The sequence below is a fragment of the Pholis gunnellus genome, assembly GCF_910591455.1.
Source record: "Pholis gunnellus genome assembly, chromosome: 17".
Classification (NCBI taxonomy): domain Eukaryota; kingdom Metazoa; phylum Chordata; class Actinopteri; order Perciformes; family Pholidae; genus Pholis; species Pholis gunnellus.
Window position 1 is genome coordinate 17089398 of NC_136544.1, and position 71716 is coordinate 17161113.

At 42.3% G+C, this 71716-nt stretch overlaps 4 protein-coding genes across 7 annotated transcripts; 2 read left to right on the top strand and 2 right to left on the bottom strand.

Annotated features, from left to right (window-relative positions):
- Window positions 1-1987: 1987 nt before the first annotated feature.
- On the bottom strand, window positions 1988-22772 carry ttyh3a (tweety family member 3a). Its single transcript, XM_079177861.1, has 15 exons — window positions 22369-22772; window positions 21821-21991; window positions 18768-18937; window positions 16859-16970; window positions 16457-16677; window positions 15927-16022; window positions 15040-15112; window positions 14217-14292; window positions 11466-11521; window positions 10681-10773; window positions 9813-9905; window positions 8950-9086; window positions 7452-7625; window positions 6961-7036; window positions 1988-4060 (listed from the first exon to the last, which is right to left on the bottom strand). The coding sequence occupies exons 2-15, from the start codon at window positions 21944-21946 to the stop codon at window positions 3953-3955; spliced, it is 1611 nt and encodes a 536-aa protein (XP_079033987.1). The 5' UTR covers window positions 21947-21991; window positions 22369-22772; the 3' UTR covers window positions 1988-3952.
- Window positions 22773-23216: 444 nt separating this feature from the next.
- Window positions 23217-31257, top strand: snx8a (sorting nexin 8a). Of its 3 annotated transcripts, none has more exons than XM_079176860.1 (13): window positions 23217-23563; window positions 24291-24418; window positions 25020-25149; window positions 25927-26117; window positions 26351-26471; window positions 27541-27677; window positions 27833-27913; window positions 28003-28163; window positions 28372-28501; window positions 28596-28664; window positions 29134-29283; window positions 30516-30665; window positions 31119-31257. In XM_079176860.1, exons 1-13 carry the CDS (start codon window positions 23542-23544, stop codon window positions 31197-31199), a joined length of 1551 nt encoding a protein of 516 aa, XP_079032986.1. In that variant the 5' UTR covers window positions 23217-23541; the 3' UTR covers window positions 31200-31257. The 3 variants fall into 3 exon arrangements, with proteins under 3 accessions (XP_079032986.1, XP_079032987.1, XP_079032988.1); XM_079176862.1 differs by having other exon boundaries at window positions 23548-23563; window positions 24313-24418; XM_079176861.1 differs by lacking the exon at window positions 24291-24418 and having other exon boundaries at window positions 23535-23563.
- Window positions 31258-32758: 1501 nt separating this feature from the next.
- On the bottom strand, window positions 32759-35712 carry nudt1 (nudix (nucleoside diphosphate linked moiety X)-type motif 1; the record flags this gene model as incomplete). Of its 2 annotated transcripts, none has more annotated exons than XM_079176863.1 (4): window positions 35607-35712; window positions 35360-35523; window positions 34438-34583; window positions 32759-32931 (listed from the first exon to the last, which is right to left on the bottom strand). In XM_079176863.1, exons 2-4 carry the CDS (start codon window positions 35509-35511, stop codon window positions 32759-32761), a joined length of 471 nt encoding a protein of 156 aa, XP_079032989.1. In that variant the 5' UTR covers window positions 35512-35523; window positions 35607-35712. The 2 variants fall into 2 exon arrangements, with proteins under 2 accessions (XP_079032989.1, XP_079032990.1); XM_079176864.1 differs by having other exon boundaries at window positions 35360-35519; window positions 35607-35703.
- Window positions 35713-36602: 890 nt separating this feature from the next.
- mrm2 (mitochondrial rRNA methyltransferase 2) lies at window positions 36603-39130 on the top strand (the record flags this gene model as incomplete). The annotated part of the gene is made up of 2 exons (XM_079178409.1): window positions 36603-36891; window positions 37505-39130. 2 exons carry the CDS (start codon window positions 36603-36605, stop codon window positions 37933-37935), a joined length of 720 nt encoding a protein of 239 aa, XP_079034535.1. The 3' UTR covers window positions 37936-39130.
- Between the last annotated feature and the right edge of the window lie 32586 nt (window positions 39131-71716).

Here is a 71716-nt window from a genome sequence, read left to right on the forward strand (position 1 = left end):
GGCCCCTTGTTACATTTCATATGTCTCATATGAAATGTCTTAATATAAATATTTAAGGCCCAAAAAGGTAAAAATATCCAATATTTCCCCCCCAGAAAAGTCCCAAAAATAAATGAAAATTTGTGCAGCAGAACTTTTCTTTCATTCCTTCGTCTCCCATTAATCACAGGACCCCTGAGATTTGTCATGTGACCCTTTGGAGGGGGCCGGCCCCCTAGGTTGGGAACCACTGGATTAAACAGAATATACAGTTAAAACCTTGAATGCAGCAATGAGGAGCATTTAGTCAACACACCCCGTCAGAGATAACAGCAGCTTAACTTTGCTGCAACACGGCATGAACGGAATCTAGAAGTCAGAAAGGAGGGAAATGCATCTAAATATTTATGGGATGCTGCTTTGGAAAATGTATTTGTATTTACATACAAAGCCACAGGTTTAAGCTCTGATACATAATTAGTTTTTCGTGTTTCCGGCGGCTTAACGGGGAGCTTTCTTTAAATGGAAGTCGTGCCTCGTGCAGCTTTAAATCTCTGGAGTGTCTCCTGGCCGTCCTGCAGCTGCCTGGCATCGAGGAGAAGGAGAGCCGTGGTCCGACCTCCTGGCAGAGAGCCCAGCCAGACTCAGGAAGTGTCTGGGGGGGGGGGGGGGGCACCACCCTCCTCCTCCCTCCCTCTCCATTCAGCTCCTCACCTCAAAGCATTAGTAATGCATTCCTCCAGTCCAGCAACAAGCCGGGTAATTCAATTTCCTCGACAGTGAGACCGTGTGAATTGTTCATTTGCATCTCTGGGTGTCTGTGTAAACCCCCCCCCCCCCCCCATCACGCTTTGTTTGTTTACTGCTTTGTTTAGCTCGGCCCCCACAATAAACAGCAGGGAACCCAGGAGATGATGTAATCTCGGTATTCATCTTTTCAGACAGAACATACCTTGAAAGATTAGAGGAACGTATTGTAGTTACTGCAGAGGAATGGGTGCGTTTTAATCATTTTGTCGTCTGTTTGAAGTTACATTTTGCATGAATAATGAAAGATTTGTAGAGCAAATAACTAAAGATCGTAAAGCCTGAACCCAAATATGTTGAGATTCAGAAGATAAATTCAGTTTAAGAGGAAGAAGGTCCACTTCCTCCGTCTCTCTGTAATCCAGACTTCAGACTGGAGACGTCAGAGTTTGGGGCGACAGCAGCTGGCTGGCGGGATGAAGGAAGTCGAATAAACCAGACTGGTGGAGCTGACACTGACCTCCCGCCTGCTGTCGGCCCAGAGAGGTCATGAACACAGGACGGCCTCTCTGCTCCCCTCACACTGATCTGCATGCAGCTTGAGGTCCGTCGCTGCACTGCAGAAACCAAATACCAGCATACATATAGTCTCTAAATACCAGCACTGAAAAGTAGTTTACACTAATCTGTGTATCTGTTGATATTGTTTGTATTTGGCCTCGTTTAAACCACTTCTTGCTGTCGCTTTACCCAAATGTTCACGCAGCTGTCACCTCTTCATCTCACTCATGGTGCTGAGCTCAGTAGTAAGTGGATCTGCGTCGTTATCCAGGTTCACCAGTGAGCCAGAATAAGTTAAATTTGCTTCGTCTTACAGACCCCAGATCATCTTCAGGGTCTCAGAGGGTCTGAGCCACTTCGCTGAGGCCTCTCTCGTTAAATAGAAAATGTAATTTAATAAACCTCCTGATGAACTTCAGATTAAAAACACACTAAATGCAACAATAAAATCCTCCGGGCAGCATTAACTGTGTAATTACAGTACAAAGAATTCACTATTTGTTGGTATGAGTGAAAAACTCTTTCATGTGTATAGTTGTATTGAATCCCTGGCTATTAACATTTCATATTTTGCATCTTGTGTGTTCTATCTTAGTGAATGTGGCGACATCAGAGCAGTGCTGCCCCCTGGTGTCTGTTCCTGGTCAGGACGTCTGCTTCAGCTTTTACATCCAATGATCAACGAGCAGGTCTCTACAGTTAAGGTTGTTTAATTTTAAAACACAGCATTCAAGCTCAATATAACCACAGCTTTTACACGAACACATTTCAGAGATTGCAAAAAAAAGGATGTATAAAATAAAACAAAATAACATCTAGTGATTTGTTTTCCAGAAAAGAAACTCAAAGAAAAACTCAAATCTATTTACCGTATTCACATTAATGAAGCAACACATTGTGCTCGCTAGAGAGTCTAAAATAAAATAATAAAACAAAACTAAAAGCAAATAAAATAAAAATAAAAAAAGGAATACGTTTTTTAAGAAATTGAAATTTTTTTCTCCTTCATTTGTAAATGTTTATAATCTGTACAACCGCCTTGCATTACAAACAACAAAGAGAATATGACCACTACCCCAAAACACAAAGACTGCGTCGGTGTAATAATGTTTTAAGAGCATAAATGATTTGGAAAAAAAAGTCTCATTTGATTACACAAGCAACCAGGAGCGGTCAACTTCACAGAGTGGCCTCGAGTTAAGACATTTAAGAAGATATTCAGAGAGCAGAAGAGTTGTGCTGCACTTGTTGGCACAGAATCCCCTCTTGTACTGGTCACAATGCACATCTAAGAGAAGCAAGCAGAAGTACAAACACCTGAAGGATCGTCACGTTTCAACAGGAAGTCAGCAGGTTTCCAGATTGTAGAGCGAGAGCAGAGTTAATCTCATGCCCTTCACAGCATCCGCGCTCATCTACGTAGTTAGAAAATGCTAAAACACATTTGTGAGACGCTGCATTGCCAATGCATTAAGATTATCTCTTCGTATGCAAACTGTCGCATTAAACCTGCATTAAGATTCTTGTGAGAGGAGGTTCTGCCTCTAAGCTGCTGCATTTGGTGGCAAAGATCAAGTGTGTGTGTGTGTGTGTGTGTGGGGGGACAATTCCCAGTTCTGTTCAGGGAGACGAGGCTTTACAACCCGACAGGAACATGGAGAGAATAACAAGCAGTCTGGCGAAGAGGCAGCTTATCCTTAAAAAGTCTGGAGTAATGTCGCAGAAGACGTCACGAGCATCTCTGTCTCTGCTTCGCCGTCGTCTACAAAGGGCTGTAACAATAAAAAGTTCTTCCAGTAGTATAAAAACCTCTCGTCTTTTGTTGAACGTCGTCACCCTGCGGAGACTCTTCTTGCCAAACAGCTGCATTTCCATCACGCAGCTCTTCTTTGTCCTCTGGGAGCATGTGCCACAATACAGTTCACAGCTTCACAAGTTACAGTCTTTTACTGTAGAATAGTGGCTCATCAATGTAAAGGTAAAGGAAAAAAAAAAAGCCACAAAAAAAAAACAATTTCATACCTGCAAGACGTGCAACACTGCAGGAAAACTGGTCCCAGACGTCAGATTTAACACAAAAAACAAGCCCATGTGTGATATACAGTACGGTAACTTTAACTGGAGAGAGATGCAAACGTAGCAGAGCTGCATTTTAAATTCCTCGAGCAGAGAGACTGTGCGCTGTGAAATGAGTCTAATCTACGCCGAGTGAGAAACAACAGTGGATTCCTCCCACATTCATGTGTGAGGCTTTTTTTTCTCTCCCACAGCAAGGAGAGAGTGCAGTACAGTACAGAACAAAATCAACAACCAGTAGTAGTCGGTGTTAGTCTACGAGCACTTCCAGAGTCCACTGCAATGCCGAGTTAGATGTGTCGCGGTGCGTTGACGTGTAAAGAGTGTAGAAAGTCAGTTCAGGCTCCGTCACATCAGAGCTGCAGATGAACCCATTGAGTCCCGTAAACGTAAACATCAGCCAAGGATTGTGGAGGAAGTATGAGCACTATGACGTGCGAGATTCATCAGGTTTTGCTTCAACTGAACAACAAAAACAAAAAAACGCACATTTTGGTTTTTCCCGTTTGAAGTCAAGTGAGACGGTGGAGGAGTGACCGAGAGGTGAGAGACAGAAGAAGACTGACTGGATGAGAGGCTTCAGAGGGCGTCAGTGCTGCAGGCGGGATGAGTCCAGCGGGGTCGGGTGAGCTGGAGGAGGGTCGGTGGGCTCGGGTCGGCCGGTGGCCAGATACTTCGCCCGCATGCTGGAGGTGTACTGGGTTCAAATAAAGAAGAGAAAATGACTCGCAGAACAAAACATGACTCACGCTTTACCTCTTTATGGTTAAAGTAATGACTTACAAGTAGGACAAATAGGGATAAAATCACTCCTTAAAAACACAGTCCGTGTAGGATGTTTCATTATTATACGACTGAAATAAAATGGATCTGTTCCAAACAGACTCAGAGTCTCCGTTTGCTGAGTGAGAAGAAACCCTTCAGGTAAATAAAACATCAAAAAGCAGCAGTGGAGGAACACCGATGCACCGATATGACTTATCAAAGCGCTACACAACTCACTCCACAGACCAGGGACACAGATTACCTTCCACACCGCTGGACTCTAAAGGGACGTGAAGTGACTCGTATACAGAGAGAACATCACAGCGACAGAGGACGACCACATCAGAGGACGAGGAGTTGTGTAAATACAGAACATTAACTCTACTTTCAATAATTTCACTTTTTTGCTTTTGACCTTCGTGCACATTCATAAACATTTAGGATGCTCCCATGCATTTTTTTGTTTTTCTTTAAATACAGGCGATACAAGCACGAAAAGGCTGCATTTCAAACTCAAGTGGAAACACTAAGTTAATAAGATATTTGTCTTATGTTGCGATCGGCCTTCAGAGCCTCTTGGACAGCCTGTTGAGGATGTGCACCAACATGGGCTCAAGACTCACCTCGCGTGTTAAAGAAACATAAGTAGAGCTGTAATCTGCCGATAATACGTCGGTGTTTTTATTTTTGGGCTCCAAAAGTCGTGTTTTGTCCAATTTCCGACGAGAGTTTTGAGACTAAATAACTTCAGACTACCTTCATCTGTCGGAGGAGGTAACGTCTGACTGATTGACCCGAACATCCGTCAGTCTAAATGTGTTCAGTTCAACTGCACAGCATATAAATCAGATTAGTCTACACCACACGATGCTGTAGCTGTGGGTAAAATAACGCCATAAATCATAAAAAGTGGCTCCTTCAAGTTGCTCTTTCTTTGTTCCCACACCCAATAACTGAATCCATAAAGACAGAGCAGATCCAGGTGATCAGTGAGCCGTTTAACGTTGACTCATAGTTTACAGTGAGCCTCAGGGAGGAGGCGGAGCTTCACATGTTCCTCCCAGTACAGCTGTGGTGCAAGGGGGGAAGGGGGGCATGCAGCCCAGGGCCACAGGGAACAAAACGTCAGGTGAGACACCAGGTGGGACACTTAGCAAGAGTCAGGACATGGGGGAGGGAGGGGGGGAGGGGCCTGCAAAGAGGGTGAGTGGAGCTGGGAGTGTGGGAGGTGGCACAGAGGAGGAGCAGGCCAGCAGGTGGAGGAGGCGGGCATGTTTAGTACCTGTTAGCAGACGAGGTTACCAAAACGATCTTGAACTCTCCGAAGGCTTTAACTGCCAGCTGAGACCGCTGTTACTGTCCACGGCAGTCAAATACAACTGGATGGATACGCAGGAAAACCAAACAAAAAAAAGAAAAGAAAGAAAAATAACGACAAGAAGAGAGTATAGAGAAGATACACAAAGCAGCTCCAGCTCCAGGCTGACACATGGCCACTGGGGGGGGGTTCAGGTCAGGGGGGGGGGGGGGGGGCAGGAGGGTTTGGTCCTCACACACGTTTAAACTTAGTAACACGTCACAACTATAAAGAGGTTCTTTCACCATAAAGTCTGGTAGAGGATCACAAACTGTTGAGTTGGAGGGAAACACAGAATCCGGCTTTCTGTCCTTCGCTTGTTTTATGAAGATGACGTTTCAGTCCTCAGACCGTCGTCGGGCAAAGTCCACACACACAAGTTGCACCATACGTACGTTTAAAGGCCGTAAACGTGAACTGTAAGAATGTAACTGAGCTCTTCAAATAGAAACTCAAGCCTGTCGTCTACACATGAACGGTGCCGTTGGTCTAGAATGTGCCCGATGAAGGTCTAAGGACAATAAATTAGTAGAAATGACGGAGCATGTGTGCAGGATTCTGTATTTTCTTTCCAACTTGTATCAAATAAAAGACAAGAAACAAACACACACACAGCTATCTAAGATCAATATAATGTCAGGTTTGACACCATCACATACTGATGCATGAAGGGAAATTCATTTTAGTTTCACCTCCCTAGAATGATCTCTTCAAATACTGGTTCCCCGACTGTCTCGTTCCAGTACTACTACTCTAAAATATAACAGTGTAACGCACTACTACGAGCATACCATCACATCATAATGTTTGTGTGTCATGTGTATGTAACATGTCTGCTTTTCTTCTGTGGTACAGTGATAAACGGGGAGTTTAGCAATGTTCTTTTGAAACCAAGAACCTTTTGAGGAACTTAGAAACTAAATCTGCGTTTCGACCGGAAGAACCAGGAACAAAACGTAGTTCCTGTTCCAGTTACGCGTGACTGCTCTGGGAGCAGCACTTTACCGTGGTTCAGCCATTATTAAAGCCGATTGGTCAAACAGACACCGCGGCTGTTTCAACTTGTGTTGTTCACAAAACAAGGAAGTACTGAGTACTCTTGATATTCATTTAACTTAAAAACAAAGACTGAGTGTGTGTGTGTGTGTGTGTGTGTGTGTGAGAGAGAGAGAGACAGGAAGTCAAGGGAGCGACGATGAGGAAACAAAGTGAGTGATATAAAAACATGAGCTGATGGTTTTAAATGAGCATCAAACACAGATTACTTTTTGACTCTTTGTGATAACCGTGTTTCTTCAGATGTGTTGGAAACGCAAACAGGAACGTGCAAAGTTCCTAGTTCAGTCCTGATGTTAGTTCCTGGATCATTTGTTGAATAAGGGGCTGATGGTCACTCCCTTACAAGAGACCCAGAGGTGTTCCTACAGCGCTCATGTGCTTTTTTGTGTTTTCTTCACAGGAAATGCGACACTTACCGAGGGCGGCGGAGACTCTCGTCCTATCAGAGGCGTGTTCTCACAGCGAGAGTTCTGAAAGTTGGCGTTCTGAGCCCTGTTGAAATCAAACACACATTGAGATCAAACACAACAAGCTGAGCGGTGCATAAACCCCGACACGCCGCTCTAGAGATTATGAAACAAAAACACTGCACACAAGGAACTCTCCACGTCAGCTTTCAGCATACCGAGGCCCTAAAAACACAAGAGCCAGAGAACAGATCCCCTCCCCCAGCTTCCCCAACACATGAGCTTGAATCATGAGGCCGCCGGCGGCTTTGAGTTTCACAGGCTCCACAGCTGGAGAGCAACAGCTGCATCTGCTGTCTACTGCATGGCTTTCTATAGGAGAGCTTGGCTCCTCTCTGGGGACAAAACTGGCTCATGAGTACATCATGTATCTAATATCAGCCACACAACCTTCACACCGGGCCTTCTGCCGTTCACTACCACATGAAGCGGTGACTTACATGTACTCGGTGACGGGTGCGTTGCTGACGGTGTGGGCGGCGGCGGGGATGGAGGTCTCGCTGCCGTAGCTGCTGCCGCAGCTGTACAGGCTGGGCATGTGGACCCGGTACAGGTTGTCGTGGTTCTGCCTCCCCCCGTGGCTCAGGGACTCGTCCTCGCTGTCCTCCTCGTTCCTGCAAAAACATCACACATTGCACTGCAGTGAAAACCACCATCACCACCACCACCACCAGAGGGACCCCCCGTCCTGTCTGACTGATAACAAAGGAGCAGGAAGAAGCCACGTGGGCCCCGCTTTGATTCACGCTCAGCGCTGCCGGAGGGGGAAGAGAACCAGATGAATCCTCTGCTGCATGAAGCAAAGACGACGCAGTCTTTCCCGCTGACCTTAATGGGACTGAACAAAGGCGGTAAAAACAGCCTCGTGTAATTGGATCAGAAAATGAAAAGCCATTATTTAGCGTCAGGACAATAAATGCATTTGTTCACGTTGTCACACAGAAGCAGGAGCCGTCTCACGCAGAGAGAATGCGAGTCCACTGGATTCTTTTCAAACAACGACGCCCAATATGTGCGATACAACAACTCAACATGGTCAAAACAGCAACAATGACCCCGACACCGTGGCGCCTGTCTCCCTCTAGTGGTCAGCCCACCGGCTTCTTACAGCAGAGCTTCTCCATCAGTTCATAGAGATTCATTCAGTGCAATGAATGTACAAAAAACACATTTACCTTAGTGGGCATATCAGAGAAAACAGCGACTTACTAACTGATCAGTTCTTAATAATAATAATAATAATAATAATAATAATCCTACACTAGGTAAACTAACGCAGCATAATAATTATTAGTCGTCATTTAATTCCAGGAGGGTCAAATGAATTAGACAGTAACGCTGAACACGCTCAGCAGGGACCACTGAGACAACACACTGGTAGCGTGTCAGCCTTTGTTGTATAACAGGAAGCACCAGCTGAGATCACACTGATGAACATGGCTCCCGATTGTTAGCCGGGATCAGTTAATTACGCGGTGCAGCTGAGCCGACGGCTGCGTCTGGGAGACCACTTTCCTCGTAAACCTTATCTGCTGCTGACGGGACGAAGACAATCAGGATGAATTTAACCCATCTGCTGCAGAAAGAGCCACCGGGCCAGGCGGCGGTTACGATAGATTTAGGCCAACACGGCACAATTAGTGGGGGGTAACGGGAAGCGATGTATTTGAGGAAGCAGCTGGAGCCTTCTGGACGAGTCCCGGTGATAAAAACAGCTTTATTTATCCCAAATTACTTCTGCTTTTCTACCGCGAGCGCTGAAGAGGAACATGAGGAATGCCATGAAAGCATCATTTATTGATAGGCGTATGTTCTTAAATTATTTCTCACTGTATACGCAGTCCCGCACGCAAACTCTGCTTAAAAGCTTTTTTTTTTGCAGCGCTTCCTATGCGGTGGGGAGTTGAAGGGTGAGCGTGTGGCCGGTGGACGTCTCACCTCTTGCCGTGCCAGGTGTGAGGCACGCTGCACACAATGGAGCTGAACATGAGAGCCGTGATGAAGGAGAAGAGCACGAGGTAGATGAGGCCCTCGAGTCCGTCGTAACACAGCCCCGTCATGGCCTGGACGAAGTCCTGCAGCAAAGGAGAGACACCTCGGTTATTATGGCATGTGGGACCAGGTCATTAAAAACAGCAGGACATGTGAGAAACACAAGGAGGAGAGAAAGCAAAACAAAGATGCAGAAGTAGTAAAAAAAGGGCTAGAGTTTCCTAAAAATCTTTAAAATGCATCTGCTGTGATTTCTCCTTTAAACTAGGTCACACCAATGAGCTCATGGTTGGCAAAGTAGAAGGAAGGCAACGCATTTGGTTTGAGCACTACACCCAACAGTATCACGATAGAGGATCTCCACTCTGTAGAAACACAGCAGAAACACATTCCGTATTCTGCTGGAGACGCCCCGATCTTCATCAAGTAATAAGTGTCGTCGGGTGGATGTTTAGGAGAGACGGCGGAGCGGGAAGCAGAAAGCACGTTGTGCACTCGGGGTTTGGAAGCCACTGAGGGACGACCCTCCTCAGCATCGCAAGGAGCGAAGTACTTGTCGTTCAGCCCGCTTCAGAAACGGTACAAAGCCAGCATCAACTGGACAAGAACTCGCACACAGGACGGCAAAACATTATTGGTGGTGACAGGTGTAGTCGGCTGCACTCGGCTGAATAGAAAGGTTGCTTTTATACAGCCGAGCTGCACTACGAAGCCGTCGCAGCTGATCAATCAGCAGGCCCCCCCGTTTATCATCCGAGACGGAGCGACTCTGTGAGAGCGGTTTGTAAGTCTTCCTCCTCCCTGCTCACCATGTGCAGGCTGCGACAGTCCACCAGGGCAGTGAGCTGATGGAGACTGATCTCTGTGGTGTTCAGGATCCCCTGGATCTCTTCTAAACTTCCCTGGAATTAAAAACAAACAAACACACAATTAGCAATTTGGAAACAGGCTTAACTTGAAGTCCAACTTTGGCATCTGGGCATGCTTGGAACCATAACCTCAGAACCCCCAAATGTAATGTAATTCTCATTATCTGCATTATAAAAATGTCACTAAGTGATAGTTTCCTGCCTGTCAATGGTACAAAAAGTCAAGAATAGAAGACGCAAACATTTGCAAAAAAAGAAGGAAGCAGGTGACGAGTAAATCAAATTCGTTATCAGCGTCTCTCATCAACGTACAACAGAACACAGCAGCTCCAGCTGAACAAGCAGATTTGACTGTATGATACATCTGAATAGACTCTTCCTCCGGCGGAAAACCCGTCTGATAATAAACATTTCCTCAACCTCAGCACATTTCTATGTGTGGGCATGTGAAGTGAAAATATGCCCCCTCTCTATTCCCAATGTCAGCCCTCGTTTGTTCCTCTGTCAACACAGCGTAAGGGACCGGCGCCGGGACAATACGGCGGTGTTGTATTGACGAGGGCCGCTGAAAGCCTAAAGCGGCTAAATGGACATAATGCGGGTCCCAGGTGGGCCGTCAGCACATCTTTATGTGGAGGCAGGTGCACTTCACTCCTCTGCAGGTCAGTCGTGTGGTCCCATTCACTGGCACCACAAACAGTACAATAGTGCGGGACAGCTTGTGGCCTGGTGGGGGTGGGGGGGGGGCGGGTACCCTGTGAATGTGGCATGTCTGGTAAAGAGTGTAGTGACGAGGCCGGAAACGTACCTGAGTCTGTTTGTACTCTCTGGTGGCAGAGCGCAGGAGTTCAGACACGTCGTCCTGCATCTCCACCAACGCTTTGTGGCTCCCGGAGAGTTTCTGAAATCAAGTATGAAGACTGTAGATGTGAGCTGAAAGGCTTCTTCTATGTCGTATCTATAGCTTCCTTTTCTTTACTGTAGTTCTAACAATAGACGGCTGGACTTCAACAGCACTCACAAGCTGTGATTTATTCATGTGGTGTGCTGAAGGAAGTCCATTAATGCAAACCAAAGATGCACAGTAGAGAGTGCCATTCTCACACTCTGGCTGCTAACACACATTTTCTTATGTAAGAGCATTCTATCAGCACACACACGCGCACGCGCGCACACACACGCGCACGCGCACACACACACGCACACACACACACACACACACACACACACACACACACACACACACACACACACACACACACACACACACACACACACACACACACACACACACACACACACACACACACACACACACACACACACACACACACACACACGAAGAGCTTCTCTGCATCACTTTTCCTGGGTCGTATTGTACTATTACATGGAAAACAGAGGCAGTGACTCATTGCGCCCACATGAAATCTTCATATGCATCATACACACATATGTGTAGAGTGTTGTTGCTGCTGAGATGTGAGTATTATCATCACCACGTTAAAGCTCGGCATACACTGCACATTTCAGCCCGTTTCTGACCCGATTCTTGAACCGCACGACTAATTCCAGAGTCAACAACAAGCAACAAACCTGCTGGAAGGGGTTCGTTCGTTCCAAACTGCAACTAAGGTAGTGCTGCAGGATGTCTGTGGATAACAAGGACAGCAAGAATAAAGTTAGCAGAGTCACATAAGTTCACGTGAAGAAAAGAATGATTTTCATCCATCAGTCTGAGCAGATAAATCAGGCCGGCAGATAAAACAGCTGATATTAGCTGATTACAGATATATTAGTATCTAAAAGTTAAAAAAAACAAGCCGAACAAGGTTTAGGGTTATTTAGAAACATCATCAGCCTATATAAATATATATATACACATCACTATGGGATGTATTTAAATGACAAAATATCAATATAGTCCCAAATAACACAGTGTTGGTCGAGCAGTGATACGTTTGGGCTTTGGACTGTCAGTTGGCTGTGAGAGTTGGTGTTAGTTGTGACATAGTCCGTCATTTTATTGACCAAACAAATAATCGTTTAACGGAGAAATAAATTGGCAGATGAAGCGATAATGAAAACAATCTTTAGTTGCAGCCTGACATGGAGGCTCGTCAGATATTTGAACACAATATGTTAGGACTAGAATGAGCACGGTGCACAAATGGCGTTAAATACTGCATTTTATTATATTGAAGCTGCTCATTCCTATCTCACTAATGAAAACGTAGTTGATTTCTGTCTCTTATTTCCCGATGCATTGTGCCTCCTCTTCCTCCACCACCTTGTTTCTCGGTGAAAGAGGCCGACACTCTGCTAACGTCGTGTTTTGTTCTCCAGCTCTTGTCTCGTCGTGTTCCCCGCTCGCCTCGTTAGAGCTCGACTGCTTCTGTAACTGCGCTCCCGCTGAGCTAATCCTGAGCTCTGCGGGCGAAATGTTCCAAAAGAACAAAATTCACACGTGCTGTAATAGTATACATGAGAGTGCATTTCCCATGATGCAGCAGCAACAAGAACACAAAGCCAGCGAGAGGCTGAGGTAAAACCCTTCTTACTGCACAGAGGCTCCAGCTACACATCCCTCAAGAGCGGTTTAATCCTCTCTGGGCTTATTGTTAGAACTGCAACATGACCAAACCTGTATTCTGTTCACAGAACACCAGGAAGTAAAACCAGTTATAATTGAGGTTTTGGACTTTTCACACGCTGTTACAGCCCACTGGGGCTGCTAACCCACAGCAGTGAGTGGGATCGGATGAGGAATCCTCGACCGAGTGACTCAAAGGCAACAGCAAAGCGTCCACAAATACAAGCTGTGAGAACACCGCCGCCGACCCGGCTCATGGCGAGAGTGACGTCGGCGCTCGCTGCTGTGTTGGGGAGCTGCTTTCCCACGCAGCCGAGCGGACTTCCGGTACAGAGAAGTACAAATCAGGCCACGCATGCACCCACACACAGATATACAGGAGGAGCAGATTCCTTCATAATAGACGGAGCAACTGAAGTTCTTGCATCGCTTAAGAGTCGACTGTGCCGATACACAGGGAGCTGAAAGAAGACTCAATTATGGCTCATAATGATCAAACAAATGTATGTTTAACGAGGCAAAATAGGATATTTTGTTATCAAGCAAATGGTTTAGAGCTTAGACTGAATAAATACTTAAATATAGTTGTTTTGAGACAAACATCCTGCATCATTTGTAATGAGACGCAGTCACTGCTGCTATTAAGTGTTTCACAAATGAAGCCATCAAACTGGCTGCCACGTGACACATCGCTCACGTTACCGCTCCCTCTGTGTGGGGATGGAGACCACGTGTCCGACACAATTGTGCAACGAGGAGAAAGCAGAGGAATGAAAAATAACAATGAGGGTCGTTGGAATGATGCAGGTTCAAGAAGCAGTTATGGAGCGGAGGAAAGCAATAAATCTGCCGTAATAATAACACACTTAGTGCTGTCTGGAGATTTGTCTGCTGTTCTCTCAGAAAGGCATGTGCTGTAAACAACGGAGCAAGATGTTCCCTTTCTGAAGTGATGTACGGACACATGATATCTTGGGGTTTGTAATCATATGCTATGTTTTCTCTGTGTGCAATATTTCCATAATAGAATCAAACAAAATTCTAAATATGAAAGGATTTCTTTCAAACGGCTGAACAGATAACATGTGTTAGAGGGTTAAATATAGAAGAGAAAACCCCCCGTTCTGCACAACTCAGCCCTGGAGCCAAACACGGCTTCAGAATACGGTTTAGTGCAAAGAGGAAGTTTACAGCCGATGCTCTGGTTTCCTGGCCTGATTAAGCAAACGCTTGGTTCGTGCATGAAGCAATCGGCATATTCTAGAGAGGAGAGCAGGAAAAAGAGACATTGTGAAGCAGGAAGTCCTTGGAGGGAAGGGATGTAGGAAACATATCGTGTCTTTGAGCCTCTTCACTGCTCTTATCTCCCTCATACACAGCCGAGGCACTCATCATTTCTTCCCCCCATCATGGGACAGATTGGGTAATCACTAAGCGGAGATGTGTTAGAGGCTTCTGTACTGCGTATAAAAGGCAGCTCATTGCCCTCCTGACCCTGCCGCAGATGTGGCAGTCATTTCTGGAGACCTTTTATGGGCCGTGGACAACAACACGGAGCCCCGGCTCTTCAGAACAATGCCGCCTCACTGCTGCACCATAATCAGAGCATTGAGAGCAGGAAGGGGGAGGGGATTAAACAACTAAACGGCTAAAGTGTCCTCTTCAGCGTGACATGACTAATATTCACCATTTCAAAGAGATCTCATTACACCGCCCCGGCAGCCCTGTGAGTGAAACTCGTGTGTTGTTCATACCTTGATTGACGACGCCATACTGGTCTGCCACTTTGGTCACGTACGTGTCAGGAGACACGCAGAAGTCACTGGAGGTCTAGAAAAACAAACAAGACAACACTGTCATGTTGGATGGAACGAGGGAGTGATTGATTACAGCTTTAAATCTACAACGACGTGACAGCGACTCCTTTACCAGCTGAGGTCCAAGCATCAATAAAGTCGTTTTTTGTCCTCCATACAGCAGCCAAATTAGCTGCTTTGGTCTTCTGTGAACGGCTGCAATAGTACGCCGACAATGCCAATCACAATCATTTAGCTTGAGGAGAAAAATGTCAAACCAAATACGACAACTCTGTAGTTATTCAACGTAAATCCCTCGTTGCTTTGTCGCTTGGATGTTTGAGCTTCACTGTGCAGATTATACAACTTACACAAGTGTGATGAGGAAACATGAAACCTCCAGAGTTCATAACATGAGAACGGGCTTTTCAGAGAAGTAAGAGACAAACATTTGAAATGAACGATATTTACATATTCATAGATTCTGTGTTTTTCAATGAGGGAGAAGCAGAAGAACTTTGATGTGTTGAACATGTCTGGAGGGGAGGTTGCTGCACGGCCCTGCGTTACATCATGCAGGTGTTTCTATTCGCCACATTTGATCGACCTCTCCACCCTTCAACTCTCCAGATTAAGCAAAATAAAACGTCCCTCTAAGGCCACATTCTGCAGTCCTTGGCTGAGCACACACACACACAAAAATCGTGTTACCCAATTATACGTAATGAAGTGTGCAGCTCTACCCCGAAAAACAGGATCACGCTCCGGTGGAGACACTTACCGCTGAGACGGCCAGCTCCACTCCCAGGGAGACCCAGCTGATCACCAGAGCGACTACGCCAAACAAGCACACCCTGGGGGGAGAGAGGGAGGGGTGGCGGTGGGGGGGGGGGGGGGGGGGGGTTAAGTACCTTTAACCTGCAGAGTCACAGCAATACTGTTCACCTGTACAGTGGAGCTGGAGACATGTTTAAGCTAACTACGGTGGTCCTTAAACCACGCTCATGCGTCACATTGGACCAGCTTTCTTTAGTCAGTAAACATGAATCTCATGTCAACAAACAAACACTGTGTTGACAAAAGGAGAAAGTGGGTCAGCCCGTCAACAGATCGTATTAATTAAGTTTAAATACGGCTTAAAAATAATGATGTGCAAAAGTGCGAAATGGGGGGAAAAACAAACTACTTGTTGACTTACCTTAAAAGATGATAAAATCTTAAATTAAGCATTTTTACGACTTATTTAACGTACTGTGTGCAATGTATTTGATTACCTATTTGCTCTGATCTACCACTAAAAGGGGAGCGGCTGAGCGGTCCAAGTGGTCTCACTTTCTTTGGCAGACTTTACAGCGTTTACAGTATTATTTGTAGTGCCTATAAAATGCAAATAGCCTTCTTTATAGCTGCTCTATTGAATATACAACAGATTTAAGGTCAAAGCTGCAGATTTAAGTGAGTCATTAAGTGTCATTAGCGATCCCCCTAAATACTGAGGATCTCAGGGTCATGATGCTGGATGAATGGAGGCTGGGCTGACATCTTTACGGGGCATAAATTCATCCCGACTAAACGATAATGACAAGGTGGCCTTGATGGCTTCAGGTACATTTATTACCACTAAAATAATGTCCCGGGGCAGAATGGTTTGAAGGGATTGAGACTCACCCTATGAGCGTTGCCTTGGAGTTGCGTATGAGGCCTAACAGCACCAGGAGGCAGATGAGGACGTCGAACAGTAGCAGGCCTGTGTAGCCCAGCCACCTGTGAGGACACATGTCGTTAACAACAGATGGCCATGGGCAGCACAGCAACACCAGCTCCTAAAAATATATATAGAGCTCAATCTTTAGAGCGAGCACAATAATCTCTCTGCTCATAAAAGAACATTCTGAAATAATAAACAAGTAATTAGAGAAATGAGAAACAGGAGTCATTAGTCGCATCTGCTTCCTAATTCACACTCGTAACTTCTAACTTTTCCCACAACATGTGGGCTCAGAGAAGAGTGTGCATGAGTGAGAGTCTGCATTGAGCGTCTCATAAAGAGAAGCAGCACATGAATCTTGGTCTGTTGTTGTCTGGCGTGGCTCACTGCTGCCACTCCTTGCTCTGCAGCATCAGACAGGAGCTGAATATGTAATGTGTTGCATTATGGGGGCTCTTTTGTTTGAACGACTGCTCTACCACGGCCTCACCTGTACCAGTCGTACAGCTCGATGGTGACGGCCAGCTCCTCCAGGGAGATGTCGGCTCTTTTCCAGAAGGGGATCTCCGCCATCTGCCTGACCAGCTCGTCCAGCTGGCCCTGCAGCTTCTGGATGATGGACAGGTAGTCGGCGTGCTGCTCATACTGGCCCTCGAGCTGCTGCAGATTGCTTTCTACCGTCTGGTTCAGTGAGGATGTGCAGTCGTACACCTAGAGCCAGCACAGGGGCGAACAAGGACACGGTGGAGTTGAAAGAAGAATGGTGATTCACTACACAGCTCTGCTGGTCGGGGGGGGGGGGGGGGGGGGGGGAGAGAAACCAGCGATGCTCATGGCAGACGGGCGATGAATTATTAAACACGTTGGTGGAATTTGCGCTCTCGGGTCTTACCAGAGTCTCCACTCCAGTGATTGTGCGGTTAGCGTGGCGCAGCGAATACGTCAGCCGGTTCACTCCATCGCAGGTCTCGCCGTTCCCATAGAAACCGACAGCAATGCCAGCGCTGAGGGGAGACAAAAGGGGAGGGGGGGGAGACAGGGGTTGGTGAGGGGGGATCAGCCAAAAGAGACTCAGAGAGGAGGCAGAGGAGAGAGGCCAGTCAACAGGCTCCTTTCAGCTGCAGCAGAAAGAGCCCATACAGAACCATGGAAACACTCAGGAATGGACCAGCTATTCTCACACACACACACACACACACACACACACACACACACACACACACACACACACACACACACACACACACACACACACACACACACACACACACACACACACACACACACACACACACACACACACACACACACACACACACACACACACACCACGGCTGACAAAGGCCGTACTGAGGCGGGAGATCGGCTCCGGTTCGAGCAGACACACGGGCCTCAGGTGAGCAGAGAAACAGTTCCGGCGACTGCATGGGAAAGAGTTCGTACAGGTGCCTCAACCAAAATAAATTAAATATTCTGACAACTCATCTGTGTGCACTTTGTGAAGCTCTGTCCTGATATACACGAGAGAGGAGAAGCTTTTCACAGTGATATCGCTTGAAATAAACTTGATTTTAAGAGCCGATATCTCATCCTGTGTGGCAGCTGTCTGTCTTTTTGATGACCTCCCCCCCCTACAACAGAGTGGATTTTATCAAGAGGCATGATAATGACGGTGATGATGGTGATGATAAACAAATCACTCCAAGCTGAAGGCAGACCAAGTGGAAGCCAACAGCACTCAGTGAATCAATGGGTTTTCCCGCTTCCTGGAGGGCTGCTAATCTCTTCCTCTCACACTCTGCAGTGTGGAAAAGGTGAACAGGAGCGGCGGTCACAGCGAACCCCTGTTGAGAATGTTGTTCGTATCGGCGCAGCGCTTTGTGCAATGACGCAAAGCGCCGACTCCCTCAAAGAACAAAAGCAGAACAAAGAAATGAAGGATCTCTTCCTGTTTTCACTCAAACACACTTAAACAGATGCAGTGATTGTGATGCAGTTCTTGTACTCGTCGGCTCCCCGAAGCTCTTTGTGCTGCTCTGAATCAGCTGGTATGGCTCTCCAGTCGCCCATCAACCGGAGCAGCAAAACAGGAAACTAATGCAGAGTTCAGTGATAGGAAGCATGTGCAGACGGAACAGTTCTAGCACGATCTACTTCAAAACAAAATATTACAAAACATAAAAAACGTTTATAGTATTGCCGTCGCCTTTTGTGCTTTTAAAGTGTGCACACAGACGAATGTAATTTCCCACAGCACTACTGTACACTCCCCACTGTGACTTCTACAAGCCCAAATGAATATGCATTCAGCAGTTTTCATTAAAAATTCCAATTAAGTTTAGAACGTACTTGTTTATCAATGCGATTGTGTGGCTGTCAGTCTGAGTGTACGTCTGGCCTTAGATGCTCAGTGTGGGGGACATGAAGTCCTTCAGCTATTTCATAGAACTGTGATTTCATTCGACCGTGGAATCATTTTGTTTGTTGAATTATAAAGTATATTTTTCTTTTATTGAGCGACTGAAGAAGGTTTCAACCCTCTGCTGTTAGAAGGTTTGGTGTCTGAATGACACACAGGAGCTGTGTCAGGATAGTTCTTGGATCTCTATGTATCCGTAGCTTTCCATGGTGTTTACTGCTGACCACATGTGCTTTACATATTCAGCTGCGATTGGTCCGTTGTTGACTGGTGCCCTGCCTCTTCCTGCATCTCTGTCTCTAGGTGTGTGAATGCAAAGCAGCGAGCAGCAACGGTACAACTGGTGAATGCACCTTAAAGACGATTCGCTCTGAATCCTCACCTGCAGACGAGCGTTGCGATGATGACGCACCACGCCGTGCAGCAGCAGTCGGCGTTGGGCCGATCCTCGCTTTTGCTCCGCCGGCAGCACAGACAAATGGAGTAGAAGAGCAGGAACAGGAGGTCCAGGGCCAGACAGGCCAGCGCCACACCTCCCAGCAACAGGATGGACTGGTGGACAGAGGGACGGGGTTATGGACACTTCACAGCTGATACCACTTTCACATCAATAACAGAGGAACACAGAGCTCCAAATGCATTGCCTTCCTGTCTGCAGAACATATTACACTTTCAGCTTTAATAAATAGATTAGATGTCTTCCTCTCTGTCCTAAATTAAACTGAGGGCAGGTGTTGTGGAGTGGAGCATGCACTCTAATCTTTCTCTGCGATTTGAAAAGAAACAGATGCTCGATGTACTCGATGACGTACAGAACAGTCCCGTTCATTAATGCACAATAACGCGGTCATAACTGTGGGGAAGGAAACAACAAAAACTATCTAAGAAGCCGGGTTTGATGTTTGATCTGCTCGTTCAGTTCTCTCAGAGACGCATCACAGCGACCGACGCGCCCCGATGCAGCGGCCGTGGACCCGTTTCATGGCAACGGAGGAGCTCGATCTTGGAACAATTGCGGGTTCAAAGCACCGTCTTGACAACATAATATGTGGAGAGACTGTGTAGTGTTGACTGTGATACTGTGAATAAATGACAGACTGGATGATCACATACACAAATACCATTGAACATGTTGCTCTGCACAGTTCAACCAAACAAAGCTCACCGAGTGCCACAGCGATCCAGGAGTACGGCCAAACATAGATATTATGTTGACATCATGATATGAGACTACGTATTGTCTGAGGTTTAGGATATTGTAATATGGCATTAGTGATGTCTTTCCCTGGTTTTAAAGGCTGCCGTACAGTTTAGTGATGTTATTTTCTGACTGTTTTAGCTGCTCTATTACTTGTCTTTACCCGCTTAGTCATCATATCCACAGTACTGATGATTATTTATCACAAATCACATTGTTTAAATATATAGTGAAAGCATCTATAGCTAACCCTACTACATCGTCGCACGATTAAACACGCTTAAACCATAAGCGTGCTGCATGTTACTTTTGGTGCATTGCCTCCACATCCTCCACCCAGGGTTGCTTATTCATGAGGTCGTCCTAACGCGAGCACCACTGACAGCGGACAATACTACAGCCTGTCATCACTGTGTGATAATAAGTGTGGTTAATGATGACCTCTTATGTTTTGTTCTTGTTGAGATAACGGTGTGGAGGGAGTGACATAATGTGCTCTAACCGCTGTATCACCTGAACGTCCTCTTTAAATAGTGATGTTGTTACATTGAGCTTCTAGCCGTACACACTGAGTGCCAAACAGCTGCAGCCATTATCGAGCCAATGATTCCTTCCTGCATCCTACCAGGAAAAAGGCTCCGATTATACTTTAGAGAGCCGAACAAATGTTCACAATGATGTCGTAAAATGACCTTTTTCAGTAAATGGACTCCGGGGACACTTCAGGTGAACAATACGTTCCTTACAATACTAATTTTGTCTGAACTATTTCATTCTTTCTACTAAAGAAACCTGACAGCAAACATCTGACACCTAACACAAGTTAGTCAAATTGAAACGAGGACTTATAGCGTTTGACACTTTAGATTACTTTCATTTTCAAACATGAACGTCTGCACAAGTTTCAACACCCCCCCCCCCCCCCCCCCCCCACGCTGACGACGATGCATGTCTGGAACTCGTCTTCCTGTTTCTCAGGAGCGATGATTCACTTCTGCTGTTTGTGAATCATACCGGCTCTGTGAAATGGACGCACCACTCTCTTATGTCTCCCGACCAAGTCTGCCAATTCCTCCCATGTGTTTAAAACTCCGTCCTCGGTCGTCTCTGACGCTGTAAGGCCACACACTCAACAAGCAGTCTCTCAGAGCCTTTTCAAAACCCACAGCACCACAGAAGAGCTGGTAATGATGCATTTAGAAAAAGGTGCAGCAGAAACAAAGTCCATTATTAAATCAATTAAAGACAACTGTCATTATGTTAGGGTTAAATGATGTTGGCACATTTAACTCTTTCTCACGCCGATGATGAATTAAACAACCTCCCATCCGACGAGACAGCGGATTTACTTAGTTGTTAACAGTTGACTCAACAGTTTCCACAGAATTTCTTAGGAGGATTTGCAGGATTTCTTTGTTCAACAGAAAGGGTTAATCTCAAGTTAATGCCGTGCCATCTGACACTATCACAAACAGCATGCATGTGCCGAGTCATTTCACTGGATCCTGTGGGTCAAAGCTAATGGGTGTGAGTTCTGAGAGGCAAAACCTGCACACACTGAGGCGCAACAGAAACCAACAACTTCTGCATCAATGACAATATGGTAAACACCTAAAAAACGACAAAAAAAGTATCACTTGAACTAAATGTAGAGAGTCTCTTTAATATCAAACTTGTGAACACATGCCCTGCTGCTCTCCCCTCCCCCAGTCTCAGCTGATCACCGTCTACAGTCTACTTATGGACCTCTGCTACCATGAACCTCTTTAATCCACACATCTTGAGGAGCTACGGTCTGCAAAGCTACTCCAGAGACCACATGCCCCTTATATAGTATAACCAGTACAGGTTAGAATTATAGATATTGACTAAATATAAAGAATTAGGCGGTTTAGGTCAACTATAGTGGCTCGGATCACACTACACGATGCCAGCTGGTTGATGTCTGTCAAAAGGTCAAGACGTGGAAACAACAGCTACACACAGATGGTGACATGGATCACAAGGTGAAGAGGGGGAACAGGTGCAAACTGGTCATCTGTCACCGAGAAACACCGATACATTCTAACTTCAATATAAGACTGCAGACCTGCAGAACGTCTTATTGTCCTGTTCCAGAATGTGGAGGATATATTCATCTTAAAATACTGAACACTGAGAATAAACATCTGTAGTAAACATCTGTAGATTGGGTAATTTGATGCAAGACAAAGGGGGTCAGTGGGGGTTTATTTTACCTGTTGATACGTCCAGTCCTCCGGTCGGAAATCACTGCTCGTTTGCTCGAACATGAGGTTGAAATGTGGAAGTCTGTGCAGAACGTTCACCCACCATGGTGGAGAGTAGCTCACCACTGCTGCCATGGCGAGCCAACGTCACCGGGATCCACTCACAGAGGATGCTAGAAGCTGTAAACACACAGAGAGGAGAGTCCGTCTGTGCCCGAGATGAAACACGGAACAAGAGCAGCGCTGCTCATCTAGCGCGAGGAACAAAGTTAGTCTGGATAGTAACATTAAAGTGTTATTTGGACTGGGCCAATCAAAAAACAAGTCTAATTGTTGATTTTAAGGAATACATAAGTTAAAAACTGGCCATATTAGATTATATAAATTAGTAATAACAATCACAACTGCTCGCTAACTTCACAAACACTGATGTAACGTTATTTGGTAGCTAGTTAGCTTATGTAGTAGCTAGTTAGCTTGCTAACATTAACTAGTAGCTATAACGCTAGCTTTAACGTTAACCCGAAGCTATTTAGCTCGTTAACACGCCAACTTACGTCAATGTTGCATTGCTGACTGGGGTCCTGTTGTAATGTTAGATGTAAACTCCCGAGTGCACGTGATCCATTTAGTTTTTTTGTTGAAAAAATAAGGAGTTGTTTTTTTTAGAGCTAGTTATACCCGTTATGTAGCTTAGCGTTAACTCGGCTAACGTTAGCCGGTTTAGCTGCCCCGGTTAGTTCAGTCCGCTGAGACTCGGAGGAGAAACACAAGAAGAAGAAGTCTCTTTTGTTCCACTTGTCATTCTGGTCCGCGGTTGTTTACATCCTGTTTTTGTTTAGTTGGTATTTCCTCGGTTCCTCTCTTGCAGTTTTATTCCACTACCATCGATCAGACAAGACAAAACCTCCATCCAGTTACTGGACGCAGAGAGAGAGACTGGAGCCAAACACAGCGACTGTTAACGACATTCACCCAGCTGGCAGTTCACCCGGCCCGGTCCGCACACAGCCCACCTCACCGGCACAAAAATGACCCAACAGCGCCCCCCAGAGGCCCAGAGGCGCCATAGTGTCGCGCTGATGAGAGATTCACGTAGCGTCGGAAATATTACAACTACTTATAGACGTGAATTCAACCAAGACTAAAGCATATATCCCTCATCTCAACCAAAACGATGTGCATAAGAAACCATAACGGGTTTATTTAAAATCCTAAATTGTTATAGCTGTGCCACTCCATACCTGCAAATACTCTGATCGTGGCATTTAATTAATGTACTTTCGACATTAGAAATAAAGAAGCTGAAACATACAAGGAGCATATTAAGGCAACTTTAGTTCTTCGGCTGAGTTTCAAGAATGTCGAATATTAAATCGAACTGGTTTTCAAAAGTGAAACCAGGAAACAAAAAGGTCTCAATAACACAATGTTTCCCAGATTATTTGGTGAAATGACCGCATGAACAGAGCAGCTGATTGAGCTGCTTCGATACAAACTCATTTACCAGCGCTTCTCCACCTCTTAAAACAACTTAAACGTTTTTAATACGATATTACAGTATGAAATGCCAAGCTCATGAGCTGCCAGTGCGTCCGTTTATATTGCTCCACTCCGCACTTGGACTTTAACCAGCGCCCTCTACAACTTTAAGAAATAAATGACTTGTTTTTCCTTCTCTGCAGGAAATCACATGGAGGTGCTCTTGCGCTCACATGACAGTGTGAGCGATGGCAGGAGAGATCAATGAAGGTACAGTGCGAGAACTTCTTACACTCTTCTTAACGCATTGTTGCCAAATCCTTTCCCTAATCACGTTGTTGTTGTTGTTGTTGTTATTTTGCGTTGCATTCGAAACTAGATTGTACTCGATGTTTTTTAAAACGTGGATAATCCTGCTCGCTGAAGGCGCGATGGGAGCGAACCGATGAGAACTTTTGGGTACATAAAGATCTCAAAATGACGTTGCCCCATCTTAAAACCCTCCACGAGTGGTTGACGTTATATCGATTCGCCTGTTTTCTGTTTTCTTGATACTCGATGACCCACAGTGACAATAACTGTTAAAGATAATGCCAGAGGAGAAAGTGTTTATGAAAGTTGTCATGCTCCCCCCCCCCCCTGCCACGTGAAAAAGGCATTGCAGTACTTTAGTAGTATGAGTTAGAACTCAGATTTCATATCTTTATTTTATCTGCTTTCCACTGTAAAGCTACGATACGGTTAAATCTCTGAGGTTGTCTGTTTTGTACACCCTTTAAAACTGCACAATCTGTTTTGGGACAAAGTCATGTGATGGGAAATAAAACGAGTTGTCCTATAAAAGGTGATAAGATGGCCATAACCTGTCATTAGTACCGCTGATGTAAAGTTAGACCCTAAAGTTAAATGGGGGCATTAATAGGGGGGTTTGCTGCAGATCAAATATTTCTCACACTTGGGAGGTTGTGATGCTATGTAGGTGTTGTCCCTCTTTTAGGCTCTGTTCCTGCCTATTACAGGGAAGTATATGAGGCCATCCGCTGTAGGACAGATGAGAGAGTGCAGGTTGAAGTGTTTCAGCGGTTGCTCCAAAGGACCGATATCTCCAAGACGGTTGTAGGCCAGGTGAGGGGTTCACACTTAAACCAACCAAGAGGCTGCAGCAAGCAACCGTCTGTCAAAACATGTGTTATATCTGTAATGAGAAAGAGGCAGCACCCACCAGAAACAGTTAAATATCACTCTCTGATTCTTGTCTTTTACTATAATAACTTATACAGCTTATGTATCCATCCATCCAGCCACACACTCTTTAGATCCACTGATTGGCTCTTGAAGGGGCTGGAATATGAAACGTGCTAATATTTGTTTGATTCTGATAAGACGTTGTATGTTTTGTAAATTTGTATTAGGCAACGCTGATAATATAGATACGGGTGTAAAGTCTTGTCAACAGGGGGTTTGTGAAAGCTTGGTGGTGCTAGCAGACTGTTATTATTCACAATCTGTCAGATTTGGTTCCGGTCATGAGCTAATGTCACAACACATCTGAGTGTGTTATGCCTGTCATGTTTCAGTAGAATTTCCCTTTTATACATCATCGCCTTTGTGTCTAGTGAGCACTTTCTGTTTTTTGGCGCGGGGGAATGCAAACCACAGTTTGAATTGTGAATCTCGGACTGAGAAACTGTGACCTTCATCGTCGCGTCGTCTTTGTCCTCCTCAGATTGCTGAGCAGGTTGACTCCTCAGACGGATTCTTGAGCAAGTTGTCCCTCTACAAAGCGCTCGCTTTGATCGCCCTCGCTCAGCAAGGAAAGCCACCGAGTCCCAAACTCCTGGAGAACTGCATACAAGGTAGGCGACGGTGACAGCGGAGCAGTAAAGCTTTTGCTTAATGAGTAGCTCGATGATTGCTCTGATTGTCTGAGGACAACCTCAGCGATCCTCCTACTGTTAAGAAATGTCATCACTCTTTTATTGGCTAACAGAAGTTCTCTGTGAGAGTTTACTGCTGGGATGCACCCGCTTATCTCTTTAAATTAGACACGCAGCATTAAATCATAATGATTATAAAGTAACAGAGGGACATTTGGGAGTATTTATATATACTGTATACACTTTAAATCCATACTTTAAGTTTCTTTTACAACAAAAGAAAATGTACTTAAATTCAGCTGTTTGTTTTATTTTATTTTGGTAGAGAAGCCTGAGCTGTGTGCAAGTGTTGCATTCTTTCACTGTGCCACAGTGGGAAGATGATATGGGGGAGCTTCATGGTTTTCATAGAGGTAGCCATTATGCCGGCTTGAGATTCATTCCCGACCTTCTGTGATTATTTAAGGCCCTCTCTGTTATTTCAGGTGGGGGCCACTATGGCAGCCAGCTGCATGCCACTTCCTCATGTGCACAAGAACAAGCTTTCTGCGTTTTGTCGCGGCACATTACATTTAATTCATGACCCTCTTGGAATGTACAGAAAGGGACGAACAACAGACGGCGTGCGCAATACTGTGCTAGCTAAAGACAAACAGAGCGAGACACGTAGTTATCTATTGATAAGAGGGAAGTGGTTCTAACGCCAGCATTCCTCAATCAAATATGAGAAGTCGGTGCTGCTTTTGTGCTCGGCAGAGTTACCAACACCTCAGCTCGGGGAGCCGAGGGACCTGAACGCATTGAGGATGCAGCCGGCTCAGGAGGACGTCCTGACGATGTCCCAGACGCTGGACAAGCTGCTGGTCAGAGACACGGTCCAGGTGGAGCTCATACCTGAGAAGAAGGGCTTGTTCCTCAAACATGTGGAGTACCAGGTCACCAGCCAGGCAAGGGGTCCCGTAAAATCCCACCGCATGTAAACGAGTGTGTTAGAATAACCTTAAGAAAACGTGGTGCGGCATTCTTCATGTTTGTCTTACTTTGAATTATTTCTCCTGTTCCAGTGTAATTTGTTGAGTTTGCAGTCTACATGAAGAAAAGTACAGATGTACCTTCTATTATTATGTAACTTTTTTTTCTGATTTTCTGATTGTTATCTTTCTCTGCCTTTTGTTTTCAGCGTTATAAGATATCAGTTTACCGGCGCTACAGTGATTTTGATGTCTTCCACGAGGTTTTGCTTCAGAGGTTTGCCTACAGAGTGGTGCCGGCGCTGCCGCCGAAAAGGATGCTAAAGGGAGGTACGTTACACATTCATCAATGTATTCCTCTCTTTCTGATCCCATTGATGTTTTCAGAGCATTGTTTGGAATATTTGGGTTTATACGCTTGACTGAGAGGTAGTTGTAAATATCCAGGTGCCTCTGGATTCTTTTTTTTTGTGCTTGATGAAGTTGTTAGATCGTAATACTAACTCTTCCAGCAGCATCTTTTGTTTTATCGCCATTCATCCAAGTTATTGCCTGAAAAGAAACAAAGAAACTAGTTATGCGTCACATGAGCCTGTTTCAGTTCATAGTGACTTATTCAGGCACAATTATGTCAACACACACACACACACACACACACCGACGACTCCTTGCAAAACACTTGATTAGACAATGTCTCCATTAGAGATCTTCATCAAGTACAGAATATGTCATAAAGACACCACACTCGTCCTTTTGATGAATGAAGCTCAAGACTTCAATATGTGTGTTTATATATTATATATATGATTGTTCCTTTTTATCGGCAATCGGTGCAGAGGAATTTCAGAATATCAGTAAAATTGTGAAAACAGTAAAATGTACAGGCATTAAATTGAGTGAGCACTTTAAGCGTTGCACCTCCAACACTGTCGAATTTACGCGGGCCAGTAAAAGAAAAGATATTAAAATAGAGGCAGCATAAAGAATAAGATATATAATATTTTTTAATGCCATACATTGTTTTTCCTTGTCAAAACCTGGTGCCTACATTACCCACAATGCAACTTGACCACAGATAGTTGGGTAGGAGATTTAGGTGTTTTATGTTAGCAGCAGCTAAAGTAGCTTAGCGCGGCTAGCCTCATGCAGAGAGGAGGAACAGCATCTGATTTGTAACGGCTCCCTATGAAGCCACATAAAGCAACTTATTTTCACATATGCAGTAGTACACCTGTCAAAAGGTGGAGTTGTCATCTGATATTTCTATTTATTTATTATTATTTTATTTATTTCAAATGGTAAATCAACCTTAAACACTTGACATTAGTTTTTGACAACCGTCTAATCCTTTCATAGTGTGTTCTTGTCTCACGGTGTTTTCTCTGCTTTCCGTCAACAGTGCTGACCTCCGTCTCTGAGCGCGACTTCATCGAGGGGAGGAGACGTGCTCTTGGCAGATTCATTAACCTGGTGGCCCGGCATCCCTTCTTCGCAGAGGACGAGCTGGTCAAGACCTTCCTCACCTTCAGCGGCTCCGTACGTAGTGTCATTGTAACTCGCTGCCTCGTGCCGTGGCACCGGCTGTTGCACAATAAGTGTTATCGGAATGATGACAGTGAGGAGCATCCTGTTCCAGTTACTCACCGTCTTTTTCCACTCACACACTCCTCACCCCCGTCCTCCCAAAACAGGATGTTCAGAGCAAGCTGCGCGACACTTACAAGAAAACGGGCGATGAGTTCATGACCAACAGACTCGCAACGCAGGCGAAGGTTTGTCACATGTGTGCAATGGGGGGGGGAAAAAGAACTTTTTTCACAAACAATCTGCTGCATTTTAAAGGATTGGATTTGTTTTGTAGGAATATCTCCCCGCTGACATCCAGGCGCAGTTCTCGACAAGCAGAGAGCTGATTAGAAATATTCACAACAGCTTCCAGAAGCTGCGGGACAGAGCTGAGAAGATGGCAGAGCGCTCTAAGGAGAATGCAACTGATCTCCTCATGTTTGGCAGAGAGCTCAGGTATTTTTATTACTGCGGGTATAAAGTCTTTCTCTACAATCCAGTGGTTTTGGACTGAGAAAACAAATGTTAATGAGATTCCAAATCCTCTGTGTTGTTGTGTCTCTTCATGGTTGTTAGTTTGAAATGAGTTTGGCAGCTAAGACACCACAATGTCACATTCTGGCCCTTTTTAATAGTGCTTCTTTTATTTTATTCTTTTCATCAGTACTCTGGGCTCAGATGCTTCGACTCTTCCCTCCTTGGCCTCCTCTCCAAGCACCTGGGGGACGCTTCGTCAGTCTCTGAAGAGTCTGTCTGTGGAGTTCGCTGTGCTGTCTGACAAAGCCGCTCAGCAGGTACAGCCCTCGGTCCTTCATGCCCACCACCTGCTCTGCCGCGCTTGTCCGAGACTGGCACTGGGTAATGAGTGTTTTGTTTGTGTGTCCTCAGGGCAGACGGGAAGAGGATGATGTTGTGGAAAAACTGAATCTTTTCCTGGATTTGCTGCAGTCGTACAGAGTAAGTCAGTTTCACCTGAGCATGGACGGGTGGTTTTGTAGTGACGTTTGCACATTTCTAATCACAGTCTAATGATGGTTCACTTTATGAAGCACTGCCTTATCCATCAAGGCAATACAAATATCAATCTCCTGTTTTCTGACGGAGAGACACAACGAGGAGCTGTATAGTTGAAGTAAATTCCGGTTATGTTAGTAATTAATTCAGGATATTATGCAATGAGTCATTGAACAACAATGCACCCTATTTTTTCATCTCACTTGGAACCGGAGTTCTTAGTGGTGGGTGGTTTGCAGAGATTAAACCAGGGCACTGGTGGGCAGATAAAGTGGCATTTTCTATAGCCTCTATTAACTGTAATATGTATGGTAATGTCATCATTTGGACAAACAATTCTCCGAACGGCTGTTGTGCATTATATAACTATGCCATTTTGAGAGACATAAGCTTCATGTGTTTTTTTCTCCAGGACCTCTGCGAGCGGCACGAGAAAGGCGTGCTCCACGAGCACCAGAGAGCTCTGCACAAGTACGGCATGATGAAGAGGCAGATGATGAGCGCCACGGTGCAGCCCAAAGAGCAGGCGTCTGTGGAGCAGCTGGAGTCACGAATTGTTCAGGTGGTCAATCTCTTTCCACACTTTTAGAGCGTCAGGAATGCTTCCTGATTGATAGCACACTGTGTTAGTTTAGTAGTAGATAAGCAAGATGCTACATTGGCCCGGGTGTATCTGTTGCTAATACACACACAAACCTCCGAATACTCCACCTGCCAAAACTCAAATATATGCATGTTTAAACCATGGATGTATAAAGAGAACTGGATACAGTGTTCATGACAAAGCAAGTTGCTCAGTGGCACATGAAGCAGAACAAGTTAAGACTCCCAAGTATAAAATTCAGATAAAATCAATATTTAAAAAATGATCGGCTGAGATACAGACCTCTCTTTCCCAATGTTAGTTTCTATATACAGTTTAAAATGCTCACACTGTTTCATATTTTCCAGGTTGAGAAATTAAATCAACAACACAAATACAAATTCTATTGAAGAAGTCATTGTGAGGAGGCTGATGCAATGATATTACTTCATGAATAATAACTGAATGAACCAAGTGACCAAGATACAAAGCTGAGTCACATTAGCTTCAGTGCCAATCATCATTATTTGTCACTGTTGCTGGATACTGCTGGTGGTTTTCATCTTGTGACTGTCTTAGTCAGTGTGGTTTGTGAGTGTTTGCCGTATGTGTGTCATCAGTTTCAAGAGTGGCAGTTGGCAGTTTTCTGGCCAACGTACCTTCAGTCTGGGCCCAGATGACCGTTCTGTCAGTTATTAGCTGGGATTCAGTTACTTAAGTGTTTAGATTATTACATCATTATCACAGACAGTGTGTTTGATATGCTGCCGAAATGAGCAGCATTTTGTTTTTTAAGGGACATTTATCAAATAAAAGTCTGATTTAGGCCTCAAAGCAGTTAGAGAATAATTGCTGAGTTTTGGAGATTTGCGCATTAACTTGTAGATGTTTTGTCGATTGAGTCACAAGAAAACTATTGCTCAACAACTCATGTTAGATGTGCTACGTTGTTCAAAAGATGTCTACACATCTCAGCTAGCAGCTCTACGACTCTGTACTCCTGCACAGTGACGCTTTGAGCTAATTGCTAATCAGCATGCTAACATGCTCAGAATGAAAATGCTAACATGCCGATGTGAATACATCGTTTACCATGTTCACCATCTTAGTTTAGCGTGTTAGCATGCTAACATCTGAGGAAAATGTATTTCTTTCATTACTCATCGTTTGATAAGTGGTGCTAAGTGTCTTTTTCATTATTCTGTTAATAGCAAGAAAACGCCATTCAGACCATGGAGCTGCGTAACTACTTCTCCCTGTTCTGCCTCCACCAAGAGACACAGCTCATCTTCATCTACCTCCCAATCACATCCCACATTCTGGGGGCTTTCGTTAACTCCCAGGTCCAAGGACACAGAGAGGTGAGGCTGCTTGTCTGGAAACCATTTCTCCACAGACCCTTCCGGAGGGTCAAATGCAGTTTTAAATTGGCTTTTAAAGTCCAACAAAAGAACTAATAATAGTGGATGGTATCACTGGAAAGAAACCCTCTCCTTCTGTAGCTTTCAGCTGACTTTCATTTCACAGGAACAAGTGAACCTCTCATACATACACCTCTTCCTGTTTTAAAATCAAATAAAGCACATAGTATGTATTTCTTTGGTTGGATGTTTTTTTATCTGAAGCTAATCTTTTTTACTCAAATTCCAATCTGGCAACATTTTGAGAGGGTTTCTGTAGATACTTAGATGTTTCCTGAAAAGGATAACTTGCGAACCACTACAAGTAACGTTTTGAATGCTTGAGATTATATTAGTATGACGAGTTTCAAGGAAATGTAGGTAAAGAGAAGTGGCTTTTTGCTTTATTTCCAGATGGGAGCGGTGTGGAATGAACTCCAGCCGAAGCTCGGAGGTCTCTTTGGTGGAAATAACGGACTGAAACCTCCCACCTGAAACCTAAACACAGCAGAGAACCACTGCCGCTGATGAGGATCACCAACTGGAAAATAACTTGCTCTGTGAGCTAAAGAAAAGTCTGCTTTTACACAATTTACATTCCATTCAACAAGAGTATTTCTTTTTATGTAAATGGGTTCTCATCTTCTTTTTGGGGGTTTTGATCATCAACCATGTGGGTCCATTTAATGCCATGCTTGATGAGGAAATATAAATGCTGTTTGTCAAGGGACCCGTCAGAATGTCAGACGTGAGGGATGACGGTATATTAATGCGGTCCATCTCCTTTCCTAAATCACCTGTTTCTAACTTGTGAGAAGTTTCATACACTAAGATAGTTCAGAAACATTGAGAGAGCGACAGCAAGTTTTAGTTTATTAAAGGATGGGATTCTTTTAAATCTCCAGTCATGAAGGTTTTACTTTCAGAATAACTTCAGACCAATGTGTTTTTTATACAGGTTTCAGTTCATAAGGATGTAAGGCAGCGTACTTTATATGTTTCATGGACAATTTTGGCATTTATCTTACTTTTACAGTGTTTACTTTTTTGTAAAGCAACATATTTGCTTCCTCTGCTTAAATTGACTCAGTTTTATTTTATAAGCTACTTTGAAAGGCCGATGCTCCAAGTACAATACTACACAGAGTAAATATGACAACTTTTAGCTCTAGTGGCATAATGTCAATAATAACACTATAAGAGATTGATTTACTACCAAAGGGAAATTATATGAATCCACACAGCAGTGCATAAATCATGTAACAGGATTCCTGCACAGTTTGAATTTAAACGTTTAATAATCAACACTTTTTGACCATGTCACATTATAGATGGAGGCTTTCAGTTAGAGAAATCCTAATTAAAATTAGTTTTATAACTTATCAGGTAAAACAAGATCTGGTTATTGCCTTTCTACTCAAGACATTTGGCATGAAAACGATCATGCACCTTTATGTCTGCACACATATAGTTTATCAGAACTTTATGTATTTTTCTAAATAAGAAAATCAAAGGGACAAGTTGCCGTATATGTGCTCACGTTACCTCACAAACTGATATCATCTCAAATACACCGAACTGACTGTGTTGGACATGACAACATGCAAATCAGGAAATGTGCACATAGATCGACTTTTGTTTCATGAAGAAGCTGTGATAGTGTGCAAACAGTATGCAAAAGAAATGCATCTGGAATCATATAACTAACCTGCACAGAATATGAAATCCAATAAAATTACTGTAGATATTGTAAATATTTTATTAAACAAGTCCTTGTTGAATTGTGTTAAATCAATTATCCTGAAAATAAAATCACAGAATGGATATTTCTGTCAGTATAATGCTGCTTTGATTGATTGTTATTCATCTGAAGTGTTACAGAAAACAAACAGTTAAATCTTCACATGTGAACCGTTAACGTGGTTCAAGTATAACCGTTTCCTCCCACAACAAACCCTGAACAGCGGGATTACTTTTGCATTTAAGGAAGAACTTTGGAAGGCCGATGGTTTTCTTTGTCACGGTCATAAATGTCCTCGGAAACGCAGGTCTTCTCACAGTTCCTCCACCTCTTCCAGTTTGTGGCTGAGGATCACATCGTGACCCTGAAACTTAAAGTATCCGACAAATTTCTTCTTCTGGAGCATCAGCGGGAACCACAGGATGTCGTCGGCCCACATTTGACTGAAAGGAATTTGGTCACATTCGAACCACTGAGGCCGCATTTCTAGAAGAAAAATTAGTAGAATTAAACCCATTTTATCATCTTACACAACCTGTTAGAGGGTCAAGAATGATTGTGCTGATAACGTATTTTTTATTTAACTCATTCTTTCTCTGAACTCCTTTTTTGTTCTATGCAAGGAAACAACTTTTTATAAAAGTCCCACCTGGAACCCTTTCAGAGAGTTATACCTAAAACCCAACAGAAAGGGTTAAACCTAGATACATCTGGTTCTATAGAGAACTATTCAGAGGTGTAATGGTCCAGAACCTTTCCACCTTCTAAGGATGCTAACTAAAAATTTAAATTCCAAGGGTTTCATCTAAAACCTTCCCAGGGGAATCTTATCAAGAGCCCTCTTATATTCCAAGGGTTTCATCTAGAACCCACACGGGGATCTATTGAGAACACTTTTCTATTCCAAGGGGTTTCATCAAGAACCCTCCCAGGGGCTGATGTGGTGCAGCTGAACCTGCTACAATCATGGTTCACAATCACAGTTTTTTGGGGGGTTGTAAGCTGGATTGTGGATCGTTCCCTTTTTAAACACACTCATGCTTTCAACAATCCTTGAAGAACCATTTATTCAAAGAGGTTCTTCAGAAGCAAATGGTTCTGGGTAGAAGCCTTTCAGGGTGAACCTCGCTAGAGTCCCAAAGCTTCAGCTGTTGCTTCCTCTCTTGTGAAATCGGTGTCAACACCTCCACATTCTTTCTTTCCACTAACTTCAGCACATCTGCTTTTCCCTCCATTCGTCTCTTCGCCCCTTGGCTGTTTGGCCTCTCTTGACCTCCGGGCTCTTTGGTCGAGTGCTGCACTCTGCTGTGTGTCTCTGAACTTCCCCCCCGGTTGACTTTGACTAAACTCTCAGGAAAACCCTTCAGGTCTCTGCATTCCTTCTGCTGGGGGCCTCTTCATCCCTTTGTGTATTTACAGTCTTTTAAACTTCACCTCTGAGAGCATATTCTCAAAGACTCCTCCTCCCAACTAATGTGCTCTCCCTGCTCACTGGCATGTCCGTGAGAAGTGTTTCAATCAGTTTACTTGGAAGGATCACTGTGGTCAATGTGGTTTCAAAAGTTGAACCGAAAACTGTTTCGATTCTCAGAAGGTCTCATTATCTCAACTTTAAGGACAAAGTAGTGCCAAGACGCCTGAGCTGTCATTGAGAATATAAAGGAAGTCATGATTAAGGGGAACCAAAAGTGAAAAGATTGTTTTTCTGCAGGATCACATGTTTTTGTTTTTCTTTACACATCAGCAACTTGAAATTATGTACGACAATGTGGAGTTCTTCTTGGACTCCACAGATTGTTCTTTCCATGGTAATAAAGGCCACTTCTATTTTCTCAGCGTTTTAAAACTGATGCTGTGTAAATATCATAGAGCTGTTTTCTAGCTCCACTGATTCATAATATTTATTATCACTTTTCATAAAACACAAAAAAACGATTTTAACACGACCGTCTTTCTCCACAGTTCAGTGTGGTGCAGTAGAAATCATACAACCTTCCGACTCCATCGGTTCTCCGTTATAAGCGTCGGCTCTGAAAACGTGGACGTCGAGCAGCTGCGTTTCGCCGACAAATTCAAATTTGATGTTTCCGACCTTCTCGAGAGCATCCACCGTGAGCCCGCTTTCTTCCAGCAGCTCTCTGAAAATGAAAAAAAACATCAAATGAATATTTGATGAGGTGGATTTTAAAACGTAAACTCACGGTAGACTTCACACAGACACTAAAAGCAAGTAAAGTGATAATATTGGTGTTTTCCAGACCGGACATCTTAGCTGAACAGTGTAAAGTATCTTCACCGATACAAAGAGTAAGGATCGGTGTCTTGCTTCCGAACACTAACACTGGCTTGAGATGTTCCTGATTTATTTATCCTGCCTGTATTCTTCACAGAGCAGGTCTCCGTCTATATCTGAGAGCAAACATCTCTTCAGGGTTTCCTTCCTTTAGCTTTGGAACAAACTTCCTGCTGATGACTGATGATCCACACAACGTCGTCCAGACTCAACATTCATTTATTTTGCAGAGCTTGCAAACTACACAAACTCACATTTTTTTAATGATTCTTCCATCCTCCCCTTTAACACTTAAACGCTGTCACTGCATGTGCTGTTACATCAAAAAATACACACGTTGGTTGATTTTAAATGCAAAATCACAGCGTTGTTTTTATTAGTGTATGTTAGAGGTGTAATATCTACTATGGCATGATGTAATGCAGCTGGAAAGTTGATTGTGAAATCAATTAAATCTATAAGAAAACACATAATTGAAAGTAATACTTTTACTTTTCATACTTTTTTAAAGGAGGAATATAGAGGTTTCTGCGTTTATGGCTTGTTTTCATTCAGACGTTGCTTACCTGTCAAACCTGTGAACTGCATCTTAACAACAACAACTGGAGAGAACGTTTTTACCTTCTTGCACCATCTTCAATAGTTTCTCCAGGCTGAACTTTGCCTCCAAACCCGTTCCACTTCCCAGCCCCGAATCCTCTCTTCTTCATGCCGAGCAGCACTCTGCCCGGCTGGACCACCAGCACCAGGGTCAGCAGCTTGCTGGAGCTCATCGTCTCAGCTGTCTAGTCCAGTAAACACAATGTAAACAAAGCCTGACGCAACGTGCTCTGATGTTCATGTACTGTATGAGCTCAGTCCTCCTCACCTGTTCAAATTCTGCTCTGTGGTCCCAGAAGAAGACAGCAGAAAAAAAAAAAAAGTTATCACACAAAAACAAGACTTCACGTTGAAAGACTCCCGCGTGCAGACGTCGTCACGTGACGCGCTGACGTGCAGGAGCGTTGATTGGTCTGATCAACGTCAGACTTGAACCACGAGTCCCATCATTTGAATGAGGTGTGTTACCTTAAAGTATGTCCGACTATAAACTGTACCGGACCAACGTGTCCTCCAGTCAAACCCAATTTGAACTCATTTTACACACCTGTCGATTTAAGAGGTAATCTCAAATTTTAATAGGAGGCTTCTACTACTAATAGCACTAATACTAATAATGATAATAATAATAATAATAACACATTCTTCTTATTATTTGTATTTTTTATATTACCATTATTATTATATTTATTATTTTATAGCACCAGGAAAATTCGGTAAATCAAGATAAGATAGGATGATATAACATAAGACTAAGAGGAAATTAAAGTTACAGCGGTAAAATAAACAGTCTAAACACGTAGGAAACAGATAAACAACCACCATATTATATTATAAATATGATATGAACTCAAAACATTAAAAACTTTATTTACTAATATTCATATAAACATATACGACATGGATGTCGTATATGTTTACCATTCTTAGAATATTAATATAAGACATTAAAGCAAATACATTAATTAAATGATTTCCTCAAGTGGCCTGTAGACTGTATGTGTTTGTCTAGGACCCTAAATAGACTTTATTACAGTAGTCTAGGTGGGATGAGGTGAATGCATGCAAATTAAAAAAAAGAAGGAGAAGAAGCGTGAAAGATGGCTGTCCTAGATAGGAACTACTGTTGTTAACGTTTTGTAGTAAGGGGACATATAGGAATGACGCACAGTATTGAGCCAATGGGGAGTTGCATTTTCACGCAGGCGCAGTTTAGCACACGTTACACATGCACCCTGTACTATTGACCGCAGTAAACACAGCAATGTGGTGCGTGTCCCTCCAGAGGAGACCGCTCCACTCCTCGTGGAGTTTAATGAAGAAGTTAACGGGGAAAAGTCCCGCCGAGCAGCGGTGGCTGCAGCGGCAGCTCAAAGACCCGTATGTCAAAGCTTCCCACGCACAACACTTCCGGTGCAGAAGCGCCTTCAAGCTGCTGGAGATAGATGACAAGTTCAGGCTCCTGCAGCCGGGATGCAGTGTGGTGGACTGCGGAGCTGCACCCGGAGCCTGGAGCCAGGTGGCCGTCAAGAGGGTCAACTCAGCCGGGACAGGTGAGGGGGATGAGACGGTGTCCACAGACATTTAAAATACCCTCCCTACTGCAGCCCTCTGTGGATGGAAAGGCCTAAATAAAGCAGTTTGATCATTATTATCATTAGTGTGGTAATGGAGGATGCACTACATTAACATTACAAGAACACTTATTATATGTTTTACTCAGTAGGCTACGTCTCTTTAAATAATGTTCATGTAAGACATGCTGTGTTATTGTGGCACAAGTAAGCAGTTTGTTATAATTTATATAATTATTAGATTAACAAAATCTTTGGAGTTTCTGCTAAAAAAGAATCCATAAATAATAATACAGCAATGAGAGTTTTATTCATAAAGCATCACTGTGTAGTTGACATTTGGCTGTAGCCTCTAAACTTTATACAAATGCAGGAAACCCACATTGACGTGCTGCAGTTTAGCTTAGTTTCTGTGATTTAGAACATAATGTGAAGCATAATTCTTATGTAGTAGACAGATGACACAGCTGATGCCAAATGTTTGAGTCCATGCAATCGTAGTCCAACTGTCACCTACATTTCTTACTGTTGTTATACTTGAATATACACAGAATTATCTAAGTTACAGCTGACAGGTTTTCTTGCGTCCTAGATCCGGCTTTACCACATGGTACGGTGGTCGGCATTGACCTGCTGAACATACCTTCTCTAGACGGTGCCCACTTCCTGTCCAGCCACGATGTCACCGACCCCGTCACGCACGGCAAGCTGCTGGAGCTGCTCCCCGGCGGCCGGGCCCACGTCATCCTGAGCGACATGGCGCCCAACGCCAGCGGTTTCCGGGAGATGGACCACGAGAAGCTCGTCACGATGTGTTTGACTTTGATAGACATGGCTGAGAGGGTCTTACAGCCCGGGGGCTCCCTGGTTTGTAAATACTGGGACGGGATCCTCGCTCACAAACTCCAGGAGAAGCTCTCGAGTGTGTTCGGTAAGGTTCAGACTTTAAAGCCGAACGCCAGCAGGAAGGATTCGGCTGAGAGGTATTTCCTCGCTCGAATGTACAGAAAGGCAGCAAAATGATCACCGGGATTATTCTCATATTCATCCTGTTATGCTTCCTGGAGACTCACAGACTTTGAGTTTTCTTGATGAGTGAACATGAAGAAGAGGCTTAATATCTTTGATCAAAAGGTGGCACTGTTGAGGCACCAGTGAGGCTCACAGCTGCAGGCGCAGGCACATCACACGCTGCTGGATGCTGATTTCTATCCCTTGCAAACGCAACACAGCGGCAGCAGTGAATCAGTAACATGCAAACTTATGCAAGAATCATCAGTGTGATATTCCTCAAAAGCCCCGTTTTTCTCTGAAGTTATTGTTTGCCCCGCAGTGTTTGTTCTACACAGTCACTTCGGTATTTGCTTTGTTACAGAAAGTCATTTACCAGTTCTGCTTATGCTAATAATTTGCACTGCCAGCCATGTAGAAATATGTAATCATTCTCTCATTGAGAGCTTCTGGAGGGACAAGCCAACACAGAGTCACGTACAGCATGACTAATGGGAAGTGGGATGATACGGAATCTTGGCACGCCGCGAGTGTTGTCGGGCTCTGCTCTCTTGACAGTGCAGAGATGTCCGTTTCCTGTGCGGAATATTTTCAGCCCAGTAGACAAGATTTCCTCTCAAGAGTCTTCTTTAAATCACGGTGCGTTGGACACTTTGGGAAAGTACTATTTATTGTCTGTGTTTCATTGCTTTCTCACACTCGTATGATTCTGGTGAAGCCAGAGTTCAGAACCACTGGTAATGGATTACGAGGATGTTTTCTATCAAAGCTGCATTATAGAAGACACAACTCATATATGTGATGTCTCAGAGATCTATGGAGGGATTCACAGAATGGCTTTTTTAATATAACATTGTCTACAGTGACATGTGTACAATTGTTCTTCTTTGACTTGCAGTCCAGTGTCTCTGTTTATCAGGGACGTAGCAGCAATATTTGGGCCCGGGGCCGTCTCAGTGGGCCCCCTTCCCTTCTTCATACGTGCTTTCTCATGCATGTACAAATCATTTTTTGGGCAGTTTTTGCCTCAATTATAGCCAAAGAGTACAAATAACTGACTGACAACCAACCACATGTATTTTTAGTAGTTATCAGTAATTGTTTTTTTTACCACTTTTAAAAGGAATAATACTCAAAGAGATGCTTTTACTTTGAAGTTCGCTTTGTGTTATAACGGATCATAAAATAACATAATTTCCTTCATGGTTGTTTAAGTCTCTGATACTTTGGGATAAGAAAGTGATCACTGTATTTCAAAATAAAAGACAAGTAAACAAGATTTTACAGGAGTCGTGTTTTACAGTGTTAGCTCGTGTTCACGTTTGATGCGCATCTTATAGCTGCAAATAGTTTCTTGAGGACTCTTTTAGGAGCCACTTTATGAGCTCATCTTGAACCACATGGTCAGTCATTTTGGGAATATGGAGGGAATGGAAATGCTGCTTAAGTTAACGAGCAAGCTAATCGAGGCCTCAAGGAAGCTAGTCCAAGCTCGGGCTGTGATTGAATATTGATACAGTTGAGTATCGCGATATTATGTAGATTCTGAAAAACACTTTTTTTTTTTTACCAATAATAGTTTCTATCCAAAGATTTGTGGCAGAAGGTGGCTCAGAATGCACACAAAGTAATGTGATGATGTTTGAAGTTCCACAGACTGACCAATACAAATCTCACTGTTCTGAATGCATTAGAAAAAGTCAACTTTTTTTTAAACACAGATTTTATGTATTTGGCGGTGTGTTCTTTATACTATATATAAATCACAATACATTGAATTGGAACCTCATCATCAGCTCTAGCTGCAGCAGAATTAAACTATACTCTAAAGAAGGTGCTCGCAAGTTGTGTTCACTCATCTGTCTTTTGAGAGGATTTTGTTAACAGCTGTTTTCCCTCAAATTATTATAGACGTGATTGCCTGAAAGTCTTTGGATTGACTGCAAAAGCATGCAATTACTGTGGTTTTACCGTTTTTGCTATATTAAACCATCCGCGGCTCGTAGAGGGAGGGGAGAGCACATGAGCGGCAGCAACATTGTTTTAGATACAAAGAATAATCCGTCAAACTAGTTTATTTATCCACCGATAATTCACTAATGTGGCTGACAATGTGACATTTAAAATTACAGATAGAAACACAGTTTTACTCACAGGCTTCGTGAGCGGTTGTTCCACCTTTCCCCTCACTATGAGGCTCGTGCTCATTCACAGATTAATAACAGGCCTGATAAGCAACAATTAGAGGATGTTATGAGTTGTGGATGCTGCGTAATGTGTGGAGATAACCTTTTGAGAAGAGGTGATTATACATATGTATTGTTCTTGGGTTTAAGATTAAGTACATTTAGATAAATGACATTTTCTGGAAGTCAAGTCGTTTTTATTAAAATGCCTTTTCCATCTGAATTCATGTTTCTAATAATGTAACTGTATAATCATATTACTTATTAAAAACAAACTCCGATAGCTTGTCATTGAAATCATATTACTCATAACTAGATTTCTTAAAAGTCTGATCGTTCTACAAATATAAATTAGAAGCTTAATCAAGACTGAATTAGCATCTATGGCAGCAAAAGGAAGAGATGGCTCACATGAATCCATTAATAATGCTGCTATTTAGCCTTTCTGTCTCAGGAGTGATGAGTAATACAGTAGGAAGTGAAACATTCATGCCTCTTGGTTAAATAAACTGCAGAGACTGACCTCTAAATGTGATTGTTTGGAATGAATGGGAGCAGCCGAGGCCGTTGATGAAGCCCATAGTGAAAGATGTGAACAGATGACCAATTTTACTTCTCATTACTTGTTGATTATTGAGCCATTTGCTATTTAGATTCAAATTACTGTGGGATTTATGTTAATTCCACTGAGCCGAGCAGCCGGGCTCAGGATGAATGATGATTCATTTCGCAGGTTAATTCATTCTTCTCCGGCCAGCTGCAGGTTCGGATGTAAATATTAGTAAATTAAGAGGGAAAAACAGTCACAAATGTCAAATTCAGATTGGACGCTGAGACGCTGCAATCGACTCAATAATTGCTTGAATTTTGAAAACAAATCTGCCGCACAAAAAGCCTCTTTGAACTGCTGCGATTCTTTTCTTGTTGAATTTGTTTGCGTGCAGTTGAACAGCTGTTCATGATATCAAAGGTGACGTAATATCCCCCCATACAAAAGCTTGAATACTATTAACATAGGTAATATGTATTAAACACATAGCTGGTAAATATCTCTAAGTTCCTCCTTCAGTTCATACATAAGAGGGGATTTATGATTAAGTTATGAGGATGAAGATGAGTATAATCAGCTGCCACTTAGTGTCACCTTAATGAAGTATAAGGTGGAGATTTCTTTGCATGCACACATAGTGTTTGGGAGGAAGGGGTTTCTTTTTTCAGGTTATTATGAATAAAATTGCGTTCATTAGTGAGCTCGTAATACATTAATCTGCCTCGTCCTGTGTGCTCTGACGTTATTTGCTGTGGTGTCAGAGGCCTAAAGAAGACACGGAGTTAGAAAAGCTCCGAATCGATCTGTTCCCCCGCATGCATGCTTTCATAAACACTGCACGGCGGTTTCAGACGAGCAAATGATGATCATGAGATGCAACGAAACATCATGAGATAAAAAAAAAAAAGGGAGTGTTTCCTTTTCAAATGTTGCTCCGTCTCTCCAATGAAACCAAACAGTCTCTCGAATATTAACACAGTGGGAGTCTGAAATTGACAGGAAATTAAAGAAACGGTAATATCATTTCTAACCATCGTGGCATTCATTCCCTCGGCTGACCCGAGCTCCCAAAATGAATTGCCCGTCTGACAACATTCATCACTCTCTGAGCCCGTCCCCGAATGTTAGCAGACTGAGCCAAGCAGGCATTCACTGGCACAGCGTAATGACTGCTATTATGATGATAATTTCATACCATCTTCACGGCTAAATGAATCTGAAATCTCAGGACGGTATGACGAGTGTAACTCTTTTTCTCGCTTTCAGTTCATGATGTCGATGTTTTTGCGAGCTGTTTGACACAATGACACTGAGAAGTTTCCCCGTAAGCAACTCAGAGTCTCAGAACACGTGGGAGTTTTCAAAATGAAGCATGCCATTTTGAATATTCATGCCCGTTCTAACGTGACGATGGAGCTGCAGTGCCTCTCTCGCCACGACGTGTTAAAGTTTGCTAAACACTTCCAGGTATTTTGTTTCTGCCTCTCCGAACGCTGTCGCACAAAAGGGACCCACGTCAGTGAATAATCAAGCAATCTCCTCTTGATCTTTGCCTTCTTTTCTTCTTTTTTTTTATCGCTGTGCACTTTTGTTGCGTCAGTCCTGTGGAAAAATGTCAGGAACATTATTGCAAACAGGGTGAAGGATTGTTGTGGGAGGAGGGTTAAAGGGACACGGGCGCAACAAAACACAGGCTACGGAGAACAAACAAAGCACAGGTTGCACTCAGTGGCAACATTTGCATCCTCGTATCAGCCAGGCCTGACATTTACTAGCATGTATGGAAAGTGACTGCAGAGCGAAACTGAAAGCTAATGACCTTATGTTAACATTCTCACTGCCAATCTGGATTTCCTTCAGGTATTGTATCAGACGGACGTCTGTCAAAGCACGGACGAAACGTGTGTGTGGTGGAGAAAAAGGGGATTATATAGAGTTGGTTCTTTTCTTTTCTTCATTCATTTCTACTGTGTTCTTTGCATTTGCACTCAAACACTGTTTTCTTTTCTTCCATTGATAAACTAGTCATAATTAGTACTTACTTGGTTCTACGCAGATGAAACATCTTGGCTTAAAGTGGCAGCTTATAGAAGAGTACAGCTTTAAACCCTCTGGAGCTCATGAATACTAATGCTTCATATCATCATCAGCTATCCTTTGAAGAGCACAAAGAAAAGATCAGTTATCAACTTTGTAAACACCTCAAGCCTCTGTAATGGTTAGATCTCATTAATGCGTTTCCCATGAATCGGCTAATGAGTCATTGTGAGCGAGATGTTTCCCCTCGTTTGCCTCGTTTCTTGTGCAGACGTCGTCCGTTTCTGCAGTAATGTGCGCGTAAAGCCAGACGACTTGTTTTCGTTTTATATACTGATCGGTTTACATCGTTTTCAACCTTCTGCAGTCTGTGAATGGAGAAGACCGAGGAGGTTCCAGCTGGTGTCAACTCATAAATACAAAAAAAACAAACTATAAAAGCTCATCCAGTGAAAGGCTCGGCCCGGTTATTGGCATCAAACTGTGAAGCACAGATGTTTTTTGATTATGCAACGATATTCTGCTATAAAAGTCTAACGCTTTTCAAAAGATTGCTCATTGGCTCATGGGATAATGTCCGTGCATCTGAACCTGCACATCGCTCAGCAATGAGTTATGTCTGTATGTAGTTTTGACTTCTCTAATGGAGTCCAGCATGCGGATGTGAGGGGGAAGTGAGTTCCAAAGTTTGGGGTGCAGCACAGGAGATGCCCTGGCACCCGTTGTGCTGAGGTTGATGGCTGGTGGTGCCAGTAGAAATACTGCATTGAAGCTGCTGTTGTGAACTTTGAGAGAGCGATTATGACTGCAACCTCCCCCTCCACTGCACTTCAGTCTGTAAATGTTTTGACCCAAATCAACCTCTCTATTATATTCTTCTCAAAAAGGAGACGGTGGAGATGTTCAGTTCTGCACACCGATGCAAAGAAAACAAGCGGTATTTGCAGAATAGAATAGTGTCTGATTTAGATTTGTCATTTGAATTCAACATAATAAAATAAATGCTAAAGATCCGGAACCAAAAACAAAGATGGTATTTATTCATATCTTGTCAACTGCTAATTTTCTGAAATGATCTTGTCTTTATGGATTATGTATTCACTGGTAAAATTGAAATACCATTTAAAATCCTCAACAACATGAATGACACATCAGATGTTAGTTTACGTAGACGTTGAGGAGTCGTTCCTTCTTTTCCTTCTTCAGCTTGGGTCAGAAAACACAGATCTTGGGACTTAAAAAAATATATATATATTTTAGACTTAATTTTGATAGTAGAGAGGTGACGGAGAGAAGGAATGTCATGCAACAAAGATCTCCGGGCAGATTTGGAGATGGGGATGTTGCGATTACATGATCAGTGTCGTAAAGCCCCCAAAGCCATCGTGACGCCCCCATGATGTTGGTCCGTTGAGACACTTGTTTGTGATTTTGGGCTATACAAATAAACTTGACTTGAGTTGACGTGGCTGCAACGTTCGCAATTTCATCTTTATTTTACATCTCTGCGGTTCCACTGTGTTTATTAAAGGTTGTGGGGCATTTTTCTTACCTCACCTAGAAGAAACAATGTTTCTTCTTCATGAACAAAGCAAGAAAAAGCCTCATCATCACTGAATGAATCATCGCTTCTTCAGAAGAGGCAACAGCTGAGCTGCATGCATGCAATATTTCTCAGTTTAAGTGCTCTGTGCAAAGAGCAGAAATATGGAAGTTTTAATGAGGTTTTTTGTTTTCTTTTCCATTTAATTAACTTGTCATGGGACGGTGGGGGGGAGCAGTCTTCTGGGCATCGTGGGGCCGATCTGCTTGCTGGTGGGTTGAAAAAAAAAGAGGAAATACTACAGGGAACGAGGACTGGGCAGAAGACAGATGGTGCAAAGGCTAATTGTGTGACATCTCACTTCATGTAACTGTTCACATATTTACATATTATACAGAGGAGCTTATGGTGTCTGTATTCCCACTCTGGCAAAAGTTGCTGCTTTGCAAAAAATAAAAACGCACAATGGTTTTGATAACTGCTTTCATTTCTATTAACTTGCAAATACATATTTTCTCTCAGCTAGCAAACATTTTCTCATTTAATTTGGAAAAATGTTTTAGTCGTTGGGGTAATATTACACTTCCGCTGCCACCATTTCCATCTTATGGAAGTCTGCTGGGCTGTAATTATATAAATGAAGAAATGTTGATCAAATCCAAGACTTTGAAGTAAATTCCACCCACTTAACATCCCAGGTAATGGCTGCAATCCCTCCTGGATTACTTAGAAGGCGAGAGAGGAAGCAGGGGAGTCTTTTGGAGTCTGCTTGCTCATTAATCATTCCAAAAGATGCTGAAGGCAGGACATGACATGGTTGTACAGTGGGCTCACGTCTGCACTGTTGTGGAGAGCCGGTTGCGCAACCAGCGGCACTGCGTTTGGGTTTTTTTGTTTTTTTCTCAAGCAGAATGGGAGAGAGATGGGTCTCTGTGCTTCCTCGGAGCTCTACTGGTTGTTATGGTTGACTTGTCTCCTTCCTGGAAGGTGTAAAACTTCTACCAGCAGGAGGGGAACGCGGCACTTTTGGCAAAGCATCTCAGATTGTCTCAGAGCCGAGAGCAGCGGGAGGTTGATGAATGTAGAGGAAAAACATGTCCTCGTTGTTATGAAAGACTCTTGAATTATACTTGGTACCTTTTTTTTTTTTTCTCTTTAGAGTTTCTGTGGCTTCAAGCTGTGATTTGAAATATTCATATCATTTGCAAAGATCCTGTGATCACGTGGAGGACTTTTTGATTTCAACAGGGTGTGGATTATGAGTGTCAGTGTTGACGTACAATAATCATCAAAACAAACTACTTATCACTCGTCCTTTTAACAATCCCACATGTATTATTGTCTGCAGTGCAACAGGATAATAAATCCAGAGTCTCCAGGAAAAATAGTCCACTGGTATTTATATATTCTGTATGGTTGCTCTGGGATGTTTCCTGCTTCGCCTTAATGCCAAAGGAACCGCTGAAAACGCCTTTGAAGTGAAGAATATAAGAATCTGTTTAGGATTCACTCGTCAGAATTAGTTAATCTAGCGGACTCTTAAGTGCAAACCAACAAGAAAAATGCGGCTTCAAATGAGTTTCTTTCCACATTCTACAGCTTTTGAAACAAATCGAAAGACATAATATTCAAACATTGCGAAAGGAAACAAAATGAGAAAAGAGAAAAGATGGATGAGTGTGGCGTAGCGGGGCCGAGGTGGGTTGTTGGTCAGGAGGCGGTGAGAGGTGAGGGGCGGCCTGATGAGACAACCAGCAGCACCTGAGTCCCATTAACTCTCTATATCTGTCCCCGTCCCTCTGCACAGTCGCCACGGTGGCCTCATCTTTTTCTGCCTGGGTTTTTATCTGTGACAGTAGCATTATGCCGCCGTGCTTTTCATTTCTGCTCAGGTGCGGGAGAGCCTCGGCAGAAGCCACCATTTTGAAAACTTCTTCCTTTGTGACTCGCCTCCACATCCAGGGCGAGCGGTCTCTTTGTTTCCACCTTTATTGTTCTGATTTTGTTTCAGAATCGCTCTGTCGGCCACTTTTCCTCAGCCGTCTGTGAAATGAAAGAACGTCTCTTGCCATGGTCCTTTGGCTTTGTGAAATAAAAAAAGGAAAGAAAAAGCAAACACTATACATGAAAAAATTAAATGGTTGTTCTGCACCTCGTTTCCCAAGGCCATCATTTTCGTTTTATGTCTGGATTATTCAAGGTTGCTGAGATATTTGAAGCAGCAGAAGAAGAAATGCCGGGCATTTGTTGTTTCCTGTCACATAACTAAATAATCATCTTATTTTTGATTGCGATGAATTGAACGTACCAAACCTAGATTTATGAATTGAAAAGTGTGCGTCACTTTTTGGTAACGAGGGATCAAAGCGGCTGTATTCCTGCCTGTGTCATGCTTGTTTGCACTCACTTCACACCTGAGAATCTCAGTGCTGCAGGAAAGCTCATCCCACAACCCCATGTAGTTCAAATGAATGTATTTTAAAACTTTATCATTGTAATGTTTGTGGTTTTAGGTGGGTTTATGTGCCGTAATCATTTCTTGGTGAACAACAGACCGGCGAAGTGACTTCCCAGAGTCTTGCCGTCACTATGAGGTTATCAGGCAACCAGCAGAGAAGCTGCGAACTGAATTTAGTTTTTAAACTCGGCCATGCGTTAACAGAATCTTGATTCATGTTTGATCAGCGCTGCCTAGTTTGACAGTTTGACAGTTTGACCGGAGTTGATCAACAGCTGTGTTAGCGACTGCTCGGCTCTGATTGGTTGTTTTTCTTCGGGCGCAGTGAAATCTTGACAGTTTGAACAAATATTAATTTAGCTTAACTTAATACAGTATAACTGGAGCTTTAATGCACAGTATCTATAACTCCCACACCACCAACTCTCTAATCATACAGCTGTCTTGAGTTGTTTGTTAATATGGAATCTTTCCCATCCGTCCCATATGACCAGGATGCAGCATAAACAACTCCGTACTTAATGCACAGACAGAAGATTGCCATCGTCTCATCTCATCTAACTCACAGAAAAATATAGTGAATAACATGAACTATGCAAATTCAGCAGTACCAGTTCGTCTTTGCTCAGACGATCATGTACTTCGATGTCCACCTACACTTAGTGGAAAGTACATTCCTGTATGTATGTATGCATACATGCATATGCATGAAATGCTCATATTAGTGGTATAGATTTGATACAGGAAAGAGCAGGAAAGTTAACCCTTCCCTATCTGACTTGATAAATACGTGGCACATTAAATAGAGAATATATAATATTCTTAATTTTCACTATATTATGGTATTATAAAAGGTTGTCCACCCTTAACGGGACTTTCTTGCTTCTCTCACAGCGCGTGACAACCTCTGTGAGGACTGTTGTGTAACCACCTCGCCACTACTTCTCACATGCTGTGATAGCAAATGATGCCAGATAATTTCCTCTATAAAGTCTTAAACTAAAGCTAATGGATCCTAATAGTGAAAAATCACCATTGTCAAGGCAGCCAAAATGAAACGACCTCTCATCACCGTGGTCTCCGTGCGGGTCACTCCGTCCTTGTCTTTTCCTGCCTTCAGTTCCTCCAGACAAACGGAGACTCACGCATGCAGAGCATCCTGTATATCCAAGTGCCTCATCTATACTTGCTTTACATAATATGTGCTTATGTTCCAGGATGCCATGTGATTATATGCATATTCATATTCAGTCGTTTTGATTGTCTGAAATCAGCAAATGTTTCAATTTTATTTTATTTGATGCATTCTTTCCTTTTGTCCTTTCTGGTTATATTGATTCTTTGTTGGTTTATGTAATATAATGTTGTGTTGCAATTTTTTCCCAGGACTATGTAAAACATATAGCATCTTTAATTAGATTCAGGTCAAATAAAAGAAATGAAGAGGTGTGTTTGCATACGCACTCTTTTATCACCAATGTTTCTAACTTTCAATGTGACCACAAATAATTATTTTCACTTACGCTGTGATGTGGAGCAGGCGCTGACTAATTGAAGTGTCTTATCTCCTGGTGAAAATGATCTCAGCTGGACTGGAGACACGGCGAATAACAAACTTACTCTGTGGTAGAATCTCCCGCTCTTTTATTTAGTTGGTCCGTGCGGCAGGTGCCGGAGCCGGAGGCTCAAGGTTTGGCGTACAGACCGCGTATTTGATATTCATATGAGTGCTTTGCTGTGACACCGTCGCCTCTGCATGTGATGCATCAGAATACATGTATTATACTCATAATCAATTCCTGTTTCATAGTCCAGCACATCTATGTGTGGCACAATGAATATAAATAATTAAATCAACCTGTATAAGCTGGATGAAAACTTTACACCTGAAATATCAAGTGTTTGGATTGAATAAATTGGATGGTCCTCACATTCACGTCCCCCTCAGGATGAACTACAATAACATTGTCCATCCTGTATAACTTTTCACAGCACCTTCATGAGGTCAAATTTTAATTTATTTTAGTGATAAAAAATCAGCAAAATTCCCACATTTCCATCATTCAAAGTCTGACTTTGTGTTCAGCGCTAATTAGCAAATGTTAGCATGCTTACAGTACATGCTATAAACTAAGATGGTGAACATGGTAAACATAATACCTGAACACTTTTGTCAACAGGGCAAAAATCAATACAGAATGAAAGCTTTAACGACGGCATGTTAGCATTGTGTTGTGCGCACGGTAGCATTTAGCTTATTGTGCCAAAGTACAGCCTTACAGAGACGTTATGGATTTTTAGTCTTGTTTAGGAGCTAACAGCGGACTAAGGTAAGTTAAGATCCAACATTTGTATGTTTTTTAATTCCTGTGTTAAATTGACTGTAAAAAAGTATTTGCTGCATTTTGCTGGTGTTAAACAATTGGATGCTTTTTCTCAGTGGGAGATGTGATTTAAGTGTGTATTAATCAAAAAAATAAAAAAGTGACCTCTGCTGAGAAAAGGCCGCTCGTTTGTCTGGATGGATAAATTATCGATGCCGGTCTATTGTGAGTTTGCTCAAACAGACTTGATGGCACGCTGGAGACCAGAACATTGATGTCTCGTCAGACTGTTGAAACGTTTAATCCACTTCCAGTGCTGGCACATCAGTCTTTAGCATCATGTGTGGACTAATTTATCTTTACACTTACACTTCCCTAACTGCAGAGCCATTTCCATATGTATAACCGTATATCTTAGGTAAAAACCATGGCAGTTATTGTTGTAAATTACTGTCTCAGCCACAATCTAGCAGGCTGGATCCATCCATCACATTAACTGTTACTGACAATCACTGTCAATGCTGCAGCTTACCAGTCCTCCAGAGATTTGTGGCTCTGTGGCTTCAGCTATCGGAGAGGACCTCGGTCCACATTCACACAGAAGGAACTGGATCATTATGAAGTGAGGTCAGCCTGAAAGTCATGGGAATAACACGTCTCAATTCCCAATGATTTTCTTTTTAATGAAGAGGGCTTGTCAAAGTAATTGTCCTGCTTTATTTCCTCTCGGTTACAAAGACTCAGTCGACTACAAAGACCAAAAACTACAGAATGATGTGCTTAGAAACTGGAAGACAATAGTAAAGCTTTGAATTAAGTGATGATGTAATATAAGTAAAGTATGAGGGCACTTTTGGTGGCATAATGCTGAAAATCTGAAGTCGGTTATGCCGTACAGCAGTGCCATTTTCCTGACGCTGCTGCTTTCACATTTTATAGCAGACATAAAGAATTGACCACATAATCTGGAATCAGCATGGCAATGCAATAAATGATTGTGGTGCCGGCGCTAAAAATACAACAAGGATCATGTGACTGTTTAATAAACAGAAAGGGTCATCGATTGGAGTCGGACTGAAACAAGCCCAGGAGAGTAGATCCGAATGAAGAGAGTTAATCAAAGGAGCAAGTTGCAGATAGAACATCCATATTATTGATGTTCCATAAATAAGAGGCATATATTTTACCTTTTGACAGGCTTCCTACTTACTGAGCCGTTTCAGATCCGAACATTATTACAGCTGGCCAAAATATAATACTGGTACACAAGATAATTGAATATTTGGTTAAACTTCTACATCTACGGGCATTGATTGAGACAATGTACCCCACTCATCCTACATGGAAGCAAGACTCACGGTCACGTCGTTTGTAGGCATAACGTGTCTCTTTCTAATAATTTTGCATCTCTTTGTAGTCTATTTGTGATGGTTTTCTCTCTTTTTGGCTTTTAAGTCATCTGGCTGTTGTATAGTGATTTTGCATTACTTTGTGTCTGTTTTGGGTCTCATTGTGGTCATTTTGAGGAGCTTTGCAATTGTTTTGCATCTCTTTGTGGTTGTTTTGTATAAAACCATTAATACAAAATATATTCTATTAAATAATACTTTTCATGGTACTATAAAGAAACACCAGTTAGGTTTCACAGATTTGTGGATTCCAGTCCTGTGGACAGTGATTCACCTTCGCTCAGCTCAAGGAATGGCTTCGACTCTTTTCTTTTCATCAGATTTTCCAAGTTGAGTTGCAAATAAAAAAGGCCAGAATCCTGCGAGGCCAACAGCCTCCGTTTGTGTTTTGTGTTGTTTTTCCTGGAAAGTGGTGAGTATTAGCGCCTAGTGTTGATGAAACACTGCAAGTCAGGGCCACTGATAGCAAACACAACGTGATTTGCCTGATTAATTTGAAGCTTTATCACTCAAGAGGGTTTATACAGCTTGCAGTCATGGTGATAACACAACTGCTCCACTGCTGCGTGTTCAAATTGGACTTTAAATAATGCTACATGTGAAAAAAACACAGTCGATAGAAGAAAATGCTGATAAGAAACAAGACAAAAATCTTGAGTTAAAAGGGAAAATGGTCTGTCTGACCGCCCTCATTGAACTGACAACACACACACACACACACACACACACTTGAGGCAGTCGTTTTACATTGCTGGTTTTAAAAGTCATTACTGTTTTGCAATAAACAGTTGTGTTTAATATGGAGGCCGCTCCAGCAGCATTGAGTTGTTTGAAAATTCAACAATAATTTAAGCAAAAATCTTTAAGCGATTAGGAAAAAAACACTGAAAGTTTAAGTTTAAGGTTTAAAGGTGTAAGATCTGGCCAGAAATTGGGTTGCAGATGAGACGATGAAATTCCATCCAGGAAGTTGGAATAACAGATTGCTATATTATCTCTTTATCATGGTGATCGGTAGGTAAACAGTAAATATGGCAGTAAATAAACTACCAGGAAGTTCAACTTCTCTACCTGACAACCCTGTGTTTTTTTTGCGTTGAAACCTTGAATATCTGTAAAAAAACAAACAATCTGTCCAATCGTTAAGAACCACAAGAACAGCTTTTCTCTACCAGCTACCCTCCATATGATACCTGCACGTATTCAAGCCCCTCAACTTTATTCACGGCTGAATCGGCAGAACACACTCATCGATTATTCTTGGCCGAAGTCTTGTGTGTTTTCATGAAGCGGGAAATCTGTCTCCAAGCCGGTGGTGCATCAGCGTTCAATGAAATCCTGTGTTCATCCAAACATGTGAGTCATGTAGCTGAAAGTTGTTTCACATCACAGCGTCTCCAACGGCCCACCCGTGCGGTTGCACACACACACACACACACACACACACACACACACACACACACACACACACACACACACACACACACACACACACACACACACACACACACACACACACACACACACACACACACACACACACCAGGCTAATCCTGAAAATCACCCAGGAGCACTTAAGAGGGAAAATAACTTTTAGCCAGGAGTTTCATATTTACCCTCCTATGAATTTTCAACTAATTTAATCTTTTAACACTGCTGTTTGTTGTTTACATCATTGCACAGAAAGCAATTGCAAGTTATGAAAAACAAAATGGAATGAAATGTCACTATTAATCAATGTAATTGTGGACACTAAAGTGGAAGAAGAAGATATAACTGATGATCTGACGCCAAACGTGGGTCTGATGGTGCTGAGCTCGAGTCAGCGCGCGGCCAAGGTGCCGTGTGACTCAGCATTTATTATCTTCATGTGTATTTGTTTTTAAATACCCTGTCAGGGATGATTTATGTGGATTCTTTGATAGATGTTTTGTTGAGATTCAGCTGCAGAAAATCAGGTGGCCTTATCCATAACAAAATTGGAATTAGCTTAGTCTCCATCATCACAGTGGATGTGCAATCATGGTGACAATGGAGTAACCGATCACCGGGAGACAAAAACAAATCTACTCTGGTTGAGCAATTGTGAGTGTCACCTAAATTGCATTTCTAAACCTTGAGAGACGGTGAGTCTGCGCTGATGTTTAGTGAAGACAGTTGATATTATTTAAGCTGTGAAAATCATTTTTGGATTAAAGTATGAGGTAATAGGAATACTATATATACTTGGGTAATGAATTGTGTTAAAATGTTAAAACGTATAATTCCACTCCTTTTTCCAAATTCAATAATTTTAAATTGTGTTTGTCAGCGTGGAGCCGATAGCCGAGCGGTTAGAACGCATTCCAAACGGGCTCAGATGTCCCCCGTCTGCTGCACGTCAAAGCTCTACTTTCTTTTTATTACATTCCTCGTCTCTATCGTCTTTCACTGTCAAATAAAAGCATACAATGCCCCAAAATGACCTTTAAAAATGTTTTTTATGAGACACAGCAGTTATATGATTATTCTTTGACAGCTGAAACACAAAGGGGGCATAATTCATGTCAACACTCATTGACTCAGGAGTAAAATGAAACATTTCATTTCCACCTCTCTCCCTCAGTGTCAGCCTCCTGGACTGTATTCATCCATTTTGCATGCTCCAGTCTTTAAAGGCTCGCCTTTCAACAGTATTCTACCTGAAGTGGGCGTAAAACATCGTCGCTGTTCAAAGTACAGACTGTCCTCTTCCCACGGCACAGCCAGAGGCATCACACGGCTAATTCAGGTCAGCAGTCGGGAATTGTCCCGTGTGTCTTTGGCAGCGACTATAAACGAGTGGAGCTTTTGATGTTTAAAGCTTCTACAGGTAGGTTACATCTGCTGGTGACCTTTACCGAGGTGTAATGCATCGAGCTGCAGACTGTCTTAAATCTCAAAGATTCAAAGCTATACTCAAACCAATATCTTTATACTCGCCAAGGATCACATAACGACATGTGTATTTGAAGGTTGTCACTGTGGTCACATTTAGCAGCTGATGAGATCAAAACAGGGTTTAAAGGAAAACGTTGCCAGGTGAAAAGAAACAAGTAAATATGTGTATTACCAGCTTAACATGTTACACACCATTATATTGTCACTAAACTTTTATTCACACCTCTATATGTCACGTTCTCTCAGGTTCAGCAGACTCAGACACAGACACATGGAACGAGGTGGAAGGCAAGGTTCTTTACTTCGCACCAAGCAGTCACATACAGGAACTCAAAAACAACTCCAACAGGGAGCGAGCAAAACACGGAAAAAGGCAAAGTCACAGAAAAAGGCAAAGTCACAAACCATGGAACGTAGAGAGACAACACGAGGGATAAACACTGGAGACACGATGAGCACATGGGGAGGAACAAGGGCGGAACAAGGGAGGAACATGAAGCACACGAGGGAGGAACAAAGACGATCTGACAACCAGGACAGGGAAAGCAGGGGAGTATATAGTGTGGGGTGATGAGTAGATTGCAGGCAGGTGAGTTGAATGAGTGCAGTGTGGGGTGAGGAAAAGCCAGGGGCAGGTGATTGGGAACAGGTGAAATCAATGAGAACAATCAGGAGAAACACACACATACAGACACAAGAGGCAAAGCCTAACCGTGACACTATATATATATATATCGTTATTTCATTTTTAATGACAATTCATACAAGTGAGTACTTTACAGACATTCAAAGTTCCAGATGAATTGGAAACAAACTTAAACGTGTGAACGTACACATTTGTAGTTATTACTGATATATAGAAAAAAAGACATTTAAATAAAATCGGAGTGATAAATATCTCAGCCTGCTGAAAATAATAGAACTTTATGTCTTGACTGGAAACTTCAATATTCTTTGTGCAAACTTTAAGATTTCCCTTGTAGCATATTTATGGGTTTGAAATAAATCTTCTTGGGTCAGGTGTAATGTGTTTGAAGTTTTAGCTTGATTACCGTCTGAATTGAGAGGATATGGGAGTTCACAGTCTGAGCCACAACTGCAACTTGTTAAATAAAGTCTCAAAGGCTGTAACTCATCTGCAGGGCAATAGTTTCATTATATTAAAGTTAAAACAGGATTTCTCTTCCTTCTTTATGTGATTTCCGCTGAGGTTTATGACTGGAGGAGGCGCTGATGCTCATATTACAGAGATAGATTTGAATAAGTGCCATGTTAGCAGTGAAGGTAATGGACACGTTATCTCTGATTATTGAAAGTGGAGGAGTCCGCTCTCTGAGCTCCTTTGGTTGTGGCAAATTATGACTTTTATGTTTTACACCAAATCTAATAATGCCAGAGATTTATTTTTACAATCACAACAAAACGCTGCGCCTTCACAAAGCATCTGCGCCTTCAGTGCTAAACATTTCCTTATTGGCCAATTTGTGCTACAATGAAAGATATATGAAATAAAACTGTTATTCACGCACAGTCCTTGATGGGTATTTTGGGATATATACATAGCGTGTATCACAAGTTTGTAAAAGGAAGCACCACTTTAAATTTAGGTTTTCACCAATCATCTACAAAAGTAAAGTTTAATGTACATCATAATGGGTTTAAAAGAGGGAACACAATTGTCTTCGGGCTGATCTTAAATGGGAAAAATCCCCATTAAAATGCTAAAATAATGAACAAAATCTACTGCACATGAATGGAAGCTGTGGTCAAAACAATTATGAACCTAAATGTCCACCAGGTTTCTACCACATTGCATCATCCTTTTTTTTCTATATTAAAAGTGACATTATAATCTGCTGTTCATTAAAAATAAAACCGCAGCATGGTTGATAGGGATTATTAAAATAATATATTAAATAAATGTCGTAACTCGTACAGCAAACTGCAGAGCAAGTCTTACAGTAAGTGGATTAAAGTTAATTTAAAGAGATGATGTTTACCTGCCATGCACGCTCCTGAACACTCTCTGTGTTATGCTCATTTTAAAGTCTTATTTTATATTTGCCCTGTGTGTTTCCATGATTGAACATTTAGATTTAGCACTTCTTTAAATCTTCATATCACATTCACACTGACGTCACTGCTGTCTCACCTGTGTCGTGCCGTGCAGACACGCGACAGAAAGGCGGGGCGTTTAAACCGTCGAGGCCTTGGCGGCCGTTACGCGCCTCCGCTGCTGCAGGCGAAGCTTTTAAAAGGTCACTTCATTATAAGAAAGCCGGCCTGAAAACAGCCAATATAAAAATAATCGGTGCTATTTATCACTCAGATTATTGGTGGAACTCAAAATATCACTTAGAAAACTGGAGATTTCCCCTGCTGTCTGCTCACCGGGTCTGCCAAGGAGATGAACAACTTTGACGTTAACTGTTAAAGGAACTTCACGTCAGCGAGGTAACGTAACGTCTCCCGACCTCTAAATAGAAGTTAGCTAGTAGACTAAGCTAACCTCTTTTTCTGATCTCTTAAAGGACTTTTTCCAAGATCAAGAGGGAACTCTCAACTCAAAGTAAGCACACGTGAAGAGGCCAGCGATGTTGCTGTTGGTTTGAATCACGTGTTGTTTGTTGACGTTTGTTGGGCAACGTGTTAGCATCTGCTGGCTGCTAATTGCTGCTGTGTTTGGTGCTAACTGTGAAATGCTTTGCTCGCTCATTTTCTGTTCTTTTCTGTGTCGTTCATGCTGTGTTCATTGTTATTCATATCAGACAGTATTTCCTGTTTGTTGTTGTCGTCTCGCTGCAGACTGTAGAGGAAATACTACATGTGGTATTCGTAAACGTTGTTGTCTTGAACACAACCCATTGACGTCATTATTCACTTGTCTTGAGCACTGTCCTCAAACTCTCATTTTAATATTCAGCTGAGCATTACAGAATCTCCTCCAGTGGCTTTATGTGTCACTTGCTTTGCTCTTCATATCATAATCACATCTAAACTACTGAGCTTCTGTTTCATGCCACATTGCTCTTTAATCTCACAGTCGCGTACTGATGGTCATCTGCAGCTTATCATCGCTTCATAACCTTTCATAAGAGAAGATCTACAAGCCGTGAATATATTAAGATGCTGTTAACGTCTGCCTCGTAGCCTGGTGCTGCCTACCAGGTGGGATCCTGTGTTTTTGGATCTGTGTCTCCGGCCGACACACTTAAAATTCCCCAAACTCCCCTGAGTTTAATGCAGTGTCTAAAGCAGCAGCAGTGGTGAGAAGCTTCTCCCCACTCTCTGCTATGCAAAGCTTGGTGCATGTGGGGAATACTCTGTATTCACACAATAACACCATTCCATGTGAGTTTGATAATGAAAGTACAGTTACCTACCAATATTTCATCCAGTGTGAGTTCTTCCTCATCTACTATATAAATCAGTGAAAGAAGAGAAATCTCTTCTTCTTACATTTTAATATTCTGTTAATCTTCTTTATCTTCTTGTCTCTCATATCTCTCTAAAAAGACTCTTTAATTAATCAACTAATAGTTTCAGTTAATGTACCATTAAGTAAGTACAATGAAGAGATGCCTCTGAATAAATATCAGCACATATTCATTCATCAAATATGATAGTGAAGTCATAATAATAATAAAATCTGCTTAATACTGAAGTCCGTCATCACATATGTGTGGCTGGGTAATTTTTTTCTTCTTTTTGTAATAAGCTTTTACAATTCAGAGATTTATTTTCCATCCCAGTATTGCTGCAAAGGTTGCTAAAGTCAGTGAAGTGGATACTGTATGTAAATACATTTTTATGTAACTAATAATTTGGTTTCTTGAACTTTAAATGAAGCCATCTTCATGCTTTCATCATCGGCTGCTGATGAAGTACCGAAAGCTGTCACAAAATGTTTCCATTTGTTGCTTTGAAGAACAACAATGTGTCGTGAAATGTGACCGAAACAACTGAAAGCTCTCCTCGACTATCCTCTTCTAATCTTAGAAGTTAGGATCAAAATGACAACAACTACAATATCTAAGTGTGGAAAGTTTTGTCGTCTGATTTTGCTGCTGGAAAGCATACTTTTCTGCTGTTTCTCATGAATTGATTACGAATGCATTGACACTATGACGAAATATTGCATATCTGGAAAAAGCAAAGTTATAAAACCAAAACAATTTTAATGAATTACATTTATTTCTTTAGTGATCTCAGGACATTTCCCTTTAAGCTTGGAGCATATTTTCCATTTTTTAAAACTGGACTGAAGAGACTATCTCTAATGGATCCAAGAGCAATATATAACGGTGCGGAACACAGAACAGCCTGAAGGATTTGTTTCCATAATTGCCCCCTCAATTAATGAGCTAACTAAAACAGTGTGTCCTGCAGCAGTTTCCTCCGCTTTGTCCTCAAACTCGAGCCATATAAGTTGTGCCCAAATTCAAATGACACATTTCCTTTGGAAGATAAACACTCCCTTTATTGCTGCCGGCCCATTAATTCCTGCTTGCTGTAGTGTGGAACATTCCCCAATGTATTTCTCAGTCGTATTAAACAGCAAACATTTCAAATTTCAAAGTCAAACACATTTGCGGTGGGGTGGAACAAAAAATGTTTAACAGAGAAATTCCTTTTCCATATTTATTGAAGCTCCACTGTTGGAACCTAGAAGTTAGAAAAGTGGCAACAGGTTTGCTGGTTCAAATGTTCAAGACGTTACAAGCTCGAAAAAATGTGTGCCGGGAAGTGAAGAATCTCTGAAACCATCGGCTTCCTGTCCAACGATGATTTAGTAACATCTGTGATGAGAGATCTGCATATGAACGCTTCCAACGTCTGTATTTCACAGACGTGAGCATCGTTGGTATTAGGCTACTATGTTCCTGTCCTCTCTAAGTTGATCTATTGGGGATATTTGTTTAGAATCCTTCATATTTGTGTGCTATTGTGTGGAAAAACGACCACAGAAACTACATTATCAATGTGTTGAATGTCTCCTCTGATGCTTTGATTATCTGAAATTTGGAAAGCGTACTTTGAACTGAACGCATTCCTCCAGGTTCAGTTGACCTCCACGCTGCTCCTGCCTGTGCGGCTCTCGTGCTGTGGTGTTGTGATATGATGTGATCGTGACATTCGACTCGGGTGGTCTTAAGTCGTCCACACATCTCTCTGCAGGGGGGGGGGAGCCGTGTTGTGACATGTTTCTTCACCTCTTCGTAAATCCTGCCACTACACTGCACCATTCCGTCACGTGTCGGCGAGTCGGGATCACAAAGTGCGACTCTACAGTTTAAGCCCGCTTGCTTGTGAGACGCCATGTTGCGGCATCATTCGTGCAGCTGCCATGCTGTAAATATCAAGAGACGAGAGACATTCGGCTCTTGATCTGTATATGTGGACCGGCTGGATGTGCTGTACGTGCTTTATGAAACTGCGATATGTCACGTCTGCTTGCATCTCATCTGATCATTAAGTGCCGTTATTGAAACCATTGTTGTCAGTAAAGGTGACAGCAGAGCCGATTGTCGGTTGAGATGAATCAGTCTTGTTGGCATGTTGAACGCCTTCTTACAGTAAAGTGTGATGTCCAGGTTGTTCACCAGAAAATGACACAAAACATGTTCTTTGCTTGTTATGTGCTTTTTAATGAAAGCACTGGTTTCTAAGGACAAGGACACAGGCATTGTACGATATTATAGATCCGTGTTTACTTTGAGTATGTTGTTAGTGAGAGCAGGTCAATATACCCACAGCACGCTGCACTGTGTACGATTAAAAACTGTCGCTCTGTAATGTAGCAGATCTAATTAGACAACGTTGTGTTTTATGGTTAGAAATGATCTGTTGGAAAGTGGGTTAAAGCACATACTGTATTTTGATGTTCTTTTAAAAGGTGTCTGTAAATGGCCTCTGGGTTACTTTATTAGAAAGTCATCGGTATACAAAACCATTGTTCCTCACTGGATCAATGAGAAACGCAGGTAGAGGAGGATGAAAAGGGAACCACCTGTTGTGTGACATTTCACAATGTATTTACATTTCAGCTTGTTTTGTGCAGAAGTGTTTCATTCCTAACTTCCTTTTTTAATTCACCACAAAGCTGAGTTAGCGCCTCGTTCTCTCGGTGGAAAAATATCTCGCAGGCATTCCCGACATGAGTGAGAATCTAGAGTAATCTCATTAAGTTGCCGCCTCGTCGTATTGCTGTAACTCTTGATGGTTTTCTGTTTGCTTCAGCTTCGACACATCCTCCGTAATGTGCCAGCCCTTTGAGATGTTAAACATTTGTCTGTGAAGGAACTAAAACAGGCCCGAATCTCTTTTCCGCAAGATTTTAGCAGTTGTGGATGAAAACAGTTTAGACAAAAAACATTAACAAAAGTGCACAAAAGTTTTGCCTGAAAGAGCCTTGGGATGTAAATGACTTTGTCTAATTGCTGCATTTAGACACCCAGTGTGGTTGAAAAGAGAGCAATTAGAAGGAAGACATGCTGCAGGTGCAGTGGAAAAAGGATGAAGTGTCACGTCTACTTCCTTTGTAAGAAAAGAGCAACACTGAGGGAAAATGTGTTGCCTCATTTTCACGATAAGATGATGTGCATGTCAGCTACAGTTACTGCTGTTAAACCGCCACGCTGTTCCCCTCAAATGATGCAGACAAAAAACAAATACGTCATCTTGTTACTGAACTTGTACGTGATTTATGTTCTACTGTAAAGTCTCATGTTTGTCTGAGAATGATGTGAGAGAAAATCCTCACGGCTGGTTTTCTTTGCTGGAATTGTTTTGCAGAATGCATCGTGCACAGATGTTTGAGAAACACCTAATTTCAATAAAACATTTATATTCATGCACTCTTCGTGGCACATTGACTGGCTGATATTCGCCTATTTGCTGCGAGCAGCAACACAGTGAGAAACAGAGTGGAGCCTTTCTTTTTTCCTACAAACATCACCGCAGTCCTTCTTTTCCAATGTTTTCAGCTCGTTGAAGCAGTGCACAAAATAACAGGTGAGTGAGCCATTTTAGATAAATGGTCCACTCGCTCAACCCGGAGGTTCATTTACGCAAATCTATTCATCGTCTAAATGGAAAGTATTGATTCGAATTGACGTTAATGTGAAGATGTCCTGCGGAAAGTTGCTTGCAGAGAGAGATGACTCCTGAGTCGTACGAATACAACTTAGATTCAAAAGTTTTATTTCCCCACAACTTTGTGACTTGGTAAACATGAAGTGAAAGAAATTAACTGTTTTGTAATTGGGCGCGCTGCACCTCCGGGGCTGTAAGATATTCTGACTTGCACAATAAACAGCTTTGGGAATTTGCATTTGACTTAATAATCAGAAAATGTTGTTTCTAGTGGAATTTGTCAAATAAAAGCGAAGGAAGCTGCAGACACTTTGCAGCAGGTTGTGTTTTAAGTTTCTAGGCTTTAGATGGTATACAAGCTGCATAATCTTCTCTTTGTTGGTTAGATTCTTAGACATGAAAGGGAAAAGCTCTTTGTTAGACTGCATAAATGTGCTCCGTCTCCCTACTGTAGCTGTAATGAACAGTAATTCTATCTGAAGAAAACAAAGATGCTGGCATTGTTTGGTTAAAAGACAAAACAAAACCCCCACCTTTTCACTACTTCAAGTCATCAGAATATTAACTAAAATGTGAAGGAATAAACCTTGAAATAGAAGCCTTGCAGCCTTTAATCTGAATAAAGCCTGCATGCGTCAGATTTATCTGCTTTGTTCTCCACATCTGATGCTTGCATAATTGAAATGAACTCAGCTTATTAAAGACATCAGCAGCCACTTGATGACTAAGTTGTTATCAGCTTGTTAAATCAAAAACAGAATACTTCACAGCAGTCTGCAGCTGTATTTTGTCAAGAGAGGAAGGGTTTAAGGTGAAATAGAGGCCTTTAGAGACACAGTTTCAACAAGTTACATTGGTGAAAATAGAAAAGTTTAACAATGACATCATTAATATCAAAATCAATGTCTTTCTGTGTCTTAAACAATATATAATTTCACCTTAAAAACAAGAAAATGAGTAAAACTGCAGAAAGAATCAGGTGATAAAAATACAGGGTAGCATTTAGCAGCTAAAGGAGTTGGTAGCAACAAAAAATACAGAGCTTAAAGAGCTAAAGCTGCCCTGTTACTGCTGCATGTGTACTTGAGCAACTTTCTGCCAACAAGTTCACCATATAGACGTCAAAGGTGATGATATGTGGCCCCCCAAGGGGGCAAGAAATCAGTTACAGCAGCTTTAAAGCACAATAACATTACCATTGAATAAAAGCACACGTTGTGTATAGCTTTCCCAACCATTGTCATGATGTGGAAAATGATTCTTCTGTGTTTCACATGAAAACAAACCCTGTAGTAAACTCATAAAAGAGCTGCATAACCTGCAGCCATGTTTGTTCTCATTGCTGTTCCATGGATGTGTAGAGTCCGTGCTTCAAGGAAATCATTCATTTACATTTTCCACAGAATTTTGATGGGCTCCATTGTATCTATTTTATCTACGTTTTGTTGTTGTGGAAAATAAGTACGTAATGCCTTAACACCAAGCAGTGCAGTGTAGTAAAATAGGTGCTTTAACTGTAAAGGAATATAACAAACTGTGTTCATGAGAACTGAAAAGTAACAAATTGAGATTACCAAATGGTGTCCTTGGAATAAGAATTTGTTCAGTGTCTGTAAACCTTTCACACAGAATCACAAGTGTATCATTAACTGGCAGCTTCCTCCAACATATTATCACACTGGTAGAGTGCTCTGAATAGATTATTCATAGAGCCTGATAACTGTGTGGGATGTCTGCGTAGGAGTGGGGATAGAAGCAGGATCCACTGAACGACTACCAACAGCTGATGTCTTCATCACATTTACTGCAGGTCTTTATTTGAGCAATCAGACATTTTAGCAGTAACTTTGTAGCACGAATTTACTGGGAGCGAATTAGAAAAATGGAAGCTTCGCCATAGTCTTCAGGGTGAAGAGAGCTAACTGAAATGGTCTGAAGTCTCTGTTGAAAATCAATCACTGTCAACAAGTCAGTGATGTAAGAAAACCTGTGTGCCCTTGGAATAAGGGCTGTGATCATAGACTGTATATAAGAAGTGGACATATCACCCATTGGTCGGTGGACTGCCATTTTAAAGCCTTGAGTTCGGCATCTTGGCCGTCGCCTCTTGTTTTTTGGCTGTCGCCATCTTGATTTTTGGCCATCACCATCTTGGTTTTTGGCCATCACCATCTTGGTTTTTGGCCGTCGCCATCTTGTTTTTTGGCCATCACCATCTTGGTTTTTGGCTGTCGCCATCTTGGTTGTTGGCTGTTGCCATCTTGGCTTTTTGCAACCAGAAGTGACACAAGAGGGCCGAGCACAACTGAACACTGAATAAGACATATTTAGGCGACCAAAATGTTACGAGTTGTAAGACGAAAACACACACGACTCCCAGAACCAACAATGCTGTGGTAGCAACCTATCAACCACAAGGTAGCCCCGCCCTAAAGCATACTCCGCTTTATGGTCTACTTGTATCAATCGATTAAGTATCGATATCTTGATATTCTCCACATCAAACAGCCCTAGCTTCAACATATGCAACCGTGTTGCTTATTAGTATTCTTGGAGCATTTGGAGAGGGTAAAGGCTTTGTTTGAGATGTAATCAAGTCTTAAATTAATACAACAAAAGATTTAAGTTTGATGCTCCACGGAGGTCAAATAGAGACGCTCCCTGGAGACGAGACGGGCAGGTAAAGGCGGCGGGCGACACCAAGAACACTATGTAGGTGCACTAAGCTGTATATCAGGAATACTAATGTTGAACAGGGCCCGGAAATTCTAATTGTGTTCCTGTTAATCAACAAGACTGACAACAGGCGGGGCGAGCTCTAGAGGACTGGGAGGAAATCAATTAACATACAATATGTTGTCGTGCTTGTTAAAATAATGGAAAAGCTTTGGGATGTGGGTGGCTGCAGTAGGGGCATTGTTCTCCTCACTGTCACTTTAGTTAATTGCAAATGCAAACCTTTTAAAGCCGTATGGAAGTTTGTCAAGCTTCATGAAGACTACACTCCTGATGAATTGTGTCTCTGGGTAATCCTAATTGAACATATATTGGCCATGCAGCTTACGTTGTTTTGGCACTTATTAATAAGATGTCGAAGGAGAATTCTAATGTGGTTTCTACAATTGAAATAAGAGATAAACAAAGAGTCCAGATCTCTTCGGCCTGCAAAGACCAGCAATGCTTGACCTGTCACTACAACTCCTCTAATTGGGCCCTAGGTGAAGACCGCATTGGGCTTTAGGGACAGACTGTTTTTATGTTTCAGATCCATTCTTATAAAGCAATCGTTGTTTAGATTTGAATGCCTTTCTTCGCTAATGAGGAGTTCTATGGATTGCAGTCTGCCCTAGGCATTAGTTTGACAATTTAACAGGATATCAAAAAAAACATATTGCATTCAGTTCCCTAAAAAAAGTATTTCTAGTTCTTTTAAGGTGCATGTACAAGTTTGGGAGCATTGTCTGTTGCCTCTAAGTGGCTCATTCAACAATGCTAACAGCGCTAAAGTTACAAACGACAGCAGCTGACAGTGTTTACCTGAGGGGGAACCGGAGGTCGGGTCGGCGTTATCAGTTGTTAGCACCGTATGAGCGCAGTGCAGAGCGGCGACCTGGACCTAAGCAGTGTGGCACGCTCGCAAAGAAATTCTTGCGTGCTGTAGTCAGACACTTTATTTGTAATTTTATTTTGTATGTGTTTGTGGGCTGTCGAGAGACGTTCTACATCTACAGTTTAAACTACAAGTGACACCGGTGCAACTGGGTTGTGCATCCAGGAGGTTGTTCAGGCCTTTTTTGTGGAGTTTGTGTCAGCGCCGTTAAACCGGTAGCAAACACTGCTGCTACTGCTAGCCACAGGAACTAGGAACCTAATCGTCTCATAATGGGCAACTGTCATTTCAAGCAAACGTTTTCTCAAGTTATTTTTGAATAGGTTGATCCATCTCTCAATCTTCTGCTTCTTATCTGGGTCAAGATAATTGATTAGTTATATATTGTACAGCTGGGAATTTACACAATGTGACATAAACGTCAATAAGTTAATGTACAAAAATAAAAATTTGTAAGCCTAATTGTCCAACAGTCCCACAGTAATATATTACAAATTCAGCTTTTGGCAAAATTGTCCAAATTAGTCCAAAGGATCATGGTCTTGTTTTAAAATAGCAGGTGGGAGATTAATGACAATAGAAAGCAAACTGTAATTAATTTTTGCCTGTTAAATCTGAAACATACAGACTCATTAAAGCCTCTGCTGGAGTATATGTAACGGAGTAAACTGTGCCTGACGTGGGTGCTCACTGGTTTTGACAGAGCGTTCACAAGCCTGGGTCCCAGGGGTGCTGTGCAGAGAGGCTTCACCACCGTGCCTCATCCTCTCAGTAGACACAGACAGTAGAGTGTGGCAGCCCCGAGGGAGGGCCACTCAGTCCTGTCTGCTTACTGGCCGAGGCACAGACATGTACTGTCAGACATGCCTTTCCACTGGGTAGCCAAACTTTTGTGGTTACATGAAACTGCATGAGCTCTTTACCCCTCATCTCTGTAGACTTTTGGCAGGTTTAGAAAATGTTTACCATTTCCGGACCCTCGGGTTGAAGCTTGGACAGGGAAAGTGTGAAACGGCCCCAAAAGTTGATTTGAGGCCAAGATAAAAGGTGTGACGATGTCCTCTCCTGGCAAATACAGAAACCTCCTTTTGTGGGTGTTCAAACCCAAAATAGCACCAACATATATTTATATACTCATCAGGCTGCATTGGTGTGGGCGTGTTGCTACAGGTACCGGTGAGAAGGTGAAAGTCCAACTGGAAAGGACCAGAATATGTGTAATAGATCCATGAATTTGAAGGTATATCAGATGCAAAAACAGCAGTTTATAATACAATGAGACAGGATTTTAAAACTGTATATAATTCAGTCCTTTCTAATCCCTTAGACACCACAAATTATTCAAAGAAATCATATTTTGCAAGATAATTTAACACTGGACTTCTTTGTTTTCTGATACATATTTTCTGCACAGCTAAGTTATTGCTAAATTGACAGATATGTTAGATTCAAAGTTTAGCAAATTAGAGTTCAAACTGGAACTGGCCATCAGAACCCACAGTTGTCATTAGTGTGTGCCTCCCATACGCCTTGAAATTTGGGCCACTACCCTGGACAGTTCAAGCCAAACATTTCAGCAATGCCGTGCATTTAATAATGTTACTCTGGATGATCGAACTGCTCCACTGTCAGGAAAACATAGTACATGGGACCTTGAATGGACTGTCTTAAGGGCAGTAAAAGTAGGCCAAAGGCCTGAGGAGGCCAAGTGTTTCATTAGGGTTGTAAAGTTGGCACCTCCATTCAAACCTGGTTCAGCAACATGGGCCCAAGCATTTAATTCTGCCACCTTCATACCAACTCTGGGCGCTCATTGGCGCTTCAGCATGCTCTATTTACTGCAGTGTGCATTCCTTAAAGTTCAGAATTATCCCACGGTATATTAAAACTAATAATCCCCAAAGTTAACATCAGTGTCAGCAACAGTAGGCTGCTGGGTAATGGACTAATTACCCTGCTGCTTGAAATGATCCAGTCAGCCAATTAGGTTTCCAGTTTAAAATGGTTCCTGCAGCTGTCATTGGCTCTTAGAGCGGTGGTTTACAGTTAGATGGAAATTGCTGGTCCAGCAATTCAGAAATTGCACATCATAAACAATCAATTGGATGAACAATGCAGAGAGATTACAAAAGAGGCTGTGGACACCTTTCAATACCTGCCTATACTACTGTACCCGACAGACTATATTATGTCAATGGTGCCCCCATAAAACAAATGTTTATGGTCAAGTGACAAAGCCCTCTCGCTGCCACATACACTTGTGTCTTTCTAGTTGGACACGTCAAGGGATGTCATTTAATTTGGAGGACTTGTTTGCACCAAAACATGGAAGATTTAAGCATCCATCTATAACTGTTACCTGCATTTTCACATTTTTGGACCCAAACTTGGGTCCAGACCCATCAAAGCTGATAGAAGCTTTGCCGAGTGCTTAGAAATGCTTGTAAAGCTACAGACGCTCCGTAAAGTTACTGCTCATACATTAGTGAAATGCACGCTGTGAGTGGCAGGTTCATAACCCATGCACAACAATGTCGTTGGGGAATGTGCAGTTTCAGCATTTCTAGCCTTTCCGAATTTAGTTTCTTGATGCCAGTTAGAATCTCAGATATGTAATCTTGCCAAAACCAATTAGGCTACAGCAAATCTGTGTCTAGAATTCCCACATCAAAATGGAAGCACTCTTTCGAGACACATGCCAGGACTGCGAAGTTAATTAATCCCTGCAATCCGAGGTCTGATGAAATAAGAGCTGAATGTTGCCCCTCCCAAGGCAACTGTTAACAAAGCTGTTCTGCTCTTATTAGTTCTGCAAACTGCTTATCAGACGGCTCCCAATCTAAAGCCCAACACAACAAGTGTTGCTCTCAGGAATTGAGCTGAAAGTATGATTGTGGCCCAAAGTATTCACTTCAGGACTATTGAATTGTAGCGCTGTGGGAACTGCATTGATGGCAGAAACACTCAGTTTCTTAGTAGCATCAGCATGGTTGGTTGTTGCAAGGACCTGTAGCCCAAACTGGAGTCTTAGGTTTTCTTTCAAATTCAATGGAAATGTTAACTTTTTACTGACATTATGCTCATTATATTGTCACAATGATTTTGCCAGCTTTTGAAAACGGCGACAATGACTGAATTTAAATCTGTGAATGTTTCATGTGTAGCTTGCAAAGTACTTGGAAAGTATTACCATGTATACTTATTCGCCCCTTTCAGACATGCACCCATTTACTTATTTAACAGACAGTAATTTAACACGTTGGCCTCATGTCTGAGTGCCCGAGTCACTTGCACATAAAGATCACATAGTCGGCCTGACTAACATTTCTGTATCACATTCCGTCTGACCACAACTTGAATGCCATCAGATAAACTTAAAGACAGCAGCACACGGCAATGAAAATATGATCCGTTGACATTCACATCGGTCTATTGTATGACACATTTTTTTATTATATTCATTCCAGCTTCGTAGCTGAATAAATGAATGTACTGTAAAAAAACACTTTATGAGAGCAAACGAGAGACCCCACTGAACATCCTGTCATTCAACGCATGTGCACTTGAATATTATAGAATCACATGAATATGGACTCTCTCTGTAAATGTGTTGTTGCATTGATTTACAAGTCACTCATGTCTGAATGATATAAAATTCACCTTAGCAGGTAGATGAAGTTTATTCCATGTCTGAAAAGGGCATTAGATCGAGATGTCATTTTACACACGCGCACAACAATCGTAACCAATTTGCAGAGAACACAGTGTTCACACGTACAGCCCGTTTGAAAGCCACCTTTCAAAAGCTGTCTGTGTTTTTGTCAGGTTTCCTTTGGTTTTATTTGAAATTCCGGCTTCAATCACAGTGTTCTCTGCATTTTCCAGATAGTACCAAGTGACAGTGTATCAAACTAAATGAAAAAAAGGAGAACAGTTGGGCTACAATGAGACAGTTCATACTGAGAAAGAGACGGGATGCTGAAAAGCTGGAACAAATACTTTAAGACAGCGTAATCCAAATTTAACTGTGTTGTCAGTGTGATAAATCACTTTTACATCAGTATTAAATACAATTGGAGGCCATGTTAATGTGATCGTAACTGCAGGCAATTTATTTGTAGCTTGTAAACTTAATTGATTAAATTTAGGAAGTAAGCGCTCCCTGATGTTTAGTGTCATGTGAGTAAATTCACCGGTGCTCACTGTATGGTGAATCAGGCTGCTGTATTTCTCACTCCATATAGTTTGTTCTATTCAGATAAAAGAGCAACAATCTTTCATTTCACAGTGCAGACTATAGCTTTAAGTGTTGTGAGTCTAATTTATTAGCTGCAGTATACATGTCTGAGGCCAGAAGCAAACACAGACCCTCCCAATTTTCTGCCAGACACAAATTCACTACGAGTCTCAAATGCACCAAAAATAAGCACTCTTCAGCCATCTCAGAAGGCCTTCGCCAGAGCGTAACCTCACTGCACCCCTCATCTGTGCCGGGTACAGCCAGGAAACTGTCTCAGGAGAACCACCCAGTGTGGCGCTGTCGGGTTTCTCCGAACACACTTTGTGTCCAAATCTACTAACTACTGTGTCGATGTGTTTATGAGGAGGAGAGCTGGGCTGAGTGAATCAATGCGCAGCTCTTCATATACAATCTTACTGCATTTTGCTTGGTAACATTGGAACACCTCATGATAACTTTAGAAATACCATGACCCAATACTAGTGTTTACTGAATAGTGCTTGAACGCATCACAAGGTAAATCAGTCACACAAACCGTTAACGTTAGCTCCGTGCTGGACTGTGCTGCTTACTGGCTGCTAACAGCTAACGGTAATTAGCTCTCGTCCTGCCAATTTCAACGCTGATGCACTAACCCCACTGTCAAGAATACTTGATAGAAAGCTGATAAAATTGCTATTATGTTTATAAAAAAATGTTGACAAAGAATTTCAACTTTTTCCCAGTGTTAACGGTGAACCTTCAAACTCAATAATGAATGCTTTATTTACAGCTTTACTATTAACAGCACTGTCTTGATGATATCTAAGAATGCATAGGATATGTGTGTTGCTCAAAGGCATCTTGATGCCACACACATTTTCCTATTTGGGATTTGTTGCCAATGCAAAAAGCCAAAACAACTATTGCTAAAGCAAATTGCTGCCAGTGGTGCATATTGAAAAAGCCTACAGTTTGTAAATTACTTTGCGCTTCTATCTCCTTGAACATTAAAGCAAATCTTAGTTGTAAATTATAGGCCCCCAGAAGATCATAATGAAGGCTCCTGAAGACTGTTTAGTATCGTGCTACCAGAAGGCCATGCTTTTCACATGCCAGCAAGCTATTATTGTGAGCGTAATTGGAATAAAGGTGGATAGTGATATCAATATTGGGCGTGTATGCTGAGAGGCGACAATAAAGCTCAATGAGCAACATGACAGTGATAATTGCTTCTTTTATCACTCTGCCACTGTAACATGTTTTGATGTATTAAACCGGTTTCTTCCCTCTGTTGTTGTCATAGTGCGATAATGAGACTAACATGAGAAAATGACAGGGATTTTACTTAAAACAATGTTCCAATCAAATGTTCCCATTGTGTAATGCAGGAAAACTTGGGAAAGTAAAAACACAACATTTCAATCAGTCTCTTGTTTGTGCACAGGTCCTCTCTGGTGTATTGCTGTGTACCTCAGTCAGGGATTTTTCTTTTTCTTTTTTCCAACCGACTTTCATCGCTCATGAAATGAAGCACCTGGGGCTAAAGACAGGTATTTGTGTCCTGAGTACTGTTCGATGGGGGAATAGTTTCTGGGCTGCAGATGAGAGTGGGTGTTTCATTTTAGAGAACAGTAAAATTTGTACAAAACAGCCTGAGATAAAACACCTGAGAATAGATAAAAGACTGTTTTGATCTGGAGTGAAATGGCACGTCAAAGTATAATGAACACCATACTACACCATACTGCTATTTGCATTGCCGTATATATTGGCACTTATTACACAAAGAGTACCCTCACCTAAAAAATGTGGCAATAAAATAAAGGTCAGTGAGAAATTTCAAGATATTTAATCATCATCACACAGTGTTTGTGATATGCCCACAATTACGTCAATGATATACAGTTATTAATAGCTTTTACAATGCTATAAAACAAATTAAGTGTGTGGGACAAATTGACGACATTCAATTAGTGTTAGTGTCTCGGTTTTATGAAATTATATGTGCAAACTTTGGTTCGTTAGCAAGAGAAGCTAAAGTAAACCACGGCTAAGAGTATACAGCCATGACGGTGGCTCTGTGAAGATGTATTAGTTTGTTTATCATGTTCACCATCCTAATTAAGCATGTTAGCATGCTAATTTCCTAATTATTACCAAACACAAAGTGCAGAGGATTCTGATGACGAAGGTTAATAGCTTTGCCGATATTTGGTCGTAAATCAAAGTATTGACCAAATATAAAATGAAAGCCCTGGATGAAAAGTCAGATATCACCAAAGGTATTACAATTCATCCTCTTGGGAACATGAATGTGTTCAATGAATTTCATGGCAATCCACTCAATAGCTGCTGAGACATTTCACTCAAAACCACAAATGTCAATATCTTAGTGATCCTCAAATAAAAGTCAGAGGATTACCAAAGTCATTCGGCTCCTCCTCTGGGGACCAGGAATGTACAACACATTATGCTAATACATCAAGTAGATGTTAATCTACAGGATAAGTGACAACTTTAACCTGCTAATGGCGCCAGATGCAAAGTCAGGGGATCACTAACGTCATTAGGAATAATTTTTCGGGAACCATGAATGTCCCTAAAAGATGTCATAGTTATGGAGATATTTCAGTCTGGACCAAAATGGTGGCCCAATCGGCTGACCTACAGACTGACATTGTCATCCCTAGAGCCCAGGCACTAGCATGGCTATAAACCTTCACTTTATTTAATATGCTGCAAAAAGCATGTTGCTCTCTTTAGTTATCATGGCCACTTAATTTCAACCAGTGTTTGCTGTCTTACATGCATACAACAATGCATCACCATCGTTGAGGAGTAAGTATCTAGATCTATCTTGATCTTATAACAACAATACTACCAGTGATACATTTTAGATTAATTTGAACACCATGATGCAATTCCCAGAATAAAACGGCTTTGTTTCAGTGCTTATCTGGAACATTAGACATTAAACAAATGTTCTTTCCACCACACCAGGGTGTTAGTGAGTTGTTTGTTTGTTTGCTTGTCCTTTGCTCAGTCAAAGATCCATTTACTTTGTCATCAATTTAACCCCCGACTCAGCTGCTCAATCATTTTGACAGGAACCTGTCGCTCAGGAGGTGATTGGACCCTCATTCATCCAAGTGTAATCCGTGTATTACATTATCTTGAACCTGGAAGAGCTCATTTGTCATCTCAATTTAGTTTTGACGTGGCATGACAACCATGACAAAACATAGTTTGTCCTGCAAATTAGCTGCCAATGCTTTGGAAACAGCAACAGTTTAAAGGAAAGACTTCTACAAATACCAATCAAGCAGCTATTTGTCCAGAAGGAGATCAGTATTTAAATGCTGCCACAGCTTTTGGGTGGAAAAACAAGAGAAAAATAAATACAAATTGGGCGAAATTGTTTCCCTGACGACTTCAGTTTT

What these genes read in the sequence shown, in the direction of transcription:
- snx8a (XM_079176860.1), top strand. Translation starts at nt 23,542, where the DNA reads ATGGCAGGAGAGATCAATGAAG. An exon ending in GAAAAGGATGCTAAAGGGAG is followed by an intron (nt 26,472 to 27,540) that starts GTACGTTACACA and finishes TTCCGTCAACAG; the next exon opens with TGCTGACCTCCGTCTCTGAG. An exon ending in TCCTCACCTTCAGCGGCTCC is followed by an intron (nt 27,678 to 27,832) that starts GTACGTAGTGTC and finishes CTCCCAAAACAG; the next exon opens with GATGTTCAGAGCAAGCTGCG.
- ttyh3a (XM_079177861.1), bottom strand. Translation starts at nt 21,946, where the DNA reads ATGGCAGCAGTGGTGAGCTACTCTCCACCATGGTGGGTGAACGTTCTG. An exon ending in AGGACTGGACGTATCAACAG is followed by an intron (nt 18,938 to 21,820) that starts GTAAAATAAACC and finishes TCTGTCCACCAG; the next exon opens with TCCATCCTGTTGCTGGGAGG. An exon ending in ATCGCAACGCTCGTCTGCAG is followed by an intron (nt 16,971 to 18,767) that starts GTGAGGATTCAG and finishes GTCTCCCCTCAG; the next exon opens with CGCTGGCATTGCTGTCGGTT.